This window comes from Archocentrus centrarchus, chromosome 18, assembly GCF_007364275.1.
Source record: "Archocentrus centrarchus isolate MPI-CPG fArcCen1 chromosome 18, fArcCen1, whole genome shotgun sequence".
Lineage (NCBI taxonomy): Eukaryota > Metazoa > Chordata > Actinopteri > Cichliformes > Cichlidae > Archocentrus > Archocentrus centrarchus.
Window position 1 is genome coordinate 9585292 of NC_044363.1, and position 72089 is coordinate 9657380.

Consider the following 72089-nt stretch of genomic DNA (forward strand, 5'->3'; position numbering starts at 1 on the left):
ATAAAATATTATTGATTGAAGAACTACTTTAGATTTTAATATATTCTATGACTTAGCAGTGGTACCATGTTAATGAGCTCTGTCTATTTTTATTTCTCTCATCAAACTCCAGAAGAACAAGTAAAAGGAAAAAAAAAATCACACAAAGGAACAGCAGAGAAATTGTTACATTTTTCCTGAATAAATACAACCAAAACAAAAATTAATTGTCAGTGACATTTTTATAGCAGAATGATTTGATTGAAGATCAAGTCTTGAAGTCTACCTTTTAAGTGGGATGAGTTTTTATTTGGCTTTTTAGTACTCAGTGGACATGGACTCAGAGTCCAAATGTTTATTCTGTGTTTTAAGTTTAGCAGCCCGAAAAGATATCACAAAGAAATTGTTTGGCATAAAAGTCCCAACCTTGGATGATTGGCACTAGATCATATATGGATTATATAGGATAAAAAGAATTACTTTTTTAGGTAGATTGCAGCTTGTAAAATTAAAAAAATATCTGGGCTAAATGGGAAAAAATAATTGTGGCAAAAGCTCTAGAATTTGTTTGACTCTGTATAAATTTTACTGAAATTTAAGTTTATCTATATGTCAAAGTATACCCCTCATAAACACCAAACGATCTCTAGTGCTAATGGCAGCCCCCACTAGCAAATTGTGGTTATAGTGATCGTCCTGATGACTACAGCTGAAGTAAAGAAAAAAAATCAGCTGACATTCTTTGTACAATGAGCACAACACACACGCATGCATGTGCACCCACACATGCACACACAAAGCATGGAACAACGAAGGCTTGGAAAAACTTGTCAGCGATGAGCCAGTCCTGTTACAGCCTGAAATTTTCCTTTGATTTTTCCTCTTAACTTCTTCTCGCATTCATGCCGGCTGCCATTTCGATTTCTGTAGCCCGCAAAAATCAAGCACGCACACAACCTGAGGGAGATCAAACGTGCACATTGTGAATGAAACTCCCTGTGCTCTGTGGTAGATTACAAATTGCGGTGAAATGAAACAGGCGGAAGCGGCGATAAAAGCAGCGCTCTAGCCAGGGCGGAGTCTGTGGGGTGCGCTCCTGTTTGCTAAATGCAATGACAGCAGAGCACCAAAAATGAAGCGGTGAAATCCCCAGCCTGGCAAGAGGGCATCTCAGCAAGGCACAGCGATCAGTCGCTAGCTAGAACACTGTAGAAATGATAACTGTGAAAACTAATGCCATAGCAATAAAAAAAAAATCCCCAACAAGCAGTCACACATTCACAATCCACTCACAGCCCTAACTATAAGCTTCATCAAAAAGGAAAGTTTTAAAGCTAATCTCAAAAATAGAGTGTCTGTCCTCCAAATCCAAGCTGGGAGCTGGTTCCACAGAAGAGGCGCCTGAAAGCTGAAGGCTCTGCCTCCCATTCTACTCTTAAGTATCCGAGGAACCACAAGTAAGCCAGCAGTCTGAGAGCAAAGTGCTCTATTGGGGTGATATGGTACTATGAGGTCTTTGAGATAAGATGGTGCCTGATTATTCAAGACCTTGTAGGTGAGGAGAAGAATTTTAAATTCTATTCTAGATTTAACAGGGAGCCAATGAAGAGAAGCCAATATGGGAGAAATCTGCTCTCTCTTTCTAGTCCCTGTCAGTACTCTAGCTGCAGCATTTTGGATCAGCTGAAGGCTTTTCAGGGAGCTTTTAGGACAGCCTGATAATAAAGAATTACAGTAGTCCACCCTAGAAATAATAAATGCATGAATTAGCTTTCAAACATCACAGATGTTTCTAATTTTAGAAATATTGTGCAAATGTAAAAAATTAGTCCTACATATTTGTTTAATATGTGCATTGACGGACATTTCCTGGTCGCAAATGACTCCAAGATTTCTCACACTGTTCCTGGAGGCCAAAGTAATGCCATCCAGAGTAAGTATCTGGTTTGACACCATGTTTCTAAGATTTGTGGGGCCGAGCACAAGAACTTCAGTTTTATCTGAATTTAGAAGAAGGAAAATAGACGTAATCCAGGCCTTAATGTCTTTAAGACACAGTTTAATTTAAAGATGTTTTTAAAACGTATGCAATTTATGCAATGCTTTCTAATAATACTGCCTAAGGGAAGCTTATATGAAATAAAACTGGTCCTAGCACACAACCCTGTGGAACTCCATAATTAACCTTAGTGTGTGAAAAAGACTCCCCATTTACATGAACAAATTGTAGTCTATTACATAAATAGACATTCAGACTCAGATAATAAGTAAAACAGAAATAATGTAAGTTTTTTATTCTTTAAGTGCAGCCCGGTACCAAATGACTGGGGGACCACTGATTTATTTAGCAGTTAAATGATGGGCTGCAAACAGCCAGGTTTCCTGAGTCTTTCTCTATCTGCCTCTGGCTTCTGGTGGGCGGAGCTGTGGCTTTCCGCCCTCATTAGTAAGTGAATTTCATAACATAGACACAGACATTCACACTTACTCATGCAAACAGAACATAACAAAATTGTTGGTTTGTGTAGCCATTCTTTGTTTGTTTTTTTTTTCATATAAATTTATTTTTCCAAGTATTGTTTGTTTTTCTGTAGTTTTTTTCTTCTTTTACAGGTGCAGCAGTTGATGAACAATTATGGTTTATTTACTTGCGCTCTGCCCTCTCTGTCCCCTTTTTCTATTTTCTCCCCTTTCTGTCAACTCTGGCATTACAAGAACACATGTATATGCATGGAAAAAATAATAAAAAGAAATAAATAATATAAAAGGACAAACATTAACAAAGAGCAGCCTATAGAGAATCTATAGAGCTCATCTTGGGAGGGCGAATTTGTTTGTGCATTCTGATCACAATTCTGCTGGCAAAACCTTCCAGACATGACAGGCTTGATAATAATAAAAATAAAAAAGGCTTTTTGAAGGTGTGAAATCAACTGTTTATCTAGCGACAAAGATACTATCTCTGTGGCTACAGCCCCACAATTGTTCTGAAATATACCTTGTGGAGTCTTTCATCAGAAGTCAAACCGCAGAGTGAAGTTTAGAGGCTGTTTGGTTGGCGACACCCAACCATTTGCCTTCAAATACAACACAGTCACACCTGGCTGGGAACACACCTATTAAAATAGGAATATTTGCTTAATTTTATAGAACGCTTTTTTTTTTTTTTGGCCATTCATATTTTGCAAAGAACACACATGGAAACATATTCAAATTCTCCATATGCTTGGTTTAATTCTTTCTGTGCAAACACCAGCATTTATTTAAAGGGCATTTACAGGTCAGCCTTCCAAACAACAATCCCTGTTATGCCCATCAGCACCTGACCCTCTCCTCTGTCACCCCATCAAATATTTATGTGAAACTGGCATTTTCTTCCACATTTTACATTGTGGAGTCATGAAAAGTCTGTTTTTTTCTATTACTATAAAGCTATTTTCTATTTGCTTTATAGTAATAAGTAAAAGGTACATTCATTGTATGACCAACATAAACTGCTTTGACTAGTTTGCTGTTGTTTTAATCTGAGTGTGACCTTTGACTTCATTCTACATTTGAATTTGCCCCTTGTTCATTTGAATATGTCAGTTTGTTTACAAGTTATATAAGTTACATAGAATAAATCAAATGTAAGAGTGATTTAACTTAATGTAAAATAACTGTAACACTATGAGTGATGTCTGTGAGCAGCTGTCCCTGTGCTCTGACCTTCCTTTGAAAGTATCATTTAAATACATTTTCTTTTGGAAACACTGTCTAAGCAAACATCCACCTCCTCCACCCAGGATGAACAAAATGACGAAGGCCACAGCAGCGATCAGCCCTCCCCATCCTAACAGTGAGAATATCCCACGTTAGTGAAAGTGATACACAATCACATCAAAGCCAACAAACTAAACAGCCTCAAAAGCAGAATTAAGGAAGATTAACAGCAGTGATTCTGAGTTTGGCCTCCTCTGAACTTTTTGTCCAAATCAGCTCAGCTGTAACAACACGGTTATTAATCACTTCCTGTTTGCTGTGAGCTTTAAAGACTTGAATCATTTTCACCTCTAACTTTAGTCTTTGTGTTCAGAGCTGGTGTTTGGAAAGGTCTGTGACACATCGTTGTTGTTGGCACCAAAGTTTTAACAGTGTTTGCCTCTGAAAGGAAAGGTTTTTAATTTATAACGGATAAAACTGCAACAACACAAAAATACTATAAAATAATACTTTATCTGAGAAAATCTAAACACCACAGTCAAAGAGTCCTGCTACACACGTCTGCTCCATTTTTGCTTTGGCTCAAACTGCTGAAAATACAAATGCAAGCAAACACTTAAGACTCTTAAGCATTAAAATCATTGCACACCTACACACACACACACACACACACAGTGTTGCTACAATAATAATTCAAGTTACTCTTATGTCGACTATTCAGATTTATTAAGGGATTATCTGACTGCACTCCTGATTAATGGCAACAACATCATCTGTGTTTATCAGTGCAATTACCCGGGAAGCTGGTCAGGTGTAATATTAAAACCCAAACTTCATTTATATCACACATATTTAATAAAGTGACAAAAATTAAGAAAGTACCATCCTGTTCTGATGCACTGAACATAAACACAAAGTCACCTCAAGGCAAGGTTAAAATCATAAATTACAGCGAAAACTCAACAAACAAAATATTAAACTATGAACAAGCACTTGGCAACTGTGGGAAGGAAAAAAACTCCCTTTTAACAGAAAGAAATCTCCAGGCTCAGGAAGGGGCACCCGTCAGCCACGGTTGGTTGGGGTGAGGTGAAGGAGACAGGACAAAAGACATGCTGTGGAGCACTGTATATGGGTAAATAATATATACATTGACTCTAAACACAGGGGAAGAAAAAAACAAATGAAGTAAGAGAACTCCTCAGCTGTGCTCCCAAAGGCGGTCATTCCTGCACTGAAGTCAGTATAAAACAGTGAGTCCTGCAAACTTGAATCATGGTGTTTGCCGCCTCAGAGCTCATCGATGTTCTTCCAATCTTTGGTCTCTAACATTTTTTTTTTTCGTTTTGGATTTTCCACATGATGTGTCACAAGACTGAAAGGTCTTTCCAAGGTTGTGGGATGGAACAATACAGTAAATACATCCAAATAAACCACCAAGTTCATTTTAGAGCGATCCATTTCACTAAGCATGGACATGATCAGGGAGGATTTCTCCCTTTAATTTGTCCATCAGAGGTCGCTTAGAAGCCTGACTGAAAGATTCACATTCGCCTTGACCAGCTAGGTGTAAAATATAAACCAATGAGAACATTAAACATGCCAGTAATAAATAATACTCTTCATCCTGGTGCAGGCTGAACTTCAGTTCTTTAATTAAAGTGTGTTGGGCGGGGGTGGGGGTGGGGGTGGGGGGGGTCGATCAGCTTTAACCAGATGGTTTTCCAAGCAGATCCAGTGTTTGACAGCAGCCACAGTTACGAGCTACAGAAAGTAAAGAAAGTATAGATTATCTCCTGGTGTTACACAAACAGGTCACACATTCCTGCTCGGCACAGAAACCACCAAAAAAGTGAAGATGAAGGCATCTTTGTTTTCAAGAATGCATTTCAAGATATAAAACGTCGAGTTCAACCTTGTGGGAGACACTTGTTTGGGCCTCAGTTCACGCATCCTTATTTGTTGCTGTCTGTATTGCAGCTTCTCTGTGGCTACTTTGCTTTTGTTCAAAAGCAAAAGCCTTCACTTTGTCCACAGTTGGTGTCACCACCCTCAGGGCATCTCCATCCATCCATCCATTCACTTCCGCTTATCCTTCCGCTTATCCTAGTCATTAATTATACAAGACATGGATGATGGGCCCACTTCAGAGGATTCATGGGTTTGGTGACATTTGTAGCATCGTCACTCACACAGCACACCACTTTGTCCTCCACTGACCACTCTTTTGCTACCATTAATAGCTTCTCTGCCACGTTTTCTGCAGTGTCTCTGTCAGTAAACTCAAAAGAGTCCAGCAGGAGAGATGCCATCTGGAAATTTTCAATTAAGTGGTAAGTGACAGACGTGAAGTAACAGGTGGTTCTGGAGGTCCAGCAGTCAGTTTTCAGACAAACTGATGGAACATTTTTGAACCTTTCTTGCCATAATACATGTTTCGTGTCATAAAGTCTTAGGGTCATTGTTTGGGACAGTGTTTTTCTACTGGGTAACGTGTAAAAGGGGTTTAAGGCTTTAACAAAACTTCTGAAACCTTTGACCTCCACAAAGGAAAATGGCTGGAAATCACTTTAAAACTTTTCTTTATGATAAAGCTTACAGTTAGGCCTGGATCAGGTGACCCTGAACTACACCTTAGTTATGCTGCAATAAGCCTAGGCTGCTGGGGGGGTTCCCATGATGCACTGAGTGTTTCTTCTTATTCACCTCTTTTGTTTATACTTCACTCTGCATTTAATCATTAGTTATTATTAATCTCTGTCTCTCTTTCACAGTGTATCTTTTGTCCTGTCTCCCACGCCTCAGCCCAAACCAGTCACAGCAGATGACTGCCCCTCCCTGAGCCTGGATCTGCTGGAGGTTTCTTCCTGTTAAAAGGGAGTTTTTCCTTCCCACTGTTGCCAAATGCTGCTCACAGAGGGTCGTTTTGACTGTTTGTTTTCTGTGTAATTATTGTAGGGTCTTTACTAGGGATGTGTGCGATTGCTCGACTAGACAACTATATATTGGACTTTTAACTTGGTTTCTCTTTTGGTTTCTCTTTTGTTCTCAGTGCCCACATTATAATAAAATGTCTTTGTTTGAATCCATCTGACATGACTGGTTTGGGGTGAGTGGAGAGAGATAGGGCAAAAGAGATGCTGTAGGAGAGAGACAGAGACTAATAAATCATGATCATGAGTGAAGTATAAACAGAATGAAAAGAGATGAATGAAGAAGAAACACTTGGTGCATTATAGGAACCCCCAACAGCCTAGGCCCTTTTGCAGTGTAACCCTAACCATAAGCTTGATCAAAGAGGAAGGTTTTAAATCTTAAAAGTAGAGAGAATCTAACTGGGAGCTGGTTCCAGAGAAGATGGTCCTGAAAGCTGAAGGCTCTGCCTCCCATTCTAATTTTAACACATAAAACAGTAAAATCTGAAATGGACTCTCACTCTCAGTAATTCTGTGAGAAAAGAAATGACACCTGTTCCAGATCTGCCTTGATCCACGCAGGGCTTTTCATTTAACAAGCACCAACAAGCTCTGAAAACCACAACTGGCTATAAAAGGAAATGACAAAGAGCATGAGATCATCACATTTTACACAAGTATCGAACATCAGAATTGCCACTGAAGTTGAGCTCATCAGCTTCTGATGTTACCTGGGGCAGCTGTGGCTCAGATGGTAGAGCAGGTCTACCAATCAGAGGGTTGTGGATCGATTCTTGACTCCTCCAATCTGCATGCTGAAGTATCCTAAGGCAAGATACTGAACCCAGAGTTGCACCTGATGCACTCGTCACAGTGTGAGTATGTGTGAAAATATCAGACAGTATTGAGGAATGGGGTCAATAAGACTTGTAGTGTAAAGTACTTTGAGTGCTCAGTAGAAAGCAGCTACATAAGTATTAACTGTTGTGTACTCGGTCTCCTGTCTGTGGCCTCCTGATAGAAATCCTTGATATGCAAACAGCTGAGAAGAAATGTACAGGTACAGCTGGTACAGCTGAAGCGATAGAGATGCAGCTGCACCCATAAAAAAACAAAAACAAAACATCAATCTTAAGCAGACGGTCACTCACCACATCGATCACTGACTGCAGTCTGCAGTTCATGATGGAGAGAACAGATTCATGTTCACATATTTATAGACCTCTAAGCATCATGGTCCGAGACGTTTGTGCTGCATTCTTGTAACACTGTGTGAACAACATCTGAGCGTGCTCCTAAACACTGTGGAAACTTCCTGCGCCCAAGCCCACTGGTGCTGCCTCAGCATCCTAGTATGTGCTTAACCTGTTCTTAGACCACATATGCCAAGTGGCCGAAGAACGAGTTAAGCATGGGGTCTGCTCCGCCCTGCAGTGCCCCCACTGCTCCATCAGTTCGCCTTGGTTCCTGCCCCTGGACTGATCACAGAGAACCTGAACTTTCACATTTGTATTTTGAATGACTTTAATATTCCACTGTTTGAGTTTTTGTAATCTTGTTTTTGATTGTGTACTGTTTCCAGTTGAAGGTTTTCTTCTAGTGTTTGTAGTTCCCTCTGTGCCTGAGTACTCGCACCCTCAGGTCTCATGTTTAGTGTGAGTCTGCTCTACTGTGAGAGGTCCTCTTGTAGTTTGCATGTTACTGTTCTTTCATATCTTGTGGTAGTTTTACTTCTTCCCTTGTGATTTTCTGCTCTATCCTGATGATCTTTGTGTGTAATTCCAGTAAATTGTGTCTCATTCCTCGATCAGTCCTCAGCATTAATGGCTCTGTCTGCCCTTCATTGCATGTTGCGCTTCCAGGTTTTATCCTGTGAATGTGTTCATGGGTTCCCTCCTGAACTGACTCTTGACACTAAATTTAGTTAAAAATTCATAAAATATCCAATAAAAATAAATACTTCAATGAAGATAGTCCATTTCAAGTGGAGGCTGTAAGACTGTTGAACTCTGGTGGTGCTCTGCAGCCTCTGCCACAGGGAATAACTTCTTGTTATGCTGTAAATATGTTGCTTGTTTTTGACTATATTGTTGGGCTTAACTGGGACCTGAGTGCAAATTTCATATCAAACGTTTTCTTCAAAAATCTCCCCTTGGATGACCTCTTGGACACCATGTGACCAGATGTCTTTTGCACATATTCAGTCCAGCTACCTTTACAGAGCACAGGCGGGACTAAAAAAAACACAACAAAGTAAAACACATCATGTTGACACACTTTGACATTTGAGGTGTTAGAAAAAGACACATCCTGCACAAACAAACTGTTAACACATTTGGAACATCATTACGGCAGGAAACTGTGGCCACTGTGACATAGTCAGTAGAAAGCAAGTAGCATCCCCTCCGGGGGTTATCAGCCTGTCAGTCAGTGCACCAGCAACATGGAGATAGCAACACTGTGCGCTGTTGTTGGTGAGTACAAGTGTGTTTGAGTAGTTTGCACTCTCATTTAGTTTAAAAGCACCAGCAGCATTCTTGTTTATGAGCACTTTTACTGAGCAGATTGCCATGTAACTGCTAAGCAGCTACAAGTTATCACAGAAGTCGCAGTTTAGAAACTATCCAGTAACTTAAACATAACTTCAAAGTAATGTCATGTCGGTGTGTGGCAGGAGCAGGAAGACCCCAAAACGCAGGACTTACAGGCAGAACTTAACAAAAAGGGTGTTTATTGTGGGAGAACCAAAGAACAGAGCTTTACTGGGAGGGATGGATGCCAGAACTAAATACGTGAAACCAAACGCAGGGACATACACAGCAATGGGAGTCATAGACAATGACGCGACAAAGAACAGATGAAAACTGAGGGCTTAAATACACATCAGGTAATCAGAGCAACAAGGAAACAGCCGGGGACAGCAGGTGAAGCAAATGAAACTAATAACACAGGGGAAGCAAAACTAAAGACAAAGCACGGGGAACACAAGACTGGCAAAATAAAACAGGAAGTGACTAAACAAGGTACACGCAGACTAGACACAGGGGACTGGCACACAGACACTGGACAGAGACACAGACCTAACCCAGTCAATGCTGAAAAAGATTCCTCCAAGTTAGGCAAGGCACAAGAGTCCTTTGTCATTTGGAGGTTCAGCTTTCGGCAGTCTATACAGAGTCTGACATCGCCATTCTTCTTCTTGACCACCACAATCAGAGAAGAGAAGGGTGATTCAGATTCTCTGATGACCTCTGCATCAAGAAGTTGCTGTAGGTAGTTATATACAGCCTCTATATCTTGAGGGTGTATTGGGCTTAGTCTGTGTTTAAAAGGTGTCTCATCACGAAGATTTATGTGATGTTTTATTTTGTCAGTGCGGCCAAAGTCGAGAAGATGGTGTGAAAACACCTCTGGCATGGAATTCAACTTGTCAGTTACTCTCTCCTTCCACTCACTGGGTATGGGAGAGCTTCCAAAGTCAAAGTTCAATTTTGATCTGTGCTCAGGCTTGACAGAAAAGACTTGGTCTTGGTCAATAGACTGAACACTCTGAATAGCATGTATTTCTGCACAGTCTTTAGCGAAAGAGTAATAGCATGGTCTGACTCATTTTTGAGGACAATTGGTATGCAGCATGGCAGTTTGGATGGCAGACTTGCTAGCCCGTCAGTGACTAGTAAGCCACCTGGTAGGGAGGTTGACCTTGGGGATTCGACCATCACCCATTTCCTGACATTTCAGATTCTGCAGCTTATCGACCCCTCTAGAACTGTTGTCTGACCAGCCTTAATGGTTTGAGGGTCTGTGCTATGCAGTTTCACTTCTGCCAAGCTACAGTCAGCCCAATGCTTTTTCCTGGCTTCTAAGTTCTTTAAGACAACTTTGTAGCCATAGGGAAGTAACTTGATTGTTGTTTCAGCGTACCCAAGGTAAGGCACATTCTGACCATTTGCTCCCTCTACTTCTAGCAAGTCATTTAAGGGATGAATTGGTAATTTGGACAAGTTCTCCTGGTAGAACAATTTAGGAACAGTTGTGACTTGAGAACCTGTGTCCAATAAACAGCTAAATTCTTGATCTCCTATGATCGCCCGTGCTGTACATTTTGCTCCATCCAGTCCTTTTGGCATAGTTATCAAATGTCTGTTGCTCTTAGATGAGTGTCGTCCTTTTTTGGGACATTTTACTTGTGCTCTAGTCTCCATTTGTCCCACGATGGAAACTGCTTTTGCACTGCACTTTTAATAAAACAAAAAGCATTTAACACAAACATTCACAACTGCTGTTAAGTAGGTCACACTTAACTTAGAATCTTTATTGAATATCGACAAAATCCACTTTAATTCAGCTCAGTTCAATAGTTCGAATCAGCTCAGTTCAATAGTTCGAATCAGCTCAGTTCAATAGTTTGATTCAGTACAGTTCAATAGTTCCACTGAGTTCAGAAAAAGGGAAAATCCAGAATCCTGCTGCCATAAAGCAGCAAAACAGGAGCACACCAAATTGTCTTTCTATGTGCAATATCAAACCATATGATCCAGTTACTGTAGTGTCTTTAAGCTCAAGTCTCATGGGTCAGGCTCTCCATCCGATAGCCTGTGTGTGTGTGGGTCGTCTGCAGCCACCACACGAAGAAGAGGTAGAGAGAAATCCAGGCCCCATCCAACACCCAGAAAGCATTTCCTAACAGCAGAAACACACACAAAAAAAAATCTGGCCAAAACCTCTCTGGTTATTGTTCCCGGAGTCTCAACAGTCAACAGTTGTTCTTTGGGTGGGGAAACTTCCATATTTCCAGAGAAATTGTTCTTGATGCACATAGCTACGTCACTTCTCTCGTATTGCTAATTGTTTTTCTTCCAAACACTAATTGCACTCACGGGAAGCGGGGGGGGGGGGGGGCACATTAAAGGGGGATTCCCACTATTCACGTTCTCTTTGGTGAACTTAATGTCAATGTTTCAACCTTCTTTTGCAAATTATTTGGAACATGAATCATATCATTATAACATACTATTTAATGTCATGTGTTGTGATGTTTTTCTATTGTATTATTGCAATATTTGTAACTTGGGTTACAACAGCATATGGAAAAAGATCTGTTTAAGGCTTTCAATGTTCATGAAAATTACTGAAAAAGTGCCATGAGTGTCTATCTGTAACAACACCTGATCTCCATTTGTCTTTCTGCTTCCTCGTTCTTCTCGTTCTGTCTGATTGTCTCGCTCGTATCAACATAAGGTGCACCATTTTCCAGCTGATTCAATGCTGTATTTTCTTTTATTTCTTTCATTCTGGATTCTGTGTCCGCATGAATCAAGCCACAGTTCCTTTCTTCCAGTTCAGCTTCAGTGTTTTTGTGATCTGCACATAGAAATGATGTGTTACTGCCCACAAAATCATGGTGTGAATTTACTTTATTAGTATATTGCAATGAATCATTTCCCCTTAAAATAAATCTTTCAACTATCACTGAACAGTTGCTAGATGGTGGGAATTATAATAGTGTGACACCTCAAAGGCCGTGATGATCAACAAAGGGGTGAACAAGAGGAAAAACTGACCACTTTCTTGTGTGGAGCAAACTACGAGTAACTTTCAACAAACAGAGCCTGATTTATTTTCAGTATTATGCTGAGAAAGATTCCTACATTTACCCACTCTGCTTTAAATACAGGGCGTTATATGTTTGTTGGGAGAATTTAATAAAATTAATAGGAGTAATCACAAACTGTAAAATGAATATGACAGCAGCAGTTTTTGGTCATGTGATAATATAATCATTATAATAAATCAATAAATTAACTTTAAAAACAGTGCAGCTAGTTATCCGTCTGAAAACTGAATGCACTCTTCAGACTTCAATAGAGCCAAACAAGACAAAGAATTACTGAGAAAGTAAAATGGGACTGAAGCCTAACACGCTCATGTACCTGCTGAATTAAGTGTGACATACAGATTCTGCTTTCTTACTTTCACATCTACGCTAAGAAAAATGGATTTCTGACTCACCACTTTGGTTCATTTTCCATGCAACAAAAACCAGTATAATAAACAGCAAGCAAATAAATCCCACAATGAGACTGGAAACTAAATTGGAGTCTCTGATGGCTTCACCTTAAAGGACAAAACACACAGACACACACAGGTTAAATTGAAAAGAATTAAATATTGTGTTCCTGAATGTGAGTTATTGGTACCTGGAACATGTATGTGTGTCTCTCTGCTCTGGTTGATGTTCTTCTGTTGGACTCTGCAGGTGATGTTGTTGCTGTGTCTCTTCTCCACAGTAACTCTGCTGCTGACAGTATAGAGGTCATCAGGACCTCTGAGGGTCTCTGTAGGTCCAGCAGAGAGGAGGTTTCCCTCACCGTCCAACCACAGCAGCTCAGGCTCTGGATACCAGCCTGCAGACTCACACTGTAACACCACCTTGCTGCTGTGATTGGAAATCACCTTTATGACAGGAGCAGAGACTGAACCTGAAGAAGGGAAACATAAGGCTTTACACTGACCAGCTGCACATCCAGTACCGGTGAATGTCTGGATACATTTGGATACACTTACTCAATCCTTTTTATATTATTATTTTCACCTTTTTTTATACTAGAACTGAAGGAATCCAAAGACATCAAAAGCATGAAATAAGAAATTTGGAAAGAAAATTCATATGGTAGAAGAAATATTTGATTTGATTTAAGTAATACAATAAAATACAATAAAATAATCTGGGTCTGTTAGACTTGTCGTTATCTAATCTGCTTTCAGCACTGCTGGTATTTGTTTAGACTCTTTTGCTCCAATTGATCTTTCAGAGTTAACTTCAATAGTTACTTCCTCCAAACCAGCAACATGTTTGTTAGATCCCATTCCTACTAGACTGTTCAAAGAAGTCTTTCCAATTATTGATGCTTCTATCTTAAAAATGATCAATCTGTCTTTATTAGTTGGTTATGTACCACAGGCCTTCAAGGTGGCTGTAATTAAACCGCTACTTAAAAAGCCATCACTTGACCCAGCTGTCTTAGCTAATTATAGGCCAATCTCCAACCTTCCTGTTCTCTCAAAAATTCTTGAAAGAGTAGTTGTAAAACAGCTAACTGATCATCTGCAGAGGAACGGTTTATTTGTAGAGTTTCAGTCAGGTTTCAGAATTCATCACAGTACAGAAACAGCATTAGTGAAGGTTACATATGGTCATCCTTCTAAAATAATGGAACAAGTCATTTTTTTAATGAAATTTTTATTTCATGACATTTTTAATATTTGTTTCAGTTTATTGTCTTTTGTCTTCTTTTTTTTTTTTTAGCCTGTCATGTCTGGCAGTTTTTGCACTCAGAATATGATCCGAATATGCTGGTGTACCAAACATATTTATTGTCTTTTCTAAAAAAAATTACTGAAAAAAAGACTCAGGACATTATTTTAGGAGGGTGATGAACTGATCTTATAGCCTCTGATAATAGACTTGTCCTGCTAGACCTCCCTGGAGCATAGAATACTGAAAATCTGAAAAGCTAATTCATGCATTTTTTATTATTTTTATATATTTAAATATAATTTTTTTTTTTTTTTTTTTTTTTTTTTTTTTTTTTTTTATTTCTAGGCTGGACTATTGTAATTCATTAGTATCAGACTGTCCTAAAAGCTCCCTGAAAAGCCTTCAGCTGATCCAAAATGCTGCAGCTAGAGTACTGACAGGGACTAGAAAGAGAGAGCAGATTTCTCCCATATTGGCTTCTCTTCATTGGCTCCCTGTTAAATCTAGAATAGAATTTAAAATTCTTCTCCTCACATACAAGGTCTTGAATAATCAGGCCCCATCTTATCTCAAAGACCTCATAGTCCCATATCACCCAAATAGAGCACTTTGCTCTCAGACTGCTGGCTTACTTGTGGTTCCTAGGATACTTAAGAGTAGAATGGGAGGCAGAGCCTTCAGCTTTCAGGCCCCTCTTCTGTGGAACCAGCTTCCAGCTTGGATTCAGGAGACAGACACCCTCTCTATTTTTAAGATTAGGCTTAAAACTTTCCTTTTTGATCAAGCTCATAGTTAGGGCTGGATCAGGTGACCCGAACCATCCCTTAGTTATGCTGCTATAGGCCTAGGCTGCTGGGGGGTTCCCATAATGCACTGTTTCTTTTTTATTCATTTGTTTTTTCTTCTGTCAGTGGTTTCTTCCTCTTAAAATGGAGTTTTTCCTTGCCACTGTTGCCAAGTGCTTGCTCAAAAGAGGTCATTTTGACTGTTGGGTTTTCTTTCTAATTATTGTAGGATCTTTACCTTGCAATACAAAGCTCCTTGAGGCAACATTTTGTTGTGATTTGGCGCTATATAAATAAAATTGAATTTGATCACAACAAATTAAAATGTCCAAATTTATTGTATTACGCTGATCAGCTGAGGCCATTATGATTTATTTTTCAAAAGATGATATTCCTCAGTGGACACACAATAATCTTAAAGATCTTCTTCCCATGTCTTTATACTAAGTGAAAAAAAACTGCAAAACTAATAATGCTGATGTAATTGTTAAACATATGGATAAAATTTGGCTTTATATGTTTTACAATATTCAAACCAAATTCTTTGTCACAAAATAGATCCTTATGGTAACTAATTTTGTAACCAGAAAGAGTAAATGCTGAATTTCAGGTTTTGTTTTCTAAAGCTGTGTCTCATCCAAACTCTGATGTTATTATGACCTTTGAAGAACTGAGGCATAAACAGAAAATAAATGAACTTAATGGAATTTTTCTTAGATTCCATTCAGATAAACATAATTAAAAATTAATAAATTTTAATAACCCTAACTTAAACAAATACCATAGTTTTGGAAAAACAGCCCATGGACTAAATGTTTCACAGCAATCTCAACCCTTCCTCTAGAACAGGGATCCTCAAATCCAGGCCTCGAGGTCTGGTGTCCTGCAGGTTTTAGATGTGTCCCTGATCCAACACACCTGATTTAAATGGCTGAATTACCTCCTCAGTATGCAGTCAAGTTCTCCAGAGTCCTGCTAATGACTTCTATATTTGACTCAGGTGTGTTGGATCAGGGACACAACAAAAACCTGAAGGACACCGGAGCTCGAGGCCTGGATTTGAGGATTCCTGCTCTAGAACGATTCACTTATCCTTGAGGAATACTTTGATGAACCTTACCAAAACAAAAGGGTCATAAACTGATTTTATTTTGACCATGTACTAGAAAAAGATCCACTTACCCACAATAAGGTCAACAAATAACTCCAGTGGAAGTTGAGGAATGAAACATCTGTACGGTCCCTCATCAGACAGCTGTACTTTGGAAAGAGTCAGTGAGACGTCTCCATGCTTCAGTTTGTCAGAGGACAGTGATGTTCTCCCCACGTACGACGGCTGTTTGAACTCCACATTTTCTTTAATTTTTTCCCAAACGTGGATAAATCCTGGTGACAGGTCAGTTCTCGCCCACTCCAGCTGTAGGTGGGAAGCATCCGTAGGTGTTTTCAGAGAACAGGGTAAAATCACATCATCACCAAGTAGAGCCAATATTTGCTGCTGCGATCCACCCTGAGAGTAACCTACAAAGAACCAGACATGATTTTTAATGTTCTGGGATACAAATAAAAGTCTGGATGAAGCAACACTTAAGATCGATTATAGCACAGGCATCAAAGCTTAAAGAATCTGTTCTTTACTTAAAATCACAAAGTAAATATCACAAGGAGGAAAAACAATTCAAAATAAATTATTCTGGTACCGTTAAAGCAGTCACTGAGTAATTTTCTGTGTGTTTTATTGTGGAAAGAGGCTCTCTATGTACAGGCCCAGTGGTCTGTTGTTTCATAATCTGAATATATTTACCTCTGCAGAAGAGAAGTGTTTGAAGCAGGACAGCAGCAATGAAGACAGGGGATCGAAGTGTAATGGCCCAAATGATCTTGTAAAGAGACATGCTTCACCTCTGAAAAATAAAAAAAAAGCAAAACTAAAATGTTTTTACCCTCTTTATGTCTTACAGGACAGCAGTACAACCCTATGAAATATTAAACATCTTAAAATCTTACCTCAAAGAAACATTTTCAGGGAATTTCTTTTTCTTTTAAAGACTTTCAAAGAGATGCATTTTGGAGCTTTCCTCTCTGGTGCACTTTTTCATCTGCTTCCTGTTTTCCAACAAATAGAGGATATTAAACAATTGCACCAAGTTACTGGATCGTGGAGGGGCTCCTGAAGCTTTAAATTAGTTGAAAATCATTGGTCACTAACTAATATTAACATTATGTTCCCCATTTTTTTGACTGTTAGGATGCTGCTTTGAAACTACAGCAAAACTCTCAGAATAAATCTGGACAGAGACCTTTAAAACAGCAGCTGACAATCCAACCTGTCCCAAACAGAAAAACCTGCAGGAAATGTTGGGGAAACAACCTGGATACTCACAGAACACACATTGCAAGCATAATTAATTTAATACAAGAACCCTTGCAGTAAGTGCATTACTGACCTACAGTGCATCACCCAATAAACCATAAACCAGTGAACAGATGAGATAAAAATCATAAAACCTTGTAAGAAGTATTGAATGTAATCATCAGCAGAGTTATTTATGTTTCAGGATTACTGCTACAGTTTTTGTTTCATTTTGACAGACAGTAAAACATCCATAAAAAGTTGTAATCAGAGGGACTTTAACCACTCAGTTAATGTTTACACTGAAAAACAAAGTCTTTGACTCCTGAAAGTTTCACTGGATCAGCTGAGAGCTTCAACATTTTGCCTCATTCGATCACAGTGATTCTATCAATATGGTTTTTATGAGCTGCTGGTACAAATGTTTCATCTTTCACTTGTTATTACTGAAAAAACAGGAAACAATGACATCTTATTCAGAGCTGTTTGAGGAGCCGAAGACAAAAGAAACACATTTTTCCAACAGTAATAATGTGATTAGAAAATATGAGTACAGTTTCTAATGTTCCACTGGGTGAGCAGCCAGCAGCCCACCATTAAAACTTCTCACTCACACACTTGATGTGATCAGAGATCCAAACAGAAAGAGGAAACAGAACGCTGAGTCTGTCAGAGTGCAGGTGTTCAAGTACATATAAACTCAGAGCAACAAGTGAAACACACACAAATATATTTCGTTTGCACTGTTACATTAAATAGGTGAAATTACTGAGTTTTGCTACATACTTTGTAAAAACGCTAACATTTGTGTTGCATATACATCCAGGACTGTGCATTCTATGCAAAAACCTTCACCTCACCAAAATGAGAAAACAGAAACTTATGTCCACAGACTGGTATACATCTGAATGTGTAACATATCCTTGTGAAGGTAAAACATTCATGGACACCTCTGATGGTACTGTTGTGAATTTATCACTTCATTGTTTATATGATGTCCAGTGAGCTTATAATAGTTGTGAGAACTGTTATGGTGGCAGAAACCAGTTCTTGGACCTGAATGCTGGGCTTCAATTTGCAGCAGTTGTGAGTTGTGTCTTCAGAATTTGGAAAAATTGAGTCATGGTTAAGAAATTATAAAAAAATATATATATATATAAATGTAAGAAGCTTCCTTTTAACAGCAGGACAACAGGTCTAACTGATTAACACATTCTGACAGTGCACACAGTGCTGCTCAGGAGCAGAAGCTTAAGTGATATCAGTTTGTTACTTAAAATCTCACAGAAAAGAAACTAAATTAGCACAAAGATGAAAAAGAGGAACAACAATATAAATGAACAACGTTGGTACCATTACTGTGGCTGTGCTGTTCCCCCAAGGGAACAGACTTTATATAGTATGTGTATGTACAGCATCCCAGTGCCTCATATTCATAAACTGTTTTTCCAACCTGTAACTAATGTAATTCTGTATATTTACCTCTGCAGAGGAGAAGTGTTAGAAACAGCACAGCAGCAGAGCAGTGAGAGTGTTTGTCATGATCAGACTGATGTCCTGAAGACCTTCACTCATCACTGTGAAACTGAAAAAAGCAAAATGGTGAACGGGCTGGTTCTTACATGAACAATCAAAGTACTTTGTACAACATGCTTCATCCACATCAACCCTTTTTTCTGTGCCTGACTGCTTTCTATCTAACATTCACTCCAATGAAGATATCAGAGAGGAACCTGGGGTTCAGTATCTTGCCCAAGGATACTTGTAGACTGGAGCAGCCAGGGATCAAACCAACAACCTTCTAATAAGTAGGTGACCTGCTTTACCTCCTGAGCTACAGCCACCCAAACACTTCCTGTTACCCTCTTCTCTGTCACAGGAGTCAAGCCAACAAAGCCAACTTTGCCACATCACCATTTCTGACCCTTTAAAACAGTGGTCCCCAAACTACGGCCCGCGGGCCGGATACGGCCCGCCTTCACATTTGGCCCGGCCCCCTGAACACCTCCCTTACCCCCACCCCAACGGAAAAAAATATTGCCCCCTGTCAAAGAGAATGTAATACAGTCGTCCCTCGTTATATCGCAGTTCACTTATTGTGGCTTCACTTTATCGTTGATTTTAAAAAAATATAAAATTACAAATTCTGTTCCACGGAGTTTTCATTATATTGCGGGATTTTGCGGTATATATATATTTCTGTAACACATAACTATGTTCATCACTGGGACAAAGAGATCAATTACACCTACGCCAATAGTGGAAACAGAAGTTACGGAGGGCGAAGATACTGCACCACCTTCATCGCCATCAGTACTGCCCAGCTACATAATTCATCATCTTCATCATTCAAGTTGTAGTAAGAGAGTGGAGAAGGTTTATATGAGTGTGGGAAAGGTTTATAAAGCCTTAAAATATATATAAATAATAAAATTAATATAACTCCGCTACTTCCCGGATTTTCACCTATCGCGGGGGTCTCTGGAACGTAACCCCGCGATAGGTGAGGGATCACTGTAATGGCGAAAAGGTTAGGTAAGAGAAAAATCGATTCAGAATGCAGGGTATTTAACCTGCAGTGGACAAACGATTATTTTTTTGTTCAATGCAAAGAAAAGGCTGTTTGTCTCATCTGTCAAGAGGCGCTGGCGGTATTCAAAGAATACAATCTGCGACGGCACTATGAATCCCCTCACAAAGACAAATATGATAGCTTGCAAGGCCAAATGCGGGCAGACAAACTGTCAAAGTTAAAAAGTGGACTGTTAGCTCAGCAGAATACATTTGTACGCCAAGCTCAGCTGAACCAGTCATCCGTTCGGGCCAGCTTTTGGGTTGCTCAAATGATAGCAAGCAGCGGTAAACCTTTCACGGATGGAGAGTTTGTTAAGAAATGTTTGAATGCTGTCGCGGAGGAGGTGTGTCCCGAGAAGAAAGATGTCTTCAATGCAGTGAGTCTGTCAGCGAGTACAATCACCAGACGCATCGAAGAAATCGGGGGTAATGTGTATGCACAGCTGCAGCAGAAGACAAAAGAATTTGACTTTTTTTCATTAGCATTGGATGAGAGCACAGATGTGCAGGACACAGCGCAGCTGGTAATTTTCATTCGTGGAGTTAACGCAAACTTTGAGATGTGCGAGGAGCTGGCAGCCCTCCAAAGTCTCAAAGGGACTACAACGGGGGAGGATATTTTCGGCAAAGTATGCCAAACCATGGAGGAGTTGGACCTGGACTGGTCAAAGCTTGCCAGCATCACGACTGACGGGGCTCCTAGTATGGTGGGCGTGTCTCGGGGTCTAACAGGACGCGTCAAGCGGGAGATGGAAGAGCGGGGTCTCACCGCCCCGCTACAAGTCCACTGCTTAATTCACCAGCAAGCACTGTGCTGCAAAGTGTTGAAGTGGGATTCTGTCATGAAGGTTGTGGTGTCATGCATAAACTTCATCAGAGCAAAGGGACTTAAACACAGGGAGTTCCAACAATTCCTGTCTGAGCTGGAGTCTGCGCACGGCGACGTGCTGTATTACACAGAGGTCCGATGGTTGAGCCGGGGCAGAGTTTTGAGGCGTTTTTACGAGCTGCTACCCGAAATTAACGCACTTCTTCATTCAAAAGACAAAACGGTCCCAGAGCTGATGGACCCAGAGTGGAAATGGCACCTGGCATTTTTAACAGACGTGACAGAAATGCTGAACAGCCTTAACTTGCAGCTACAAGCGGTGGCGCAAAAAGGGGGTATGCACTATATGCAATGCATAGGAGCGCCGCACAAGAGGGGGGCGCCAAAACGATGTGGGAAAATATTTCTCTAGTTGCATTTTCTGTATTTAACAGCTGTGCATATGACATGATCAATAACAGAGGTGCTGCGCTGATTAGGCGCCCCTGCACTCCTTCACCTCCCCTCCTCCTGTCCCATTTAAAGACAGTCATAAGTTATGAGCCGTAACTGAGACAGTGCGCTCAGACCAAAGCAGCAGCACTTACTCCTGTAACCACCTTAAAACTTTTATTGGGAAACAGCTGGAGGTCCTTCTTCAACCACCTGATCAGCAACATGAAGAACTTTGTAGCTGCTCCATCCACCGCTGTTTGTTTCACACAGAACAGGGCTGTCAATCACAGGACGGGCCAAAATTGAAGACACATTCTGAGTCGCGGGCGGAACAGGATTAAAAATAATTATTTAAATTATTAAAATAAATTTGAATGGCCAGAATACAGCAGCTTTTTTCCTCAACACATTAAATAAAATATAAAATTATATTATTCTTCAAAAATCACATGAATATATTTCAAACTGATGAAAAGTTGCAAATTTTTCAGGTAAAAACTGTAATGTGAATTTCTGCGCTTCACAGTCGGAAAAACGCTGCATAAACTGCGCAGTGTGTCCAGTTTATCAGTAAATAGCGCAGCTGCAAACACAGCGGTGGAGACAAGTTATCACGCGGTCCAGTCCCCAAAGCTGCAGGGACGCATTATGATGCTTCATGAGAAAAGTCGACTCTCAGCCACCTTTCATCCCGGAGCCCTGCTGAGGCTTTTCCTTCACTTTCTATGAACTGACAGATTTCCTCAGGCAGCTCATCGCACCTGTGTAATAAGGCGCGTCACCAAATTCAGAAGCTATTTACTCCAGAAAAGACTGAAACTGCCTTTTACAAAGTTCCCTGTCTGTGTTTCGCTGTTTATGACGCGTTCTGTCTTCAGGACTTTGCTGCGCAGCGTTTCCTGCTGTGTGACGCAGTGATGCACTCTCAGCTCACCTGTGCAGGTCTCCTCTTCATCTTTTCCATATCTGTCCCACCAATCCGCTCTTTCCCCCGCAGCGCAAGTGAGGAAAAGAGACAGATGGTTTACCTCCGATGTCCGCGTTCAGGTCTTTTGCCTCCCACCTGTTTGGAAAATCCCTGTTTTCCACTTTTCGTTGGGTCATTTTTTGGGGAGTCAGGCAGCTTAAATGTCACTGTAAAATGTGCTGACCGATGTTTTATCCGCTGATCACTGATCAATCGGCAATAGGGAAAACGGGTTAGCGCACAGTTCTTGGCCTGCCAGCAGCTGCTGCAGTGCGTGGAATTTGTAGTATAAGTGGTGGGAGCACATTTACCCGCGGGCTATTAATAATAACTATATGAAATCATCTTGCTGGCCGTATAAAATTAGATTGTGGGCCGGAAGTGGCCCGCAGACCTTGAGTCTGACACGTGACATAGAGAAAAACTGCAGTGCGGAAGTTAAAATGTGCAGATGAATTGTTAGTACGAAAAATTATTTCTCATCCGATTACTTGATTAATTGATGGAATAATTGATACAATACTTGATTCTGAAAATAATCGATAGCTGTATTCAGAAAGCCATAGTCAAACATTAGTTTTCAGCACCAGTGGAGCTGTGAAAGGCCTTCAAGAAAAATGACATGAACCTCGAGAAATGTAACTACAGGTTCACAAAGACTGTGATTACGCTTTAGATGTGCTTTCTGGTTACATGTGTAGGCCCCTTCACTCAATTAACAAGCAGGAGCAACTTTTAGCGGTTAGTATTAGCTTGCTAATTAGCATTACCACCCCCGCCCCTGTTTTTTTTTTTTTTGGGGGGGGGGGCGCCTAAAAATGTGTCTGCATACACCTCAGAGAGTATATAGCTGCACCCCTGGCTACAAGACCAGGGGAAACTCATTTGCAACATGTATTCCCACATAAAAGCATTTGAGGTGAAACTAGCGCTGCTTTTGGAACAAGTGAAAAAGCACAACTTCATCCATCTCCCTGCTACCCAAAACCTCTCTGCAGAGAACCCAGCGGTCCCGTTCCCAACTGAAAAGTGTGTGGAAGCACTGGAAATGCTGAAGGCAGAGTTCGGTGTGCGATTCCGTGAACTACATGTTAATGCAAAAGAAATCCGTCTTTTCCAGAACCCCTTTGTTGCCGACATCGATGAAGCCCAGCCTTCTTATCAGTTTGAGTTGGCCGAGTTACAGAACTGTGATGTTCTGAAAGACGCGTTCAAGCCCAACAGTCTTATTGACTTCTATGCCGCCCTCCCAAATGACACGTACCCTAACATAAAAAAACGCGCAATGAAGATGTCCACACTTTTTGGCAGCACGTATATCTGCGAGCAAACCTTTTCACACATGACACTCCTGAAAACTCCGATGAGATCAAGATTGACAGATGAACATCTGCATCAGTGTTTGAGACTAGCTGTGACTAGAATGGAACCTGACATTCAACTTCTCACCAGCCAGATGCAGGCCCACAGTTCACACTGCTGAACATACATAGGTAAGCTCACTTTTCGGACTTGAATGAGTCATTCTGAGTATAAACAAATATGATCATAATAAAATCTACTGGGATAAAATCCATCCCCACAACCATACTGGTAGTAAAATGTAATGTGCTGTGTAGGTGCTGTATCACTGAGTTTGGTTTCTCAGCCTGCTTGCTTTGTGGTTTTCACAGGGAAGTTGATGAGAGAGAAAGCTGCAAACAGCGGTATCTACAAGCCTTCTGGAACCTTCCTTATAAGGAAGGAACACAAGAACTTTGAAAGACTGCTCATATGAGTCATTTAAGAAAGAGATTCTGCTCTGACAACTTTACCTGTTAAGATGTGCACGGCACAACATAAAATTAATGTTCCACAGACTTTTTTTTCTGTGAAGAACCCAGAGAGGGTTATTTGGTTATTATTTCATAAATAGTGTTATTTATTTTGTAAATAGTGTTATTTAGTTTGTTAATAGTGTTATTATTTATTTCCTGACTTTTTTTTTCTGTCAAGATCCCGGAAAGGGTTATTAATGTTTGGTTATGTGTCGTTTTCTGAAAACAAAAAATGTTTATGTTGAGGTACCCCTGCAATTGTCACACTTTTTCTATTTCAAACTGACCCGGCCCCCCATCAGAGAAGGGAAAAGGTATTTGGCCCTTGCAGGAAAACGTTTGGGGACCCCTGCTTTAAAAGGTTAGAGCAGGGATCCTCAACTCCAGGCCTCGAGGTCCGGTGTCCTGCAGGATTTAGATGTGTCCCTGATCCAACACACCTGAATCAAATGGCTGAATTACCTCCTCAGTATGCAGTCAAGTTCTCCAGAGTCCTGCTAATGACTTCTATATTTGACTCAGGTGTGTTGAAGCAGAGACACGTCTAAAACCTGCAGGACAGGAGCCCTCGAGGCCTGGATTTGAGGATCCCTGGATTAGAGAGTACCATGATGGCCCGCAGGCCTCTATGTCCACTTTAGAGTCTACTTGGATGTAATGTTTGTCACCTGGGTTTATTGAGGGTATCTAGATTCCTGTAAGTTTGCCTTCACGACACTTTCAGTTTCTGTTTTGTCCGGTTGAGATCGACTTGAACAGAGCAGCACTGAGCAATCTTCAACACAACTTTCTAGTTACTTCTCTGAAGGAGAGTCAATAAACTCTTTAACAGTGTCAATAAACAGTGTCTGCCACAACCACAAACAAAATAAGGCAACCTGGACAAATCAGATGGTGGTAAATTCTACAAAATGTTGCATAATTGAACAAATGGCAAAAACTGGAGTCTCAAAGGAGAGAACTAAATAACCTGATCCAGAGCCTTCATGTAGATACTTGTGGTGGTTATGTACTCACTGAAACTCAGTGGCCTTGGACGGCAACTACAAAACACAGAAAAATATACTTTTCACATCAGTCATGTTTGTTCTCCATTTTTTAATCCTTCCCTTTGTGCCAGGGTCACGACAATACAAATCCAAACACAAAAAGGAGCGAAAAAAAGAAATCTTACCTCAAATAATTTCTTTTAAAAGCACTGATGAACAGCCTCTGTGCTGCATTTCTTCTTCTGTCTTCTGTTACCTAAAACAGCAGATGTGGACTTTGAACAGTGATACCTTTCATTACTCAGCACTGGTTCCTGCAGCTGTAAAAATATTAATCATTACAAAGTTATAACCTCAGAGATCTTTTAAAGTCAATCTATTTTTGTTTACATAATCTTCTAGATTAGATAGATTCTCTTTTCCATTTTTATGTTCTTTGTGTTGTCAAAAAGTACATTTTTGAAGACGACAGCAAAACCTTGAGGAGAAATCTGAGCAGGGAACTTCCAAAAAAGCAGCTGACAGTCCAACATATCCCAGAGAGCTGCTGTCTCTGTGTGAGATGTTCAGCTATGAACTTATTGTGTCTCTGTGCTGATCAAATGTGTCCTGATTTAATCAGAAAACAAACAAACAAAAGGGTTCTTACTTCTGTTTTAAATCAGTATTTATAAAAATCATTTTCAGTGTCCCTCTCTGCTGCTCTCTCAGAAAATAAATGTGCAGATGTGGATTCCAGCTGTTCTTCAGAATTCAATTCAATTTTATTTATATAGCGCCAAATCACAACAAACAGTCGCCTCAAGGCACTTTGTATTGTGGGTAAAGACCCTACAATAATACAGAGAAAACCCAACAGTCAAAATGACCCCCTATGAGCAGCACTTGGCGACAGTGGAAAGGAAAAACTCCCTTTAACAGGAAGAAACCTCCAGCAGAACCAGGCTCAGGGAGGGGCAGCCATCTGCCGCGACCGGTTGGGCTGAGGGGAGAGAAAGACATGCTGTGGAAGAGAGCCAGAGATTAATATCAATTAATGATTAAATGCAGAGTGGAGTATAAACAAAGTAAATAAGGTGAATGAGAAACAGTGCATTATGGGAACCCCCCAGCAGCCTAGGCCTATAGCAGCATAACTAAGAGAAACAGAAGAAACCAACATACAGCTGCTACAAATGTGTTGAAGCAAATTAATCTAGTAAAGGTGAGTGTTACGGTGGGGGGCTGTGTGGTGAGGGAAAGGACCCAAATGCAGGACGCAACACACGAGTTAAACTAAAACTGCTTTATTTGCCTATTAACATGAAGCACAAAACCCCAAAATCTCTACCTAGGCAACAACACTCACAAAGCCTGGGAGAAGGAAAAAAACTAAATACTAATCCTGAACACACACAGCTAAGAGGGGACCAATGAGGGCAACAAGGATAACACAGCAATAATGAACAAAGGAAAACTGAGGGTTTAAATACACACAAGGTAATTAGGGCAAGTGAAAACAACAGGGAATGGCAGGTGAACCAAATGAGCCTAATGACACAGGGGACGCAAAACTAAACACAAAGCACAGGGAACACGAGACTGTCAAAATAAAACAGGAAGTCAGACAGGGGAACAAAGCGCAGACTCAACACATGGAAACACAAGGAACTAGAAATAACAAACTAAAACCCCACAACCCAAAGAAACCCAGAACAGAACAGACAAATGACACCCAAACAAAAACACACAGGGTCACATGGACGATGACAGTAAATTCAGTCAGGTTTTATTATGTTGTTTTTCTCTCATCCACAAACAGCCATCTGAGAGATGTCTGAACAGGTAACCTTCATGTCACCTCTCATATCAGATCAGGGTCTTTACCTTAAAATATAGAGCACTTCGAGGCAACTTTTGTTGTTATTTGGTGCTCTATAAATAAAATTGAATTGAATTGAATCAGCATCCAGTCGTTGTCTTGTCCACCTATTGTTAAGTTGCCCACTTGTTATAGCTAGTTGCAAACATAGAGCCAGCCTTGTATGGCAGATATGACTTTTGGTGGTTTTGTTGGCAAGTCTTGATTTTTGTCTCCAGTCACAGCTTTGGCAGTGCACATACAGCACAGGTGCTGTTCATTTTTTTCCCACAAACAAAAATCTCTAGATTTCTGTTAAACCAATTCAAAGCTGCACATTATAGACTAAAATGTTTCAATAAATTAATTCAATTTTATGACCCTTTTCTGTGGTATCACCTTCAGCCTGTAGATATGAATCCTGCACTGTTGAGTTGTACACCAATATGATAGTGTGAGATAAACAGCCATTGTTGCTGGACTCTGTATTTGGAGATATGGACAGTGGCACAAAAAGTGGGTATGCACTATATGCAATGCATGTGTTTAACAGCTGTGCATATGATGTGATCAATAACAGAGGCACGGCACTGATTAGGTGCCCCTAGGCAGCTTCATCTCCCCTCCTCCTGTCGCCCCCCCCCCCCCCCCCCCCCCCCCCCACACACACACACACACACACACACACACAATGTACCCTCTCAAGGGTTACTGTGTTCATGTTTGCAGATCTCACTTATTCATGGACCTATAATATACAAGACTTCTATTACCGGCTTTTATTTTCCATCATCCATTTTCAATTTCATCAAGCCTCCTCTTGATACACTGACATAACTTACTGACTGCCTTTAAACCACTTTGAAAAGCTTTTTTTCATACACCTCATAAAGTAGCTGTGCCCCTGGATATGGAGAGTCTGATATGGAAGTCTGTTGTTCAGCCATATGTTGCTGATGATAAACTGTGTGATTCTGAGCAGAGACGAAACTGTTTGTTTGTGTGTTTTTTCACAGGTTTTGTGTTTGAAGTTTAGACAAACAGGTGGAAGACTTCATGAAATGTGTCTCAGTAAGTGCGTAAAACTGTAATATAATAAATTCAAATTATAATGCAGTCATAAAGTAATGTGTTGTACTGCTGAGGCCACTTCTGCACAGTTAAGAAACTACAAGTGGTCGAGTATTTCTACTTTTATCCTTCACTGACTTTTATCTCATGATTTAGAGAAGTTCCCAAATGGTGTCCACATGCTGTTTTCTGTCTTTTTCATTTTGAAATTAAAGTTTCCTACATTAGTGCGCATTAGAGGGCCTGACTGCAGTGAAGAGGATAACAACATGTGTGAGATCCTTTCTTGTATGGAGCAAAGTGCAACAAACTGAGTTATAGGTATCAAATTCTGACTTGTGCTTTCTCTATCTCTCTCTCTCTCTCTCTCTCTCTCTCTCTCTCTCTCTCTCTCTATATATATATATATATATATATATATATATATATATATATATATATATACATATATATATATTTACACTTACATACATACACACAAACAGGATGGATGGATGGATACTTTTTAACACAAGTAGGCTTTGAATTGATTGGAACTTTATTACAACATACATTATTTCCACATTCAAAAGGCAAAGGTGAAGTAACAAAATTATTTAGTTGATGTAAAAAGAAGGTATTAAGTACACAGGTACAGTAACAACATCCCAACACACTATGTGCCGTTACTACATTGCAATAGATACCACCCAATGCTGTCACACTCCATCATAAAGCACCTTGAGGCGACTGTTTGTTGTGATTTGGCGCTATATAAATAAAATTGAACTGATTTGAATTGAATAAATAACTAGGTCACAAACATTAGAAATGTATTTTATTGGCTTTTTAAAAAGTGTAAAAATAATTAAATTTTTTTAATTTTAAAAATTTGATCCACATGAACAGATAATGTCATATCTATTTTCTGTTTTCATTTAACATAATGGCATCCTCAAAACAAATAAACAAATGAAGTAAATAAATACAAACATTTGCAGAAAAATGAATTGCATATGTGAATGCGATATTTTTGTATAGGGTTTGTAGTTCACTTTGCATTATTATATTATTTTTATTTAAAATAGAAAAAGACAATGAACAATTGTTTTAATTCATCCTGCTGTCTTCTCACTCTTCTTAGTCTGCCGGCTGCCTCGCTCGTATCTTCAGTCGTGTCATTTTCCAGCAGAGCTGATGTTGTCTCATCTCTGGATTCTGTGTTCTTGTTAGGAATCATGTTGTTTTCTTCTCCACTCGGTTCTGGTCCATCGTTACTGGGGTAAATAAGATGTGTGTTGTATTTGTCGTTTTGTTTTACTTCAGTAACACTGAAATATGTGAAAAAATGTCATGTAGTTGTTTAATCAATACACTATTGTTCCCTGTAGATTTCCATGAGTTATGGTTACAGCCCTGCTGCTTCTGTGCTCATTTAGACAGTCTGTTTAACTGTGCTAATAATAACAGTTCTTTCCACAACTGCAGATCCTAAATAGCACAGCTACCTATACTCCACTGCGTGGTACTGCTGCTAGAGAGAAACATTTAAACAGCAGATCCTTGAGATCTGGTCTAAGAGAACGGTGTGATTCCCATCAGGCCCTCTTGAGGCCTGAAGAGTCAGATATGTAAACATTTTTTTGTAAACATTTTTAATCTTTATACATTTCATTAGGTACACTTGTTCAACTGCTTTTTCACACAAATCTCTCATGAGCCAATCACGTGGCAGCAACTGAGTGCATTTATGCATATTGACATGATCAAGAAAACTCGCTGAAGTTCAATCTGAGCATCAGAATCGAAAAGAAAGGTGATTTAAGTGACTTTGAACATAGCATCGTTGTTGGTGCCACAAGGACCGGTCTGACCAAAATTGGACAACAGAAAACTGGAAAAACATTTCCTGGTCTGATGAGTCTCGAATTTTCCTGCAAAATTCAGATAGGGTCAGAAGTTGTCCTCAATTCAATAGAGCACCTTTATTGGAATGTGAGGTTCTCATCATGGATGTGCATCTGACAAATGTGCAGCAACTGTGTGATTTTATTAAGACAATTTTGAAGGTAAAAGGAGGTCCAACCAAGTACTAGCACCTAATATAGTGTAACAATTATGACAAGTTACTGATTGTACCCAAACTCGGGACAAGACATCACATTTCTGGCGTAGGACTCTAGAGGTGGCAAAAGTACAGATATTCTGTACTTAAGTACAAGTGCTTGTGTTAAAAATATACTCTGGTAAAAGTTGAAGTACTGATTCAACTTCTTTACTCAAGTAAAAGTAAAAAGTACAGGCTCTGAAATGTAAAAAGAAAGTAAGTAAAAGTAGCTCTTTGGAGGACGTTTCTACCTGCTATTTTTCTGTAAAGCTAACTGAACCTCATTATACATTATTGTAATAATATAAAATAATGCATGAGAATAAAAGCATTATTCTAATCTAAATTTTAATTCTAATGAATGCACTCAGCTTGAATCTGTTATGTAGGACACAAACTGTCAAAGGGAATTTAAACAGCTCTGTTCTCTGTGTCCTCCATAGTAGAGGGTGACTGTGCCTCCACCTAAACACCAACATGAGGATACTCAGGGGTTACAGTGGGATTCAGAAGGTGGAGGAACCCGAAGATCAGCTGTAGTGGCTCTGCATGGGGAGAAGAACCACAACTTTCTTCTGTGAGCTCCAGTAAATGATGTTGGTGTGCAGGCTGTGATCAGCTGACCTGCTGCTGCTGCTCTGAGGTTTACTGCTCTGTGTGGATGAAGTGAACTCACAAAGATGTAACCGAGTATTTCACAGCTCTCTGAGCTGATCTCCATCCCCTACACTGACAGCATACAGGCTGTAGAAGATGCCTGTTGAAGATGTTGAAGAACTGCGAGCACAACTTATGGATATCTTCCCCCAGCCCCCTGGCTATAGTGCTATGAATGATACATAAATGATATGGTTTTGTCTCTTTAATCTCTATGTATGCAATAAGCCCTGCACTAGGAGGAAATGCCAATTTGATTGTCCCTTATGTGTTATTGTTCCACCATTTAGACTCAGATCAGTTTGATGCTTGATTGTGCAGTGACCGGAAATACAAACTTCTTTCAGATGTTAAATCTAAAGTAACGAGTCTGTTTAGAAAATGTAGAAAAAGTAGAAAGTACAGATGCTTGTGTAAAATTGTAGGTAGTAGAAGTAAAAAGTAGTCAGACAAATAAATACTCAATTAAAGTACAGATACCTGAAAAATCTACTTAAGTACAGTAACGAAGTATTTGTACAGTTACTTCCTACATCTGTGGACTTCAATACATATTGATCACAGTCCATCAAGGAGAAGTTTGTTCACAGGTGTTGTGAGACTAAATGTTGCCTCTGTTGTGTTTAGAAATTAAATTTCACAACAGAGGGAAATAAAACCGCTATTTTCTTTTTACTGGAAAATGTAGCATGATGGCAGTTGACTGATATGTGATTGTATGCAGATGGAATTTTCTACTTGTAACAGAAGGAAAATAAATTTAGAACCTACCAGGCTGATTTGGTTGTAATATACCTTACAGCCCAAACAACTGCAGAAATATGCAGCAAGCCAACAGGCAGGAGAATGTTAATGTTGCCAACAAATACCAGATCCACCATATCGCCACCTTAGTAAAGTGCAAAATAACTTCTTTTTTCTTAAATAAATAAGACTAGACCTGTGTTGTTTAAATCTGAAAATTTGGTAAAATAATGAAATCTTTTACTTCTTATTAGTACCTGGAACATGTATGTGTGTCTCTCTGCTCTGGTTGATGTCCTTCTGTTGGACTCTGCAGATGACGTTGTTGCTGTGTCTCTTCTCCACAGTCACTCTGCTGCTGACAGTATAGAGGTCATCAGGACCTCTGAGGGTCTCTGTAGGTCCAGCAGAGAGGAGGTTTCCCTCACTGTCCAACCACAGCAGCTCAGGCTCTGGATACCAGCCTGCAGACTCACACTGTAACACCACCCTGCTGCTGTGATTGGAAATCACCTTTATGACAGGAGCAGAGACTGAACATGAGAAATGAGAGAGGAAAAAACAGAGACCCACTGTGTGCATAAAATCAATGAATGTTTGGATATGAGGCCCACCGTATGTATGGTACCAATCGAGTTTAGTTTTTTGAATCTTCAGGCATATTGATCTGAAAGCCATTTCTATAAATCAATAAATGGGTTCAGGACACTCTGCCAGCAATTCAGACAAACTTACAAAAGATGGTGACAAAGAAAAAACCCTCCATTTATGATGGTGCCTTTGCTGTGAAGCTTCCACTCTTGGGGTTTTGTGAGATGGACTGAATAAAGAAATCTGGTGATTTTGCTGCTTTCAGCACAGAAAAATCCAAGGAAAAAAATATTTTTCTGTCACAAAAAAAATGTAAAGGTGTAAATTTTCAGGGTCAGGTTTAACATGACTTTGTCACTCATTTGATAGAAGTTATGGTTTCTATCTATTTATGTGTGTGTGTGTGTGTGTGTGTGTGTGTGTGTGTGTGTGTGTGTGTGTGTGTGTGTGTGTGTGTGTGTGTGTGTGTGTGTGTGTGTGTGTCTGTGTAGAGAGAAAGGGAGAGAGATTACTTTAACAGAATAATAAAATATAATAAATAAGTACATTCAGCATAATTGGTGAAGGTTAAATACACTGACTTTATATAGAATTCACTGAAAATGCAGATCATGATAAAACTCTGATTCCAAACAGTTGGGATCTGTGTAAAATGTAAATAAAGCATAAAGCAAGGATCTACAAATCTAATAAATCCATATTTTAATCACAATAGAACATAGAAAGCATGTCAAATGTTTAAACTGAGGAATTTTATTATTTCATAAAACACATTAGCTCATTTTGAATTTGACATCTGCAAAACATCACAAATGAAGTTGGGATGGGGTAACAACAGACTGGAAAACTAACTGGTTGTAGGAACATTTTGCAAATAAATAGGATACTTAGCAACAGGTCAGTAACATGATTGCGTATAATAAGAGCAACTTAGAAAAGCACAGTTTATCAGCAGGAGTGATGGGCAGGGATTCACCAACCAGTAAAAACCCATTTCTACTAATTGTAGAATGATTTAAGAATAAAGTTCTTCAAGCAAAATTGCAAAGACTTTGAATATCTCATCATCTGTAGTTCAACAAGGAGAGATTTAAAAAAAAAAAAGGAAGAACTGAAACAGAATTTAATTAATCAATTTAGCAATTAGACTCCAATGACCCACTGTGATAGAATCCCATTGGTGATAGGATTTAGGATAGGACATCCTGAAGTCTAGATGCTAGTGGTGGTGAGGATGGAGATAGAGGCTTGGATGGGTTCTGACTGACCAGGAGGAGGTGGTTGTACAAATGAGAGCCTGAAAGGCAGAATGAGCCTGAGATTTAAAGAGCATGGGTTGTAGGCTGATTGGCTCGCTGAAGGCAAGCAAGAGAATGACTGGATGAGAGTAATGATGTCAATGCTGAGTTTGACATTGTGGAAATGTAGGAGAATGTGGGAGAACAGACTTGCAGCCAAACACCCAGGAAGCAAGCAGATAAGTGATTACAGAGCTTCCTTATTGAACTTACTCATAACCTTCATTACATAACCATCCAAAGATTCAGAAAATCGGGAGAGCTCTGTGTGTGAGGGACAAGGCTGAAAATTATTAAATGGCACTGATCCTTGGGTTGGGGAGGCCAAGGTCTGGCTCATCCCTGCACCCGTTCCTGTCCCAAGGGTGAAAATGGCCAGGTCACAACCACCACTTCAGCCTCTGGAAGCAGCAGTGTGCCCTGCAAGCCCGTGCATCCTGTGCTGTCAGAGTCACCTCAGCTTTCACCACCAGCAGCTGCAGTGCTGCCTTCAGAGTCATCTGAGCCTGAGGGTCCCAAGCTGCTCGTGTCCAAGGGTCTCCATCGCCAACTCCCAGAGGGTTTTCGTTGATGTCGTCTCCCGTCTCCCTGCCAAGCCTCTGGAGAGTCACCACTGCAGGACCCCCAGGATGCTACTTTGATCTGTTTGTTTCCAGCCTGGTGCTGCCACTATTGATTTTGTCCTGGCTCCCTGTGTGGGTTTTTGTCTTTGGTCTTTCTGGTCAAACAAAAGGAACTAATTTGTTTGTTTATTTGAAAATAACTTAGTTAACTTGGATTACGAAAAAAAATTCCAAGAGGTGTGTCACTCAGTGTTTCAGCGGTGTTAGCATGTTTGCATGAGTGCTAGCATGGTGTGTTGTTTGGTAAAAGAAAACTGAAAAAGCTCTACAGCACATGATCAGAGTTTTGGATCAGTGCTCTCTATGCTGGGATCATTGGGCCCAAGTGTTCCCAGTCACATGACCTAAACGCACCCATAAATCGCATGCAACACAAAACACACAGGCAAACATAACCTGCCTGTCCAGCAGCCAAAAGATGTCATCAGATATGACAATGTGGGATCATGCAAAGTCCATTATTTGTTTGTCTGCTGCTCATCACTTTTACTACATTCAGTAATATACTTACACATTGCTGGCTGGATACTAGTGAAGAGCAGTGTGTGAGTTTGGATCTAAAAGAAAATAAGATTAAAATGAGAATAACAGATGGTAAGGTGGAGATTATTTACCTATGTAATGTATGTCACTTAATATTTTTGCTTGCCTGTTATTATTAACTATGTTAAATTTTCATTGGTCACTAACAGAGATTGAATGAAATGATAATTTTTTAAAGGTTTTTTTTTGATAATTTACAAATATCATGGTGTTAGCAGTTTACTGTAAACTGTAGTTGGTCCAGCAAAAATAAAAATGCAGATGAATTTTAATGAAATATTGTTGCCTGCCTAACATTTGTTTGTATTTGTTTCTTTCCTTTTCTCCACTAAAGCCCAAACACCACATTGAGCAACATGTCAGACAACTCATCTTTGTCTGACTTTGACTGCTTTACCTCAAACATCGGGATTTCCATGAGCATTTCCTTCTTTCTCACCAAGATGATTGTTGTTCTCTTTCTCTCCATCCCCATCCTGTATGTGGGTTACCAACAATGGCAGCAGCAGCGCTCCTTGACAACAACAAGTCACTCTGACATCTTCACCTATAATATGACTGTCATTGAACTGATATTTGTACTGGGGACCAATGTTACCTTATGTGGGATATACACTAATCGCTCAGTGGTGATTGGAATAGGACTTTTTGGAGTTGCTTTTGCTTATCCAGGAGAGATCTTCTTTAACATTGTGACATGTGTGGAGCACTACCTGGCTGTTGTTCACCCCATCATCTATCTGGGGCTGAGACAGTCAGGTGGGGTCAGGATCAGAAACATCTGCATTGGGTGTGTGTGGTTGCTGTGCTTTGGATGGCTTGGTGTACAAGCTCTGTATGGCCCTGCTGTTCCCTATATTCCATATTTGTGTGTGACATTGGCCTCTTTAATTATTGTGTCTTTTTGTTGCCTTTCTGTTCTCTGTGTTCTGATTCGTCCAGGTCCAGGGGAAATGGGAGCGGACAGGAAGAAGATTGATCAGTCAAAGCAGAAAGCTTTCTACACCATCACAGCAATAATGGTCGTTCTGTTGGTGTCTTTTCTAGGAACGCTTATTGCAGTTGGTTTGAGCAACTCATATCTGCTAAGTAAAAGAGAGAAGTGTGTCACATTGTTGTCTGGAAACTGGTTCAATCTGCCCACCAGTCTGATTTTACCTCTAATGTTTCTACAAAGAAGAAGAAAACTGTCCTGTAGCTTTTTCAGCAAAAAGTAGAAGAAAAGAACTATATTAGATTTAAGTAGAATTCTGTTAGGCTCGTGGAGAGTGAGCTTCTTTAGGATACAACAGGTAAATCAGAACTCAGTTTAGATGAAGATGATCAGATATTATTCTACATAGTGTTAAAAAAAAGTTTTTTTTAATTTGCATAAAATCTGATCCCTTCAGATGCTGTTGTGATTCAATTTTAATCAAATTCTGAAATTTTTTCCACAAAATTTTGTAACAACCACCTTCAGTTAAAGTAAAGAGACCATGGAAAATGAAATGAAATAATAGCAGGTGTAAATTAAATAATTTGGAATTAGCAGGTATTGAAGTCCATGGAAAAGAATAATAAGAAATCAATGATGACAAAGCTGATCATATTTAGTTCTGTGTGGTTGTTTTCATTTTTTAAAAAGACTACATGTCTGGTTTATTAAAGAAAAACAAAAGATTTGAACTTTCAGTTTTCAAAATAAAACTGAAAGTTTTATTTGGAAAACTAAGTTAAGTTATAATTGAACTTGTATATGCAAGATACAACAATCAGATAATCTCATAAAAATTCAATTATTACTCATCTCATTATATATCATTATTCCACTCATGTCTATTTGTTTCCACAGATTATGGAAACATAGTCAAATTCTCCAAATGCTTGTTTTGATGCTTTCTGCACAAATGCAAGTCTTTATTTAGACTTTAAAAAAATAAAATAAAATAAAATTGTAGTGTAGAGATCATTTAGCTATGTATTAATATTTAAAATGTGTCCAACTCTGATTTCATGCCATACACACACATCCACACACACTCACACACGCTTGCAAATGTCCACCATCAGGTCTTGTCACTTCTCATACATTTGAGGACTGTTTATTAAAAGACTATGCTAACAGTGCTAAATGTGGCCCTTTCCCAACTTTTTTGTGAGCTTTCAAATTCAAGAGGCGCTAATGTGTTCGTTTGTTTGAAAATAACCAAGTTAAATAAGATTACCAAAGAAAATACCAAGAGCTGTTTCAGTCAGTATTTTAGCAGTGTTAGCATGTTTGCATGAGTGCTAGCATGGTGTGCTGTTTGGTAGAAGAAAACTGAAAACCTCTACAGCATATGTGTGTGTGTGTGTGTGTGTGTGTGTGGGGGGGGGGGGGGGTTGCTGTGCTTTGGATGGCTTGGTATAGCAGCTCTGTATGACCCTGCTGTTCCCTGTATTTCATGCTTTTTTGTGATGGTGTCCTTAATTTTTGTCTCTTTTTGTAGTCTTTCTGTTCTCTGTGTTCTGATTCGTCCGGGTCCAGGGGAAATGGGAGCAGACAGGAAGAAGACTGATTAGTCAAAGCAGAAAGCTTTCTACACCATCACAGCAGTAATTGTTGTTCTATTGATGTCATTTCTAGGAATGCTTGTGACAGCTGGTTTGAATAACTCATATCCTCTACGTAACACAAAGAAGTGTCTCATTTTGTTATCTGAAAACTGGTTCAGTCTGCCCATCAGTCTGATTTTAGCTCTACCGTTTCTACAAAGAGGAGGAAAACTGTCCTGTAGCTTTTCAGCAAAAAGTAAAAGAAAAAATATATCAGATTTAAGTTGAACTTGGTTAGACTTGTGGAGAGCATGCTTCTCTAGAATACAACAGCTAAATCAGAACTCAATTGATTAGATATTATTCCATATAGGATTAAAATGTTTTTAAAAAATTAAAAATCTGATAACTTCAGCAGTTGGTGCTGCTCTTTCAAAATGCTGTGTTATGGAGCGGGATTCAATTTGAATAAAACTGTGAAATTTTTTTCACAAAAGAAATATACCAACCAGGACTGAGGAGACTATGCTGTAGTCACGCGAGACTTTGTGAATCTCGGCAGTATCGTTAATGGCGGCGTGACTCTATCAGCAAACATTTGCGTGATTAGCCTTTTTTTTTTTTTTTCGCCAATTTATAACTAGACAGGCTTAAAACCAAAAAATATAGGTAGTTTCTTAGCCTAACTTAAATTATTTACAACAATCTAGAGGACGGTGAAGAGGACCTGGATAGTTTGCTGCGGTACATCGACGGGTGTTTTGAGCGAGTCGTCATGGGGAAAACAGACAAGACGCCGACTCCCTCCACCAGCAAAGCAACGCCGTCCACAAAAAGAAGCCGCCCAGAAGATTCCCCAGAGGCAACTTCGCCACCCACCACCAATATTGTGGACATTCTGGAGTCCATTAATAACAAATTGTCCAGCTTTGACGCCCGCTTGGCCCTGGTTGAAATCCTTCACAAGGAGTTTCAGGCCCTGCGGGAGTCAGTCGAGTTCAGCCAGCATCAGGTGGAAACACTGGCTGCTGAAAACGCTGTCCTCAGAGAGTCGGTGAATTCCCTCACCGAGGAAACGACCCGGCTCTCAGAAGAAAATAAGAAAATTAAAGAATCGATTATCGAGCTTCAGGCCCGCAGCATGAGAGAAAATCTTGTGTTTTCAGGTATCCCGGAGAAGGCAGAGGAGGACCCGGAGGCTACAGTGAAGGAATTTATCCAAACTCACCTGAAGCTCCCGGAGGACGCCGTGAAGACCATCGCCTTCCATAGAGTCCACCGCCTGGGAGGGAAGCGACCCGGAGCACGCAGACCCAGACCGATCGTGGCCAAATTCGAACACTTCAAAGAAAAAGAGCTGGTGAAGAGCCGCGGCCGGGAGCTGAGAGGGACGGACTTCAGCGTCAACGACCAGTTTCCAAAGGAGATTCTGGAGCGACGCAAGGCCCTATTCCCCATCCGGAAGAAGCTCATGCAGGAAGGCTCCCGGGCTGTCATCGCCGTGGACAAACTGTATGTAAACGGACAGCTTTACCGAGACAAAAACACCACGCCATGGCTCTGCTGATCGATCAGGTGATCTGTGTCCATATTAACGTTCTTTTCTGAGTTTTTTTTTTTCAACCATCTAAACAGTACCATTAAATAGTCTAAATCTGTCTAAGTAGTACCATTAACGCCGACGAGTCAGCATAGTACCGTGATCGTTTGTTTGTTTGTTTGTTCTGTTTTGTTTTCCCCTCATCTAATTTCATTCTTATGTCACTTAGGTCACTTTTTACACGTCTTTTTTCTTTCTGCACTCAGCAATATGTTTACGTCACTTACAATGCTACAGTTTACTACACTAACATACAGCGCAGATGCACACACACCAACATACAGCGCACATACACACGCACACATCAATATAAAGGGCACACGCCAACATACAGAACATATGTACACACACACACACATCCTTAGTGAGCACACAACAGTCCATCAGTTAGTTTAAATATGAGCACACTCAGATTTGTCTCATGGAATGTGCACGGGGCTGGTTCGAGGGAAAAGAGACTAAAAATTTTTAATCGGTTAAAAGACTTAAAAGCAGATGTTGTTTTTCTACAGGAGACACATGTGTCCAAAACATCTGTGCTCACTCTTTCCTCTCCACAGTTCCCTCACACGTACTCAGCCTGCTATAACTCCAAACAAAGAGGTGTAGCTATATTGATTAACAAGAAGATAAACTTTAACATTAGCAACAGTACAATAGACCCTGAAGGTAGATTTATAATACTTAATTTATCTATACAGAATACAGATTTATGTATTGCTAGTATATATGGACCAAATGTTGATGACCCCTCCTTCTTTCATGCTTTGTTCACTTCACTCTCAGATCACTCTGACACTACACTAGTAATAGGAGGAGACTTCAACCTGGTACTTAATGCAGATATTGACAGGCTCAGTACAGCAGTGAGTCAGAGGAACTGGCAGTCTGCAGACATTCTTAAACAGTACATGAAGGATTTTGGACTTTGCGATGCTTGGCGTTCACATCACCCTACTTTGAGAGATTATAGTTATTTCTCACCAGTACACAAAACTCATTCCCGCTTAGATTACTTTTTAGTTAGCAGCTCCATAATGATGGATATCACAGACACTCAGATTCACCCTATCACTATTAGCGATCATGCACCGGTGTCTATGTCTCTGACACAGAAAAGAGTCACACCACCAATCAGGAACTGGAGATTTAATACATCATTACTTAAAGAAGAAGATTTTATTAATTATTTCAAAAAGGAATGGTCAGCATACTTAGAATATAATGATATTCCAGGAATATCACCATGTGTTCTTTGGGAAGCAGGAAAGGCAGTAATGCGGGGCAAAATAATATCTTACTGCTCGCATAGGAAAAATAAAGAAAAAGCACTTGTGTTAGAATTAGAACAAAAAATTAAATCTTTAGAAACTGCCTATGCCGCTTCACCACAAGAACATACAATTAACAACCTGAGGAAACTGAAACTGGAGCTAAATGAAATAATTGATAAAAGGACACAATTTATGTTGCAGAGGCTGCGTTTGGAAAACTTTGAGCATGGAAATAAATCTGGAAAATTCCTGGCCAAGCAATTAAAACTGAATAAAGAAAAAACAGCTATTTTTTCTATTAAAGACTCGACTGGTATTATTACTCATGACCCACAACAAATAAATAACTCTTTCAGAGACTTCTATGAAGCCTTATATTCACCACAGATTAACCCATCTGATACTGAAATTGAAGAATTTCTTAATAATATAAATCTACCAAAACTAAATGACAGCCAGGCTGCAGCTCTGGATTTACCTCTTTCATTGTGTGAACTTAGTGAAGCCCTACAGCATCTCCCAAATAATAAAGCCCCAGGTCCAGACGGTTTTCCAGCCGAGTTTTATAAAGAATTTTGGTCTGAGCTAGCTCCCATTTTTTTCAGAATGGTAACTCAGATTCAGAATGACCACATCTTATCTCCAACCTTAAACTCTGCTAACATTAGCCTGCTTCTTAAACCAGGCAAAGACCCCACACTCCCATCCAGCTACAGGCCAATCTCTCTCATTAATGTAGATCTTAAAATAATTTGCAAAGCCCTTGCCAAAAGATTAGAAAGTATTACTCCATTTATTGTACATCCAGATCAAACAGGCTTTATCAAGGGTCGGCACTCAGCCAATAATACACGTCGACTGATAAATATAATAGACTATTGTTCTATTAACAAATTAGAGACGACAATCGTGTCTTTAGATGCAGAGAAGGCATTTGATCGGGTAAATTGGAAATTCTTACTAGCAGTTCTGCAAAAATTTGGATTCGGTTCATCCTTTATAAACTGGATCAGAACACTACACAGCTCTCCGAATGCGCGTGTTAGGACAAATGATCTCATTTCACAAAGTTTCAGTCTGCAGAGGGGCACTAGGCAGGGCTGCCCACTCTCTCCCTCTCTTTTTGTAATTTTCATTGAGCCGCTAGCAGCAGCAATCCGTCAAAATGTAAATATTAAAGGGATTCAAACTGAAAATATGGACCATAAACTTAGCCTTTATGCTGATGATGTATTACTTTTCCTTGGGAATTCACAAGGCTCTCTTTTGAAGACTATCACACTGATAGATAAGTTCTCATCTATATCTGATTACTCTATCAATTGGAGTAAATCAACAGTTTTGCCTCTGAATTGTAATTTCCAGAGAACCTCTAGGACCCCACTAAAGTCAGGAAATATTAGATATTTAGGCATAAATTTTTCCGCCAGGCTCTCAGACTTGGTACGATTAAATCATATCCCCTTATTAAAAACAATAGAGGATGATCTCACACGTTGGAACAGTTTACCTATATCACTCATGGGGAGAGTTGCTGCCATTAAAATGATGGTTTTACCAAAAATTAATTATCTATTTTCATTGATCCCTAATAAACCTACTCTTCCTTGGTTTAAGTCACTAGATTCAAACATCTCAAAATTTTTATGGAAAAACAAACCATCAAGAATAAGCTTAAAAACTTTACAAAAGCCAAAACACAGTGGAGGTCTAGAATTACCAAACTTTTATTACTATTTCTTAAGCAGTAGATTGCAGTATATTTCAAAGTGGATCAAATCCAATTCATTAGACAACCCATGGCTGGATCTAGAACAGGCGTTTTGTGGAAAAATAAAAATCTCAGATTTACCTTTCATTAGTTCCAGTATTAAACATCATAACTGCTATAAAGTCCTTAGTATAAATACCTCTCTGACAGCCTGGTGGGAATTTTTAAAAATAACTAAGTCTTCACTCATCCCCTGTAAACTAACACCCATTTGGAACAATCCAGATATTTGTCAGAAAAAGAAAATGCTGAATTTTCCGTTATGGCGTGATAAGGGTATAAATAACTTAGAACATATTATCCAAGATGGAAATTTTATCACGTTCCAAGAACTTATATCAAAATATAGAATTGGCAACGGTAGATTTCTGGAATATCAACAAGTTAAGTCCGTCCTACAGGGAAGATTTAACCTTAATCAATTGAATCTAGAAATGCCTACTTGGGTAACAGAATTTCTTAACCTCTGTACCCCAAAATTGTTATCAAAATTATATAAATTATTAATAAAAACTGATGATTCAGTTTCCCTCCCAATTACAAAATGGGAGCGTGATCTTTCTGTCAACCTGGATCAAAATTTATGGACAGAAATATGTTTAAATATCTTCAAAATGACTAAAAGACCCCAAATACAACTTGTACAATATAAGATTCTCCATAGAACATACTACACTGGACAAAGGATGTTCCAAATGGGCCTTACACACTCAAACATATGCACCCACTGTACAAGCAATTCAGAGGATAATCATCTACACGCTCTGTGGTCTTGTGTACCAGTTCAGAGATTTTGGCAGAGGATTTGTGAAGATCTATCCACATGGTTTAGCTGTCATATCCCAACTTCCCCCAGACTATGCATCTTAGGTGATGTCAGTGAATTAATTATGGAGTTAAATATATCACACATAGTTCTTACTGCCTTGTGCATCGCTAAGAAGATGATCCTCATGAACTGGAAGACAAAAAATAAACTATGTATTACTCAGTACAGAAATTTATTAGTAGATCATGTTAGTTTAGAGAGAATGTCTGCTTCTTCTAAAAACAAATTGGAGGAATTTGACTCTCTTTGGTTCCCACTGCTCAGCTCCATTACTTAGTGGGGGTGATGGGCTGCGGGCTCTGCTCCTGATGTGCTTTGTGGGGGGGTGGGGGGGGACTCCGGGGGCCTGGGTAGCTGGTAGCCTCCTGGGGCTGGGGCCCTGGGGCGACCTTCTGGTGATGTCTGTGTGCCTGTCCTGGTTGATGGTGGTGGGGGCTTGGATGGTGCTGCCTTCGGTCCTGGGGTGTGGGCGGGGTGCTTGGGGGGGTGGTGCCGGCCCTCGGTCGGTTGGCTGGTCTTCCCTGTATGGCTTGGGGGCTGGGGTCTGGGGCCCCGGCACTGGGGCCGCGCCGGCTCCCGGTGGGCCCCCCCCGGCCCGGGGGGGGCCTCTGCTGTCCCGGCCGCGCCGCCGGGTGGGGTGGGTTGGCCTGACGTCGGGATGTCCGGTCTACGCTTTTGGGGCCCTGGGGTGCCTGCATTGCGGGGGGGTGGGGTGGGGGATGGGGCCGCGGTGGGGTGGTTGGGGGGGACTGGGCACTGCATTTCCATGCCCAGGCCAGTATGTCCTGTCGCCTGTTTGTGTCTATTGTTGAGTGAATGGGCATCTAGGAGGAGCGGGCCGCCCTCTGCGGTGGGGGCAAGGGCGCCAACCTCGGGTGCTGCAGTGCTCCGGGATGCTGTCACCGCGGCCCTGGGCTCACCTCCCCCTGCCCTGTGCTGGGGTGTGGGAGGTCGGGGTGCCTATTGAGCCAGCGGACAGCTGGCTCTCTTCTTCCAGGATTTTTCCTGGTCATATGCCCCCCCCCCCTCCCCCTCCCCACACACAAACACACACACACACACACACAGAATACACATCACTCACAGATGTAGGATGGAGAGGCCACGTGGAGAGCTGCACCACCACTTGCCTCTCCGTTTTAATTGCACTTTAGTCATTATAACTCACAACACATACACACTTACACCCTGATACACATAGGACCTTTGGGGCAGGCATGTTACTCAGAGGTTGATGAGATGGGCCGCTGAGGTGGCCCCACTCGGATCCTCGTCACTGTCTGTCTCCAAATTTTATTTGCACTTTAGACATGGAGGGTTTTGGGGGGGCAGTGTGGGCAAGTGCTGACGACCAACAGTTGGCGCTTGTGGCATAACTGTCCCCTCAATTTTAACTGCACCCTATACACCTCATTCACTCACAAACATTAACACATAGACCTACAAGTTGGGGAGGAGGAGGGGTGGATGGGTCATCTTACACCCCGATTTCTTGCGTCTCGCCTGGGGTAGGGGTCGGGTGGTTCCTTGGGGACCGGGCTGGTGGCGTCCTGGGGTCGCTGTTGGCCCTGGGGTGGTTTCCACTTGCCCCGCCTTCAGAGGGTGGGTAGCTATGGATGAATGTGTGTCTTTGTGTATTTGTCACCGTCTCCGTGAGTATGGGTGGGTGAGTGAATGTGTATGTATGGCATATCTGTGTGTGGGTAAGTATGTATGGGCATGTATGAGTATCTGTGTATAAATGTGTACACGGGTGTCTGGGTGTGTTTGTATGTATGGCTGGACCTGGGTCTGGGCCTTGTGCCTTGCCTCCTGGCCGCTCCTTGCTGGTTGCCTCCTCCCCCCTACCCCCCTGGGATGGGGGTGCCTCGGGGTTCCTGGGTGGGGCTGGGTGTTCTGGCGTGGGTGCTGGCCTGCCCCCCTTGGGGGTGCGGTGCGGGGCTGCGTTGGCTTCTTCGGCGTGGGGGGGGGCTCTGTGGAGGGTCGGGCGGTCCTTGGGTGCCGTGGGCCCGGGAGCCCTGCCGCCGGCCAGTGCAGGGGGCTGGCCGCTGGGGGGGGGCTGGCTTCTCATCGCCTTGGGTTCCCTGGAGCCCTCGCTCCTCGACTGGGGGGGCTCCGTCTGAGACCACCCTCTCCCGTCTGCTGGGGTAGGTATGCGGTTGTCTTTGGACTGAGTGGCCGGGGGTCTTCCTGGCTCTTGGTGGGCTGCTGGTGGCCTGGGGTTCCGGGGGCTTTCCGTACCTGCCTCTGGCTTCTGATGGGTGGAGCTGCAGCGTTTTGCCCTCATTGGTAAGTACGTTCCATGACACAGACACAAACATGACACAGACACAAACGCCCACTCAATCACAACTCAACAAAATTGTTGGTGTGCGTAACATGCTTTGTTAGTTTTGTTTTTCACACACAAATTTATTTTTGCAAGTATTGATAGTATTTTTTTATATGTTAAAGTGATGAAGTATCTGATTAATAGACTTGTGCTCTTTCCCCTTTTTTTTTTTTTTTTTTTTTTGCTCCCTTTCTCTCTCCCTTTTTCTTCTCTTTATTTTCCTCTTCTTCAGCCTGTCAGCTCTGGCTGTTACATAGTATGTGGAAAAATAACTCAGATAAATAAAATAAAGGGTTAAAACATCAACAAGAAGAGCCTATTGAGAACCTATAGAGCTCATCTTGAAATAGCAAATATGTTTGGCACAACAACGCATTCAGATCACAGTTCTGCTTGCAAGATCTACCAGACATGACAGGCTTAAAAAAAAAAAAAAAAAAAAAAAAAAAGAAATATACCAACCAGTTTCAGTTAAACTAGGGACACTATGCAAAATGAAATGAAAAAAACCAGCAGGTATAAATTCAATTATTTGGAATCTGCAGGTACTGAAGTCCATGGAAGAGAATAATAAGAAAGCACTGATGACAAAGCTGATACTATTTAGTTCTGTGTGTTTATTTTCATTTAAGGTATCCATTCTCATGTCCACAAATAAAATAAAATACATTTTTAATTACCATACTGAACATTTTGCACATAATTTCTACTTAATGTCACTTTATCATTAAATTAAAAATACAACCAAGATCTTGTGATGTGTCAGAAACACATTACAGTGATACAGTGGGTGAGTCAGTTCTTTAAGTTATTAAATAAATAAATATCTACACATCTGGTTTATTAAAGAAAAGCAAAAGAGTTAAACTTTCAGTTTTCAAGATAAAATTAAGGTAAGTTAAAGTTAAGTTATATTTGGACTTCCTGTATACACAAAATACAACAATCAGAGAATCTCCGAAATGTTCAGTTTTTACTCATTTCATTATATATTATAATTTTGTTCATGCCTTTTTTTTTCATTTCATTATTAAGTTTCAATGTAACCTTTTGAATAAGATTTCATTTGAATTATTTTGCACCTCTTCTTATTACAAATTATTCTGTATTTCAATGATTTATTGCATTAAAACCTGAGGAAACTGGGTCTTAAAAGATCACTTTTAACCTTTTCTTGCATTAATCTCTTCTGTCAAGCACACAAATATAAATTTACAATGCAACATCCATATACTGTATACACACTGAATCTGTATATACAGATCATAAATGTGAGCATTTAATAATGTGTCCAAAATGACAATCTTATGCTTTTTATTTAAATATGGCATTTATTTAAATAAATGCCATCTTGATGGCTCCTGTAAGCAGCCCCTCAGTTGTTCTTAAATGTACCATGCGGAGTTTTTGATCACTAGTAACACTGCAGAGTGAAATTTGGTGGCTATTTGTTTGTAATAACTTTCCATTTGCCTATTAAAACAACATAGGCACACCTGGCTGGGAACACACCTATTAAAATAAGAAGATTAACTTAATTTATAAAACATGTTTTTAGTCGTTCATCAGCAAAGAATACACATTATGGAAACATATTCAAATTCTCTAAATACTTGGTTTGATTCTTTCTGAGCAAACACCAGTGTTTATTTAGAGGTCATTTAGACGCCATCCTGCCAAACAGCAATCCAAGTTAGTGTCAGTGCATCCCATCAGCACCTGACCCTCTCCTCTGACCACCCCATCAAGTAATTGTGTGAAACTGAAATTTTCCTGCCACATATAACATCCCGTGATCATAATAAGTCAATCATTTTACCACATTCAGTACATTCATTCATTTCTGTTTGTATAATAGTGAGGAGTAGTGAGTTTGGCCCTAGAACAAAATTAAAAATCATAACTGGCAGAGTGTGGATCATTTAGCCATGTATTAATGTTTAAAATGTGCCTGTCTCTGATTTCATAACTTTTTTCTTATGTTTTGTATATTGTTATTATTATTATTATTATTATTATTATTAGTAGTAGTAGTAGTAGCATTGAATTTACTATCTAATAATATGATTCAAAACTGCAATACCCTTTGGATGTCATTTCAGATTATAGCAACTGACTGCATTTTAAACTTTTTTCTGCTCTACACAAATCTCTCTCTCGCGCGTGCGCACACACACACACACACACACACGATCACAAATGTCCACCATCAGGTCTTATCGGTTCTCTGACATTCAAGGGTCCTCAGGAAGAACAACTTGAACTCAAACCTGCTGCTGACCTTCTACCAGTTGTCCACTGAGAGCCTGCTGCATTGAGACAGGCCGGGGGGAGGCTTCAGAGGTCAATCAAGACAGCACAAAGAATTGTTGGCTGCCCTCTCCCCTCCCTGATGGACATCTACATCCCCTTGCCTCAGCAGAGCCAAAAACATCAAGGATAGCTCACACCCTGGCTTGCAATAGTCTGAACTGCTATCTATTTTATTTTATATATTTATGTGTGGAATTTCTAAAGTGTGGCACTGAAACAGGAGTGGCCTTCCAAACTCGTTGTACATTCTGAATAATAACAAATAAAGGTATTCTATTCTATTTTATTCTATTCTATTCTATTCTATTCAAGGACTCTTGTTAAAAGATGATGCTAACAGTGCTAAATGTAGTCCTTTCCCAAATTTTTTGTGAGGATTCAAATTCAAAAGGAGCTAATTTGTTTGTTTATTTGAAAATAACCAAGATAACTAAAATTAGTAAGGAAAAAAAAAGAGGTGTGCCAGTCAGTGTTTCAGTGGTGTTAGCATATTTGCATGTGTGCTAGCATGGTGTATTGTTTGTTAAAAGAAAATTTAAAAAGCTCTACAGCACATGATCAGAGTTTATGATCAGTGCTCTCTGTGCTGGGGTCATTGGGCCAAGGTGTTTCCAGTCACCTATGACCTAATCACACCTATCGCGCAAATGACAAACATAAACAACCTGCTATTCCAGAAGCCAAAGCTGTCATCAGATTTTACAGTGTGGGATCATGCAAAGTCCATCATTTGTTTGACTGTGACACATCACTTTTGCCATTCAGTAATATACTTGCACATAGACTTAATCATTCCTGGCTGGATATTAGTGAAGACAATTGTATGAGTTTGGATCTAAAGGAAAAGAAGATCAAAACGAGAGCCACAGACAGTAAGGTGGAGATTATTTAGCTATGTCATGTATGTCACTTAATATTTTTGCTTGTCTGTTATTATTAACAATATTTTAAGTGTTCACTGGTCATTAGCAGAGGCTGACTGAGAGGATTTTTTTCATTTTTTAAAATTTACTGTTAATTTACAAATATGCTGTCAGCAGTATACCGTAAACTGTAGTTGGTACAGCAAAAATATACATGAAGGTGAATTGTAATGAAATATTGTTGCCTGCCTCACTTTTGCTTGTTTTTGTTCCTTTCCTTTTTTCCACTAAAGCCCAAACACCACATTGAACAACATGTCAGACAACTCATCTTCCTTTGACTTTGACTGCTTTACCTCAAACATTGGGATTAGCATTAGCAGTTCCATCCTCCTCACCAAGATGATAGCTGTCCTCTTTCTCTCCATCCCCATCCTCTATGTGGGTTACCAACAATGGCAGCAGCAGAGCTCCATGCCATTCAACAGATATTTATATTGGGGACCACTGTAACCTTATGTGGCATATGTGCTAATAACTTAGTGGTGGCTAAAGCAGGCATGTATGGAGTTAATTTTGCTTTACCAGGAGATATCCTCTTTAACATTGTGACATGTGTGGAGCACTACCTGGCTGTTGTTCACCCCATCATTTATCTGGGGCTGAGACAGCAAGGTGGGATCAGGATCAGAAACATCTACATTGGGTGTGTGGCTGTGGCTGTGCTTTGGATGGCTTGGTGTACAAGCTCTGTGTAGCTCTGCTGTTCCCTATATTCCATATTTCTTTGTGATGGCGGCATCTTTAATTATTTTATCTTTTTGTTGCCTTTCTGCTCTGTGCTCTGATTCGTCCTGGTCCAGGGGAAAATGGGAGCGGACAGGAATAAGATCGATCAGTCAAAGCAGAAGGCTTTCTACACCATCACATCAATAATGGTTGTTCTGTTGGTATCTTTTCTAGGAATGCTTATTGCAGTTGGTTTGAGCAACTCATATCTGCTAAGTAATATAGAGAAGTGTGTCATTTTCTTGTCTGGAAACTTGTTCAGTCTGCCCAACAGTCTCATTTTACCTCTACTGTTTCTACAAAGAATCATTTTATTTAAAATGTGAACTAAAACATTTGTTTGCACAGTAACAGTGTAACAAGGTACAGTCATTGCATGACCAACATAAACTAATTTGCTTTGGCCAGTTTGCTGTGGCTTTAATCTGATTGTGACCTTTGACTTCATTCTTTATTTGAAGGGACAGTTACAATTAAAGTGACAAATAGATCACGTCTTAATATACAGAGGCAGACTGTGTGGTGTATGGACGGGTGGATTCAAAATGCAGGGCATGAAGCAGACAGAGAGTAGACAACAAAACCAGACCTTTATTTACAGCTGGAAACAGGTCCCAGCCAGTGTTAATTTTGCCAGTCAATTTTGATTTAGTTTTAGTCATAGTCTTTTGACGAAAATGTAATTAGTTTTAGTCATAATTTAGTCATCTGAATAGTTTGTTTTAGTCTAGTTTTAGTCAACTAATTAGTGTAAGAATATAGATGACTAAATTTACAGTCGATTCAGTAAAATATAGTGTAAAATGTAAATGTTTTTTCTTCAGTTCCCTTTAATTAGTCATTATACACACTTAAATGATATTAAACATTTATTAAAAGTTATAGAATATTATTAATGTTTGAAAGACCAATACACACAAACATATTGAACAAACATCTTCATTTACCTGAACTTGTTTATTGAGTATAATGTAACCAATTTCCCGAGATACGAGAGCAGATTACATTTAATAGTGAGATAACTGATAGAACAACTGTGGGCCTAAGATCAGAAGAACCTGGTTCGTGGAGCCAAGGAATAAAGCAGTAATAATGAGCCGAACACAGAGATGAAATTGAGTAGCAACTCTTATATTGTTACATAATAAAAATAAAATTTGCCATGGCTTACAATCAATTAACTGAAAACCCCAAAACAAAAAAAAGAAAATTGTGCACAAGTCCCACTAGGGATGAAAAAGGAAATTGTCCGTCTGGGTCTCTTATGGGAAAGACAGCCCGTGTTGCAGGTGTACCGGGTATGCTGAGTCTATCTGAATGGTCTGTATGTGTATATGTGTGTACTTGACTCTTTCCTTCTCTGGATCTGGGTCTTTCTCCAAAGTCCTTTTAGCTCGCCATCGAATTGGATTGGAATCTTGCTGGGTCCTCAAGACTGTTTTTCTTGTCCACTCAAAAAACCTGACCTACAGATAAGGTCATACATGTATATGTCCATTACTTCATATTCTTAGATGCATCATTAAAGATTCAAAATCAACATACCTATTGAATTTAACCCTGGTCATATGTCCTCAGTCAGTTAAATATCTGTTTTAGTTGTACAACATTCAGCAATTCAAAACTAATCAAACATGAGAACTAGATATTCAAGCACTCATATTACTTACTGTTCGTGTGAACAATGTTCTACTAAGTTACAATTTCAAATCAATCTTGTGAAAAGTTATCACAACCTGAATAAACAAACAATTTTAAACAAAACGAGTACACATACAAGTTGGTTTAGAGGTATCAGAGAAGTGTGCTTAATTTCTTCCCTTGCATTACAGGCCTATTAATACAATAGAGAAACTGCACCAAAAATTGCCCTCTAACCTGCTTTAATTTACAAAGGAGGAATAGAGTTCCCCTATAATTTGAGCTTACAAAACACATTTAGCAACAATACACAACTACAACTCTTCTTAGCATACATTACAATACATAAATCACAGTGACTGCAGCCTACTCGCAGCTACACATTCAGTTTGCACTTATTTCACCATAGCTCACTCATTAGCTTTAATTCCAGCAGCCGAAACAAGCTAGCTGTAGCTAAACGAAACGTGGTTCTCACCGTTGCTCTGGGTTTCAAACGGAGTTTGTTAGCTTCGGCTCATCCACAGCTCCCAACGTGAACGGCAAAACCAGCTGCTGTAACTCGTCTCCCTTTGCCGAATCACTCTCTCCTGAACTCGCAGCAAGTAAGCTAATTGCTTCTGGCTTTCTCTTCACTTTATCAACCGAGATGTTCTCCCTTCAGCATGTAGCTACCTTCTCCATTTGCGCCTGGACTTCACCCTACGCTTCTGAGCGTGATTCCTGATTGGCTGCTGAACAGCGTCGGATCGCATACACTGAACGATGCATTCAAGTGCAGTAGGGCATTTGAAATTTAAGCATACACTCCTATTAATTCCATTTTCCTTTCATTAGTCAGTTTTGTCACCTGGGCTACACCCTCACCTCCTGAACCTATGCACGTCCCTGTGCATGGTAGATGGTTAAATGATGATCACTCGGGGGGACAGAGAAGGGGTATGACCAGGTTCTTTACCATCACCTTCGATATCTTCCCAAGCTTTGGAGAGTCCTTGAAAGAATGACTTCACTGCAGTGATTAAGGGATTACCTAACTCCGGATAGTCGAGCCGTTTTGGTGGTTGACGGTTCCTCTCAGATCTTCTGACAAAATCATTCATATCTGTTTCCTTCTTTTCCTTCGCTTCATCCATCAGGACTGTCCCATCCTCCTCAGATTCTGCACTTTTACTGCCATTCTCCTCAGTACTCGCTGTTATCTTTGCTGGAACTAGAGGTTGCTCACCTTGGATGCTCGGGTATTCAACCTCAGGTAATTCTTCTTGAGTGAAGGCTGTCTTTTCTACTTGTTCGGTGGATTTGGGTAAGCACTCAGTGTCGCTCTGATAAGAGTTAGACTCAGTGAGTATCAGGGGACCATCTGAAGTACTGTTGGACATATCAGGTGAGTTTTGGTCAAGATCGGGTAGATTGTCAATATCAGGCGGGTTGTCAATATCAGGCAGGTTGTCAATATCAGGCGGGTTGTCAATATCAGGCAGGTTGTCAATATCAGGAATTCTCCTGGCATTCTGAGCGGTTTCTGGACTCTTGACAGGGTGAAGGCCTGGAGGTTCAGCACGCTGTGTATCTTGTACATTAGTCAACAATAGATCAGGTTCCACAGGACTTTCACAAACTGTGGGAACAGGAGACCCTGAATAAATTGGAATTAGTACATCATCTCCTTCATCTGAGGAGTTCTCCTCCTCTACAGCAGGATTAGCACGAGTTCCTGGCTTGCAGGGTACTGGGTTTTGGACAGGCACACAGCTTTCCTCCATGGGCAGATACCCACATGGGAGTAGTAGATCTCTATGTAGCGTCCAACCTTTGACAACGAACGTGTCCCATGTGACACGTCCTGGTAGGCGTTCTTTGAATTACCGTAACTTTGTGAAAGTTTGACCGATCGAAAAAATTCCGAGTGTCCCTGAAAGCACACAAACAGCGCTATGCGGCCATTATACGATCATTACGGTATCTGCATCCGGGCACCTACAGGAAGCCCGCAAATCAGGTCCTTTGTTCTCAGTCCCCCCGGTCTGTTTTGAAGAGGAGGAGAGAGAAAACAGCAACGCGGAAACGCATATATCACAGAATATCAGAGAAATATAAAAATACAAATGTCCAGAAGACATTCAACCCGACATACAAAGCCACCAAAGCGGTATGGAGACGCACTGGAGGAAGAAATGGCAGAAGGAGAAAAGTCTGGCGACGAAAGGTAACGTTAGATCGGCTGAATTTCTGGATGAATGAAACTTCATGTCTGTATGGAGAGAGTTCAGCTTTATTACTTTGTATAGGTTGTAAATATATGTGTAAATTGAAGCTTGATTTATGTGATGACATTTTAGTCCCCTACGGCAGTAAGTTTGTGCGATGTTTCTGTGCGTAACAGAAGGCACGGCGAAATACGGCGCATGAATTTTCTGCATGCCTTTTTCAGCACGATCTACGCGTCCAAATCATATCTAGGCTGAATGATTAGCTCACTTTATTTTTCCACTAATTCCAGATTGGCTTGTGATGAGGAGCAGCCATCCACAAGTAGCAGTAGAAAAAGTAGAGGCAGAGTGCGCAGTCAGAGCGCGAGGGAGAGAGGTCAGGAGGAGGCTGGAGGCTCCGGTGACTCGGTCAGGGACCGCAGCCGCTCTCCTCACGAATGCAGATGGAGGAGTGAGAGTGAGCCTGATACAGAAGCACCACCACCGCCAAAGTTCATCCCAAAAAGAACACCTGGTGTTCAACCGCCCCTCAATATGGGGAACCCTTCGCCCCTGGAGATATTCTCTAGTTTTTTTGACACAGCAGTGCTCAATCTCCTGTGTCACAACACTAATAAAAATGCAGCTGGAAAAATTGCACAAGGCAAGAGGTTCATGTGGAGGGATACAACTGCAGAAGATATGAAAAAATTTATTGGGATGCTACTTTTCATGTCTGTTGTGCACCTCCCCAAACTGAGTGATTATTGGCGCAAAGGCACTGCATTCCAAGTTCCATTTCCTGCCACCATCATGCCTCGAGATCAGTTCATGTCCATTTTATCATGCATTCACATGAGTGACCCTGAGGAGGACAAAATACAGGAGGAGAAAAAGGGCACAAGGGACTATGACCGTCTCCACCGCGTCAGACCACTTATGGACTTGATTTCCATGAGGTGCAAGGCCATTTACCATCCAAGGCAGCACCTTTCGGTGGATGAAAGGATGGTTGCAACCAAGGCCAGGCTTGGCATCAAGCAATATATGAAGGCCAAGCCCACAAAGTGGGGCCTGAAGTTTTTCGTGCTAGCTGATGTAAACGGCTATACCATTGACTTTCAGCTTTACACAGGCAAGGCAGAAATCTTTTCAGGACACGGGCTTTCATTTGATGTTGTTTGTTCTCTGGTGCAGAAGTCCTACCTTGGATCTGGATACGTTATCTATATAGATAATTTTTATACCAGTCCACTCCTCTTCAGACATCTCAGGCAGCTTGGTTTTGGTGCGTGTGGGACATACAGAAAGGGGAGAGTCGGTGTCCCCACAACCCATGAAAATGCCCTCACCAAAAAATCCCCGCGTGGCAGTATCAGATGGATCAGGGACAGAGATCTCCTCTACATCAAATGGATGGACACAAGAGAGGTCTCCATGTGCTCCACTCTTCACTCTGTTTACAGTGGGGACGTAGTGGAGCGTTGGGAGAAAGGTCCCGATGGGACAAAACAAAAGGTTTCTGTCCCCAGGCCCACCACTGTCACAGAGTACAATAAACATATGGGAGGAGTGGACACTTCAGACCAAATGATTACAACAACCTCAGTCCACAGGAAAACAATGAGGTGGACCACCACTGTGTTTCAGCACCTAATTGACATTGCTGCGACAAACTCTTTTGTTGTTCACAAAGAACAATGCAGCATCATGCAGCAGAAGCCAAGGACAAGGCAGGCCTTCACAGAGGAGCTTGCTGTGTCCCTCATGGGAGCTGCTTTGAAACTTGAGCCTCAAAAGGCTCCAGGTGAGAAACACCTCCCAGTTACGACCAGAGTTGGTCAGCAAGCAACCCAGAGAGGCATGGGGCGACTCCGCTGCAGACTTTGCCACCGCAGCACAAAATGGAAATGTCAGACTTGTGATGTGCCCCTTTGTTTGCAGCCTGATAGAAACTGCCACTGGCAGTACCATCAGTAGAAAAGCAAATAAGGATTGTGTCTGAGGAAAGGGCGCCTGTATATAGTTTTTTTATTCTTGTGTTTTATCATACTTAGAGCTAAGGACTCACAAAACTCAATTGTAAATATGTTTTATACTGTTAAGATTTCATATTTTATGTGTCAAATCTGTTGTTTGGTTCAATTTTAGTGTGTTTTTTCACATAAACCTTCTAAAATCAGTTTTCGAATTTTGGTTTTTCTTCAATTACAGCTGTTGATATAGTCATTAACATGTAGGAAATGATGAATAACTGTCAGATTTTGAAAATTCAAAGTGTTCTGAAAAAAGGGGCAAAAGCACTTACTCACAGGACTTTTTAATGCCTTTTTATAGTTCAAATAAGCAGAACAGTCCAGGCGGACATATTCAGGCTTAGGTGTATTAAGGGACCATCCCTGTTCTCAGGCTTGACCATGTAAACTGGGAGGGTACCTGCTCTCTTCACTACTACATGGACAGTGGTTTCCCATTTGTCTGACAGCTTATGTTTACCCCGAATGCGGACATTTCTGACCAGCACTCGATCTCCAGCTTCCAAATCTGAGGCTGTTACACGTCTGTCGTACCTTGCTTTGTTCTTATGAGCTATTTTTGCAGCCTGGTCCATAGCTACCTGGTAGCTTTCTTTGAGACGTGACTTGAGGTTTCTCACATACTCGGAGTGAGATGAATGCTGACTCTCGTTTACTGGCAAGTTGAATGCAAGGTCAACTGGCAGAAGAGGTTGGCGGCCAAACATCAGTTCATATGGGGTGAAACCAGTTACCTCATTCCTGGTGCAATTATAGGCATGGACAAGAGGTCTTACATGGTCACGCCAACAACACTTATCTTGATTTTGAAGAGTGCCCAACATATCAAGCAGGGTGCGATTAAATCGCTCCACAGGGTTTCCTCTTGGGTGATATGGAGTTGTCCTAACCTTGTGGATACTGGCGACATGACAAAGTTCCTTGATTGTTTGGGACTCGAAATCTGGCCCCTGGTTACTATGTAGCTTTTCTGGGATACCATAGTGTACCATGAAATTTTCCCACAGACACTTTGCTACTGTGCGGGCCTTTTGGTTGGGTGTTGGGATGGCAACTGCAAATTTGGTGAAGTGATCTGTGATCACAAGTATATCCTTGGTTCCACTTTTGTCGGCTTCCAGGGACAAGAAATCCATGCAGAGGAGTTCAAGGGGTCTGGTTGTGCTAATATTCACCAAGGGTGCCGCTCTTTCAGGTTGTGCTTTCCTCCGCACGCACCTGCCACATGTCCTCACTTTCTTCTCTACATCCACAGCCATCCTTGGCCAATAGAACCTGGTCCTCACAAGATCCATGGTGCGGTCGACTCCCATATGACCCATGTGGTCATGCAGGCTGGTGAGGACTGTGTCTCGAAGCTCTGATGGAAGTACAAGCTGGTAAGTTATCTGAGACCCTACCCGGCGTCGTCTATACAGAACTTTGTTCATAAGCTCAAGACGGGGGAGTTCTCGGAGAAGGAGCGGGAGATCAGGAAGTTGATCCCGCAATGTGGGAGGTGGTGTGCTCCCATGCTCCATCTGGAAAATGACATGTTTTATGCATTCATCAGCCCTTTGCTTATCTGCCAGTTCGGTCTCAGACAGGTGGGGGATGGTTGGCAGGCCACCAAACCGTTCGTCCTGTCCATAGCTGTCGGGTACAGCACTAGGGGACATGGCAAGAGTCTCCACTAAAGCAACGCAGTCTGTCTTCCCCTCTTCCCCATCATCAGGACGGGCACTGTAGATGAGCTGCCTCTCACAAATTGCTCTCACAACTGACTGATCTACTGCATTGATGTTCTTTGGATCAGAGAGGTGATCTTGCGTGAACTGTTGAATGCGCTCTCTTTCTTTTTGAGACCTTAAATCATCTGCCAGTACCCCATGGGGTCTTCGAGATAACCCATCTGCATCTCCATTCTGTTTTCCTGGACGATAGAGGAGTTTGAATGAGAAGGTGGATAGCGCTGATAGCCATCGATAGCTGGTTGCATCAAGTTTTGCAGAGGTCAGGATGTAAGTCAGTGGATTGCTATCTGTTACAACAGTGAAGTGGTTGCCGTAAAGATAATCACTGAACTTCTCTGTCACCGACCACTTGAGTGCCAAAAATTCCAACTTGTGTGCTGGATATCGACTCTCACTTCGAGACAGCCCTCGGCTTGCATAGCCTATAACTCGAAGCTGGCCCTCTTGTTCCTGATATAACACCGCTCCCAGGCCAGTGGTTCTGGCATCGGTGTGCAATATATAAGGCTTCTGGAGGTCAGCAAAGGCTAATACAGGGGCGGTTGTAAGGCTCTGAATGACTGTCTCGAAAGCCTGCTGGCAACCTGGCGTCCAGCGACTTCCAAAGGGCTCTTTCGGGTTATGGTATTGGTCTCTTCTCTGTGTTATGCCTACTGGTTTCCCCCTTGATTTCTTGTGGTAAGGTGGGTAACCAGAGGTCAAATTGTGGAGAGGTTTTACGATGTTAGAGTAACCCTTAACAAACCTCCTGTAGTACCCAGCAAAACCGAGGAAAGATTTTAGTTCTCGCAGGGTCTGGGGAACAGGCCATGATTTAAGGGCTGCTATCTTCTCAGGATCAGTCTGAACCCCATCTCTGGAGACTATATGGCCCATGTATCGAACTGAGGTCTGAAAGAAGATGCATTTTTCTGGGGATAGCTTCAATCCGAACTCTTTGAGGCGAGTGAGCACCTTCATAAGTCTCTCCTCGTGCTCCTCAAGAGTTTTGGAGAATACTATCACGTCATCCAGGAATACCAGCGCGTCCTTCAAATGCATGTCCCCCATGCACCTTTCCATCAATCTCTGGAAGGTGCTGGGAGCATTAGTTACACCCTGGGGCATCCTGTTGAACTCCCCGAATCCGAGGGGACATACAAAGGCTGTCTTTTGTCTGTCTGCTTCTTCGACCTCGATCTGATAGTATCCTGACTTTAGGTCGAGTACAGAGAACCACTGGGAACCACTGAGAGCTGAGAATGTGTCCTCCAGCTTTGGAAGGTTGTATACGTCTTTTATTGTCTGGAGATTCAGACGTCTGTAGTCAATGCATAACCGTACTTGGCCATTCTTTTTCCGTACTACCACTATGGGTGACGCAAATGGTGACTCTGACTCTCTGATTACTCCTGCATCAAGGAGCTCTTGAATGTGCCTTCGGACAGCCTCAATGTCTTGAGGGTGTATTGGTCGGGCACGCAGTTTGAAAGGGGTTTCATCTGTGAGTTTTATGTGGTGTCTCACTTTATCTGTCTGGCCAAAGTCCAGATCATGCTGCGCAAAGACATCAGGCATGCTGTTGAGCTGCCGAGTGATGCGTTCTCTCCATTCAAGTGGGACTGGGGAGTCACCAAAATTGAAATGTAAAGTGGACCCTTGAGATGACTGAGTTTCTGGGGTTCTTTGGAGGGGTTCTGATTGCTTGACTATGCCATGTTCTTTTAATAGGATGGTCTGATAAGTGCCAATCTCTGCAATAGTGCTTTTTGCAGTGATGACAATGTCATGGTCTGACTCATTGCTTATGACTACTGGCAACTTATGGGGCCGCAACCGAGGGAAGTCAACTAGACCAGCTCGGACCAGCAGCCCACCTGGCAAGGGGGATGATGATGGGTACTCAATAATAACGGATTTTTCACCTTGGAGGCCATTGGCCAGAGCAACACCCTCCACCACTACTGTTTTACCGGCTGGGATGACTTGAGGGCTCCTGCCTTGCATTCTCACCAACCCCTGCTGGTCATTATTTGCTTGTTTTCGTCTCAGCTCAATAAGTTTGAAAACTACTTTGTAGCCATATGGGAGAGAATGGCGACAGATTACATCAGTCCCTGAGTAAATGTCAAACAATACATCTAACGTGTTTGTGCCTATAATCATGAGGGACTGTGAGGTATCAGGCACAACCAAAGCGAGTGTGGTCACATCTATCGAATCCCCTAAGAAGTCTTTTGGAAAAGTTATGGTAAGCTCAACATAACCAAAATATGGCACCAGCTGGCCATTTGCACCTTCCACTTCTAAGAGGTCGTGCAGGGGCTTAATCTCCTGGTCGGAGAGGTATTGCTTGTAAAATGACTCAGGTACAGTTGTAACTTGCGATCCTGAGTCAAGAAGACAGCTAACCTCTTCCCCTCTCACAATCACTTGAGCTGTACTCTTGGTACCAACCAACCGTTTGGGCATTTGGGAGGGTTGGTTCTGCTTTGAATGTCGTAGGCCAGAGCGTGATTGAGCATTAAGCTCTTCCGCGGATGTAGTCGCCCCACAGCTCTTGACAGAGAGTTTGGATTCACTTGGCATGTCTGAGGGACATTGTTGACTCCCCTCAGTCCCTGTTTGTCCCACAACAGGAACTGTTAACCGTTTAAAGGTGAGGCAGCACCATTTTGTGACTCCCACTTGAGCTGTCTTTCTTTCAACTGCTTCTTCTTTTCTCCTACTAGGATAGGGTTGGGAGGGTCAGTGCAACGTGAGGCAATATGCCCATCTTCGCCGCAGTTGAAGCAGTACCAGGGTTTGGGTTTGTATATCTGTTTCTTTTTAGTCTGCCTTTGTGCGTCTGCATCCCCTTCCTCTGGTCTTGACATTCTGCCCTGAGGTTTCCATGGAGATCCCTTATTTTTTTCTTTCTTCTGTGTCATGAATGTAGTTAACTGACTTTGTAAACTGGCCACCTGTTTCCTCAATTACTCAATGGCATTGTTACTACCCTCATGTTTCTTTTCTGGTTCACAAGCATAGGCACCTTGGAGCTGCAACTGGGCTCTGTGTCTTGTGGTACCCATGTGTTTTTTCATACGACTAATTTTTGCTTGTTGTCGATCTTCTTCAGAGCGAATCAGTAGTAGGAGATCTGAAAACTGGGGGGGATCGGTTTTCTTTTGTTCAAGCTGCAAGGCACTCAGCAGAGCGTCATCCCAACAACCCCTGCAGAATTGTTTTAGGAGATGTTTGTCAACCTCTGTACAGGCAATTCCACCCCTCTTTGCAACGCGGCTTAATGCAGCCTGAAGTCGATGGAGGTAAGTGGATGGTTTCTCACCTGGATCTTGGAGAGTGTTCAAGAATCGGGCAAAAAGTTCCTCCCCATCTTCCACTGTGCCAAAGGCGGAGTCTAGGAGCTGCAGGTAGGCTGCGGGTGATGACTCAGGCCGTAAACCCCTTACTATATCTGCTGCTGGAGGAAGCAGGCTCTCAAGAATCTTTCTGGATATTTGCAAGGGAGGCATACTAGGATCACTTTGGAGTAGTTCAATGTGTGCGCGCCATGTGTCATAATCTGTTTCATTATTAGGTCGGGAAGTTTTCCCGGAGAAAGAGCGAAGCCTCACTTGGGATTGCATGGGTGGAACAACATCTTGACTCCGTACTATATGCTCAACCACGACCTTCTGGATGTCAGGTGGGTTCATATCAGTTAATGAAAGTGGCAGTGTCCTCCCTTTACTAGTGAGAGTGACATGGTCAGTGGCATCATTGCTGCTTGGTGTGGCATCTAGGAAAATAGTGGGATCTTGTTGCTCTTTAACAGTGGGTGAAGATAGTGTGATGGTCTCAACATATGTATGGGGAGAATCTTCGGCTACGGGTTGAATGGCTTCAACATCCTCCCCAATCTGGGACATTGTTTGCTTCAACACCTCACTATAGTCTTTGCCACTCAGCTTGGCTAGTTCTTTAAGTTCAGCTAAGTAAGTTTTTGTGACATTACTTCCAACCTGGGCAGCATATACGCTACTGAGTGCACTGATTTCATACACAACAGTGGGGTCATCATGTGAGGTGTATTTATAAGGTAAGTGAGCCTCTAAACCTTCTATGGCTGAACCACTGGAATATTCAACGATCAGGTTTTGGTGGAACTTAGACAATGAATCATCAACAGAAAAGCATCTCTCAATCTCCCCATAATGTTTCAGAAAGTCGATCACCTGCTCATCTTGGCTGGCCACCTTAGTGACTCCGCTGATAATAACTGCGTTTGGAATTTTGACGCCAGACTTCTGTATGAAATACATACTGATCACGTCTCAGTATTGCTGCTAAATTCAATGGCTCCTGGCTGGCTCGCCACTTATGTAACCAATTTCCCGAGATACGAGAGCAGATTACATTTAATAGTGAGATAACTGATAGAACAACTGTGGGCCTAAGATCAGAAGAACCTGGTTCGTGGAGCCAAGGAATAAAGCAGTAATAATGAGCCGAACACAGAGATGAAATTGAGTAGCAACTCTTATATTGTTACATAATAAAAATAAAATTTGCCATGGCTTACAATCAATTAACTGAAAACCCCAAAACAAAAAAAAGAAAATTGTGCACAAGTCCCAGGGATGAAAAAGGAAATTGTCCGTCTGGGTCTCTTATGGGAAAGACAGCCCGTGTTGCAGGTGTACCGGGTATGCTGAGTCTATCTGAATGGTCTGTATGTGTATATGTGTGTACTTGACTCTTTCCTTCTCTGGATCTGGGTCTTTCTCCAAAGTCCTTTTAGCTCGCCATCGAATTGGATCGGAATCTTGCTGGGTCCTCAAGACTGTTTTTCTTGTCCACTCAAAAAACCTGACCTACAGATAAGGTCATACATGTATATGTCCATTACTTCATATTCTTAGATGCATCATTAAAGATTCAAAATCAACATACCTATTGAATTTAACCCTGGTCATATGTCCTCAGTCAGTTAAATATCTGTTTTAGTTGTACAACATTCAGCAATTCAAAACTAATCAAACATGAGAACTAGATATTCAAGCACTCATATTACTTACTGTTCGTGTGAAAAATGTTCTACTAAGTTACAATTTCAAATCAATCTTGTGAAAAGTTATCACAACCTGAATAAACAAACAATTTTAAACAAAACGAGTACACATACAAGTTGGTTTAGAGGTATCAGAGAAGTGTGCTTAATTTCTTCCCTTGCATTACAGGCCTATTAATACAATAGAGAAACTGCACCAAAAATCGCCCTCTTACCTGCTTTAATTTACAAAGGAGGAATAGAGTTCCCCTATAATTTGAGCTTACAAAACACATTTAGCAACAATACACAACTACAACTCTTCTTAGCATACATTACAATACATAAATCACAGTGACTGCAGCCTACTCGCAGCTACACATTCAGTTTGCACTTATTTCACCATAGCTCACTCATTAGCTTTAATTCCAGCAGCCGAAACAAGCTAGCTGTAGCTAAACGAAACGTGGTTCTCACCGTTGCTCTGGGTTTCAAACGGAGTTTGTTAGCTTCGGCTCATCCACAGCTCCCAACGTGAACGGCAAAACCAGCTGCTGTAACTCGTCTCCCTTTGCCGAATCACTCTCTCCTGAACTCGCAGCAAGTAAGCTAATTGCTTCTGGCTTTCTCTTCACTTTATCAACCGAGATGTTCTCCCTTCAGCATGTAGCTACCTTCTCCATTTGCGCCTGGACTTCACCCTACGCTTCTGAGCGTGATTCCTGATTGGCTGCTGAACAGCGTCGGATCGCATACACTGAACGATGCATTCAAGTGCAGTAGGGCATTTGAAATTTAAGCATACACTCCTATTAATTCCATTTTCCTTTCATTAGTCAGTTTTGTCACCTGGGCTACAATAAAAATAAAATATTGATGAATAGGCCTGCTCTGCCTAAAAAATTCACAGGCTCGTGTGGCCTTCACAAGTATAGAACAAATTTGTGCAACTGTGCGTTGGATTGAATATTTTACTAACTTGTTCCGCCCTGTCCCAAATATAAAGCAGTTCTGATTGGATGTTTTCCTAACTTGTCCCTGCCTTTCACAAAATTAAATTAGTTCTTGGATGTCGTCCCCGCTAAGCATTTTTGGCTTGTTTTCATTCGTTGACAAAAGTGTCAATTACTTTCATGATCATTTTTATCCTTTTAGGTAGTTTTTATCTACTTATTGTCTCGTTTTTGTCATGAAAAAAAGGGTTGTTGACAAAAGCTATGACGAAAATAGTTTGTCAACGAAATTAACACTAGTCTCAGCTAATCAGGAACAAGTACTACAATTGAAGAATTAACAAACTAGGAACACTGGAACCCGGAATTACAGGGACACAGACAGGTATGGACACGACCACAACCTAGAGACTCTGGCAAAGCACACGGGAAGACTGCAACAATAAATATGCTGAGGAATAATGGAGCAACAGGCAACAGGTAGGAGCACAGCTAGAGGCAATAACATGCAAACAAGACAAGGGAAGTAAACTAAATGTTATTATCAAAAACATGGCAGGAAGCAACAAATACTGAGACCCAGACTTGGACAGGAAAACTTGACACAGAGATAGATAATGAACAATACGGAGCAGAAACTGACTTAATGCAGGTAAACGTAAAGGACCACACACAAAACAGAGGACAGACCTGAATCCAAGACATGAGACAAATGACTGGTACAGGAAGTAAACATGGGATATAACACAGGGCGGCAGACACACTGAAGTGAATACAATAACATAGTACACGTTATCATATTCAATAACACTTGGGAGGCCAACACCCTGAGGATGGAAACATAACATGAGGGACAAGACACCAGAGGAAAAGAACATTATACTGGGGAAGACACACAAGGACAGGCCCGCTTCTGCACCCGTTCATGTTCCTTGGGTGGGGGCTGTCATGGTTCTGCCAGATCTACAGCCTCAAGGAGTGATAAAGGGCCCTCTTACGCAGCCCCAGTTTTCAGTGGAGACAACTGCGAGCCCTGCCGAGGGTGTGCCGTAATCAACTCAAGGCTCAGCGTCAATGGTCTCGTCAACCCCACAACAGCCACCAGCTGCAGCCCCACGACAGCCGCTAGCTTCAGAGCCGCCACATCAGCCATCACAGCCACCAGTAGCAGCTCCCAAGCCCTGGCCACGCTCCACTCAGCCTCAGTTAGCTGCAGCAGCTTCTCCATCTTAGCCAGCCCCTGCACCTCACCAGTTGCCAAAGTCTTCATCCCCTGCTACCATTCCTGTTCCTTGGAGGAAAGTAACCCAACCAAAGTCGCAGATTCAGCCTTTACTGGATTCAGCTGTGAGCCCTGCGCAGCCCCAGTCATCACCAGTCATATCATCCTCATCTGCATCATCTCCAGAGTATTCGCCTACAGCATCAATTAGTATTTTAGCTTTAGAGCCTTCAGTCAGCCCTTTAGTTCCTTTAGCTTTGGTCCCCTCAGTTTTGTTCCACTCTCTTTTGTCGGTCCCTTTAGTCCCCTCAGCTTCGGTCCCTTTAGTCCCCTCAGCTCCCCCTGTAGCTTTAGGCCCCTCAGCTTCAGTCACTTCATTTCCCTCAGTTTAGTCCCTTCATTCCCCTCAGTACCCTCAAATTCAGTCCCTTCGGTCACTCTGGTCCCTCCAGCTACCTCAGCTTCATTCCCTCTGGTCCCTCTGGTCCCTCTGGTCCCTCCAACTCCCTCAGCTTCGGTCCCTCTGGTCCTGTCAGTTCCCTCAGCTTTAGCCCCTTCAGTCCCCTCAGTTAGCTCTTCAGCCCCTTTGGTCCCCTAGGTCCCCTTAGCCCCAGTCTCCTCAATTCTTTAGCTTCGGTCCCTTTGGTCTCCTCGGCTTCAGTCCCTTCGGTCCCCTCAGTCCCTTCAGTTTCGGTCCCTTCGGTCCCCTTGGTCCCTTTAGCCCCTTCAGTCCCTCCGGTCCCGTCAGTTTCTTTAGCTTTGATCCCCTCAGTCAGCCCTCTAGCTTTGGTCCCCTCAGTTAGTCCTGCTCGTCTTCGTCCTTGCCACCACTGCTGGGATCGTGGCTGGCCTCCTGCTTGTCTTCATCCTCAGCGCTGCTGCCGGCCTCCTGCTTTGCCTCCTCGCTGCCGCTGCTGGGATCGTAGTCGGTCTCCTGCCTTGCATCGCCACTGCTGCTGGCATTGCAGTCAGGCTCTTGAACTATTCTCCTTTTGCCATAGATTTCCTGGCAGAACCCCTGAACTCTTGGGTCTTTAGTCTGCTTCGTCCCTTATGTTTTGTTTTGGACACTTTTTCCAGTCTGCTGCAGCTTTTTGTTTCCTTCCTTGGTTTGTTTTTTGGACTGTGTTACTCTTGTATTTTTGTTTCGTCATTGTTCCAATGTACGCTTTGTCTCATGTCTTGGGTTTAGTTTGACGTCCCAGTGTTCCCTGTGTGTTGTGTTTACGTTTCTTTTTAGTCGAGTTTAGGTTCCCTCAGTTAAGTTGGTGTGCATCTTGGTTAGTCTCTTACTGTTTTATTTTGACAGTCTTGTGTTCCTTGTGCTTAGCTTTGCTTCCCCTTGTCTCGTCTGTGTAATTGTGGTCAGCTGTCATCCCACCTGTTATTACTCCCCTCATTAGGCCTTGTGCATTTATTGTCTGGTGTTTCCTTAGTCCTTTGTCGGGTCCAAGTTGTTGTGGACATCTAGATTGACGTCTCAGCTTTGTGTGTTTCAAGTTTTCGAGTGTTCAAGTATTTTGTTTTCGTGTAGCTGGCTCCAGACCAGCCTTGTCTAAGCTGTCAATTAGGGGCTGGAGCCTATCCCAGCTGTCATAGGGCGAGAGGCAGGGTACACCCTGAGCAGGTCGCCAGCCTGTCTCAGGGCCAACACAGAGAGATAAACAACCTTTCACTCTCACATTCATGCTCTCATTCACACCTATGGGCAATTTAGTGTAGCCAATTAACCTAACCCCAGTAAGTGCATGTCTTTGGAATGTGGGAGGAAACCGGAGTACCCAGAGGAAACCCACGCAAGCATGGGGAGAACATGCAAATTCCACACAGAGAGAGGGAGAGGCCTGGGCAAAGGTGGAATCGAACCACTACGCCACCGTGCTGAACTACAAAATGAAATACAAATACAGCGCTCGCCTTGCGTCCTGCATTAAGGTCCACCCTGCCTTCCACCACACAGCCTGACACTCCAGACCTGAACTCAATAGAAAATCCTTGGAGGGAGCTGAAACTCAATGTTGCCCAGCGACAGGCCCTAAACCTGAAAGATCTGGAGAAGATCTCTGTGGAGGAGTAGGCCAAAATTCCTGCTGCAGTGTGTGCAAACTTGGTCAAAAAATACAGGAAAAGTCTGACCTCTGTAATTGCAAACAAAGGTTTCTGTACCAAATATTAAGTTCTGTTTTTCTGTTGCATCAAATTATATAACAGTGTAAATTTATTCTTCCCTCAAAATAACTCAATATACAGCCATTAATGTCTAAACCAGTGGCAACAAAAGTGAGTACACCCCTAAGAGCCTACACCCGTAAATGTCCAAATTGAGCACTGCTTGTCATTTCCCTTCAAAATGTCATGTGACTCATTAGTGTTACTAGGTCTCAGGTGTGCATAGGGAGCAGATGTGTTCAATTTTGTAATACAGCTCTCACACTCTCTCATACTGGGCACTGAAAGTTCCAACATGGCAAAGAACTCTCTGAGGATCTTAAAAGACGAATTGTTGCTCTACATGAAGACTGTTATATAAGCTGCACACAGACTACGTTTCATTGTGTCGAAGTGTCATTTTGTCAGTGTTGTCCCATGAAAAGATACTTAAATATATGCAGACATGTGAGGGGTGTACTCACTTTTGTGATACACTGTATTTCACTGTAGTGCATTTTCCCATTGTTTTCTCAATATCGTTTGAAACACAGTGCTGCACTCTCCCCCACAATTTTTTAATGTCTCCCGACATTATAACCAATGTTCTACCAAGGTCTCCATATATCTCTGTGCTCTCTATACTGAGTCTCTATCTATGAAAAGATATACTTAAATATATGCAGAAATGTGAGGGATGTACTAACTTTTGTGATACACTGTACATGTCAATGGTCTTCAGTGGTCATAATTCAGTTTCAGCAAAGTGTTTGAAACCACTCACTACCTACTTTGTTTTCAGTTTACTTTATCGTGGTGTTTTCAGACTGAATATTGAGAACTGTTTAGCCTACACAGTTGACTCAAAATTATGCCATCATGCAATTTCAAAAGTTTGTTCGTAACCAAGCACTACGTACCATCATGCATTGCACTGACCTCACACATTGTGGTTACAGCTGATGTTAACAGTGCTAAATCTGGTCCTTTCCCAACTTTTTTGTGAGCTTTCAAATTAAAAAGGAGCTAATTTGTTTATTTAAAAATAAGCAAGATAATTAAAATTATGAAAGAAAATCCCAAGAGGTGTGTGAGTCAGTATTTCAGTGGTGTTAGCATGTTTGCTAGCATGGTGTGTTGTTTGTTAAAAGAAAATTGAAAAAGCTCTACAGCACATGATCAGATTTTATGATCAGTGCTCTCCATGCTGGGATCATTGGGCCCAGGTGTTCCCAGTCACCTATGACCTAACTGCACCTAATGGCCACCTGCAACACAAACAACCTGCCTGTCCAGAAGCCAAAAGATGCCATCAGATTATATAGTGTGGGATCATGCAAAGTCCATCATTTGTTTGACTGCTGCTCATTATTTCACCACATTCAGTAACTTGCACATAGACTAAACCATTGCTGGCTGGATACTAGTGAAGAGCAGTGTGTGAGTTTGGATCTAAAGGAAAAGAAGACCAAAACGAGAGCCACAGATGGTAAGGTGGAGATTATTTAGCTATGGAATGCATGCCACTTAATATTTTTGCTTTTCTGTTTTTATTAACTATATTTTAAGTGTTCACTGGTCATTAACAAAGGTTGAAAAAAAGTATTTGTTTCAGTTTTTTTTTTAATTTATATTTAAATTGCAAATATCATGCTGTCAGCAGTATACTGTAAACTGTAGTTGGTCCAGCAAATTAAACATCAAGGGAAATTGTATTGAAATATTGTTGCCTGCCTCACTTGTTTGTTTTTGTTTCCTTACTTTTCACCACTAAAGCCCAAACACCACATTGAGCAACATGTCAGACAACTCATCTTTGTCTGACTTTGACTGCTTTACCTCAAACATCTGGATTACCATGAACATTTCCTTCCTCCTCACCAAGATGATTGTTGTTCTCTTTCTCTCCATCCCCGTCCTCTATGTGGGTTACCAACAATGGCAGCAGCAGCACTCCATGGCAACAACAAGTCACTCTGACATCTTCACCTATAATATGACTGTCATTGAACTGATTTTTGTTTTGGGGACCACCGTTAACTTATGTGGCATATGTGCTAATAACTTAGTGGTGGCTCTAGCAGGGATGTATACAGCTAGTACTGCTTATCCAGGAGAGCTCTTCTTTAACATTGTGACATGTGTGGAGCACTACCTGGCTGTTGTTCACCCCATCACCTATCTGGGGCTGAGACAGCCAGGTGGGGTCAGAATCAGAAACATCTGCACTGGGTGTGTGTGGTTGCTGTGCTTTGGATGGCTTGGTGTAGCTGCTCTGTATTACCCTGCTGTTCCCTATATTCCATATCTGTGTGTGACATTGGCCTCTTTAGTTATTGTGTCTTTTTGTTGCCTTTCTGTTCTCTGTGCTCTGATTCATCCAAGTCCAGGGGAAATGGGAGCGGACAGGAAGAAGATCGATCAGTCAAAGCAGAAAGCTTTCTACACCATCACAGCAATAATGGTCGTTCTGTTGGTGTATTTTGTAGGAGCACTTATTGCAGCTGGTTTGAGCAACTCATATGTGCTAAGTAACAGAGAGAAGTGTGTCATTTTTTGTCTGCAAACTGGTTTACTCTGCCCACCAGTCTGATTTTACCTCTACTGTTTCTACAAAGAAGAGGAAAACTTTGCTGTAGCTTTATCAGCAAAAAGTAGAAGAAAAGAAAACTATTGGATTTAAGTAGAATTCTGTTAGACTTGTAGAGAGTGTACTTCCATAGGATCCAACAGCTAAATCAGAACTCAGGCTGGATAAAGATGATTAGCTATTCCACAACTTAAGGCCGTTTCACACTGGATGCGTTGCGTAAAAACGATACGAAATTCCGAATCTTTCGGATGCAAACCTGTCGTGTAGCCTATATACACACGTTGCTAAATGCAGCGCTGTGATTGGTCAGACCTGTTTGTTCGCTTGCGAAAGTCAGAAAAATCGAACTTGATCCGAAAAAATAAATGATGGTTACAGATGAAATAAATGATGCGGTTGGTGTGAACGGCTGCATTAAGAACAGGCGAGTCCGAAAAATATTTTTAACGCACAAAACATTCGCACGGAATTTACGCATCCGGTGTGTAAAGGCCTTTACGCCTTACAACTTTAACTTTTTGTCACATTTACCTCTTCTGTCAAGAACACAAATGCAGATTTATAATGCAACATCTATATACTGTATTTAAACTGAATCTGTATATACTGTACATCATAATTGTGAGTAAAGAATAATGTGTCCAAAATTATAGACTTGTGCCTTTTATTTAAATATAATTTGTGCCTTAATTCTATTTTTTGTTGTACACTGTTCTTCAAATTTTTGACTCTTATTGTATTGTAGAATAGGTATTCTTATGTCCTTCTGATTAGCCACTTATAGTCAAATAACACACATTATGGAGACAGTCAAATTCTCCAAATGCTTGGTTTGATTATTATTATTATTATTGTGATGTTGGTGAGTGATGTTAAAGGTTCAAGTTCATGAACCAAAACAAACCCAAACCCAGGAGACAAAACAGGTCAAAAAGAGTTCAGGGGGTCTTCCAGGGAAGTAACCCAGTCCAAAAAAAAATAGAGGGCGAGAACCAAATTGGGCGGTACAAAACCAGAAAAAAAAAAAAAAAAACCAGTCCAAAACAGAGTCCAGGGGATGAGGAAATCCATGGTGGTGGTGTGGAAGTCCGTGGCTTTATACCGCACTGTGCTGGAGATGAGCCTCTCCACCCCTCCTGGGAGCCTAGTTGCCTTCCCTCTAGGACAGGCTGAGGTGGCAGTGATAACATGAGGGCCAAGACACCAGAGGAAAGGAACATTATACAGGGAATAACACCAAGACACAATGGACAGAGATGAGTGCTGCTTTCATTTCGGGGATATGAATTATTATTTTGGCCAATAATGTCACCCCCCCCCCCCCCCCCCCCCCCCCCCCCACGTTTTTTCAAAACGTGTGTAAAAATATAGTAAATAATAAAGTTATATACAACTATTCTCATTAAAAAGCAGGAAAGACCTCAGGTATTTTTCTGTACAACTATTTGCAGAGCGAACAGAAACAACATTTACCGAATGTCCTTTCCTGCGTTGACAACATCCGACAAATTCACACTGAATGAACTGGTGACAAGAAAGTGCTGAAACACAACCAACGCATAACCAAAACAGTAATTACAGCATGCAGCAGGTGATTCATTGTCTTCTAATTAGGTGAAGACATGTGATCGCCTGACAGTAAAACATAACACTGACGGTAAGCAGCACAAAAGAATTAAAGTACCGTATTTTTCGGACCATAAGGCACACTGCATTATAATATCATTATAATATCAATGAATGGGTCTATTTTCATATTACGCACAAAGATACGGGCCAGCATAGATGAAAATAGGCCAGGAACATGTAGAATAAAATTCATCATCGTTTTCTGCGGTTTACTGCGTACGATTTCTATTTTTGGAACAATGCGGCGGCTTTGCCTGCTTTCCACACCTGCTGCGCCGCACTCACAGCTTGTTTCTGTCTACTATTGTCTGTAGAGTCATTTTGTGAATCGATTTTACAGAATTCAATGAGGCCTTTGAACTGATCTGCCAGACCGGAGGAAATATCGCTGCAGACCACACAGTGGTGCAGTGGTGTATTAAAACATGTTGTACGCTCTGGAAAATGTCGATATTTATTAAACGTCCATCACCAAAGTCGCACCACACGTTTTGACAGATTTTTGAGCGCAGTGTACCACATAAAATTGTTTCAAGGTCAGTAAGCACAACAAGAATTCATACATAAGGCGCACTGGATTATAAGGTACACTGCCGATTTTTGAAGAAAATTAAGGATTTTAAGTGCACCTTATAGCCCGAAAAATACGGTAAAGCTAAATTTAGTTGATATATTTGGAAAAATCTCAAAGAGGAAAATTTATCAGACAGTATTTTGTTATCCTAAAATTAACGCATAACCCTTGAGCGACATTCTGGTCCACACTCCATACCAGTCAGTGACCAATTTCCTTGCCGGGGGGGGGGGGGGGGGGGGGGGGGGGGGGGGGGGGGTGACATTATCGGCCAAAATAATAATTCATATCTCCGAAACGAAAGCAGCACAAACGCTAGTTTTAATGGCACAAACCAGCACAAACAAAGCACTAAAAAAGTAAACCACTCTGGTTTGTTTTGGAGCATGATGGGGGGATGGTGACCTTTGGATGACCTAAAAAATAATTTTTAATAACTCAAAAACGAAAGCAGCACAAATGCTAGTTTTAACGGCACAAACCAGCACAAACAAAGCACTAAAAAAGTAAACCACTCTGGTTTGTTTTGGAGCATGATGGGGGGATGATGACGTCATCTGCCAAAATTATAATTTTTAATAACTCAAAAACGAAAGCAGCACAAATGCTAGTTTTAACGGCACAAACCAGCACAAACGAAGCACTAACCGCTCAATCTATTTGCTGGAATTTTTCACGTGGGTGGGCTGTCAGCTTCACTCAGCTCCCCAAAGCAGGACACCCAAGGCAAAAGCTTTGCTTGGACTTAAGCTTTAAATGACGAAAACAAGGACTGACTGGACAGGCGCTGACGTGACTTGATTTGACTTGACATAAAACGCACACACACGTAGACATAGACGACGACCTGACCATGAACTAACAAGAACACAAACAATATAAACACAGAGGGATAATGAGGAAATGGCCAACAGATGAGGAGCACAGCTGAACACAATACACAGACCAGATGAGGGGACGCAAAACTAAACACAAGCACACAGGTCAAAATAAAAACAGGAGGGAACCAAACCTAGTATACGCTGACTTAGCACACAGGGAGACAGGCACACAGAGGGAACCTAAACATGACCACCCAGGATCATGACAATGATGGAAGAACAGTCCAAAACCAAAAGATCAACATAGTTCAGGGGGTCTGCTTGGAAACCCACAGCAGAACACAGACAGTACATGGAGGTTATCACGTGGCATAGCAGGAGGCCAACCGCGATCCTAGCTTCAGCGGCGAGACGAGGCAGGCTCGGAAAGAGCTGGATGCTCGGACTGAGCAGGACCTTTAGGCAGCACAGGACCATCTGGGTGAGGCCCCAGATGAGCAGGCTGGGGCTGCACATTCGGGACGGACAGCTGTCTCCTTGGACAGCCGGGACTGCTCTGGGGATTGCTTAGGTGAGCTTGGTTGTGACTGAGTTTCTGACTGAGGCTGCTGGGGAGCTGTTGCAGCCGGCTGACCAAAACAGAACCCTGAAAGCACACAGGGAAACACCGGGAAGTCAAACTACACACAAAACATGAGACAAGGGAGTAAAACATGAGAACAAAACAGATACGCTATAACAGTAAACCATGGCAACCCAAAATCCTAATTCATAACTCAGAAACATAACTCAAAAAAATCATATGGCGCAATGGGCCAACTGCCCAGGATCTAACAGCCATGAAGTAATTCCAATGTTTCTGTGTGCTTTTATGTGTAATGTCTTTGCTCATATTGGTAAATGGAGTGTACTCACCTTGATTTATGAAGCTCTTATATATTAAATGGAGAAATAACCTGTTTTTCAAGAATCTTTAGGAGTCTGTGGTATTGTACCTACATTATAATCAATCTAGTGCTTTTTGGCCACTTAAATAGAATAGAATAGAATAGAATAGAATGCCTTTATTGTCATTATACAGGATGTACAATGAGATTGGAGGGCCACTCCTGTTCAGTGCCATGTACAGAAAATCAAACTCTCTAGAATAAAAATATTATAAAAATATTATAATCTAGTATGATCA

General features: G+C 41.4%; 2 protein-coding genes across 2 annotated transcripts; one reads left to right on the top strand and one right to left on the bottom strand.

Annotated features, from left to right (window-relative positions):
- Positions 1–7967: 7967 nt before the first annotated feature.
- On the bottom strand, positions 7968–51754 carry LOC115796985 (butyrophilin-like protein 2). Its single transcript, XM_030753479.1, has 6 exons — positions 51022–51754; positions 31249–31537; positions 30345–30360; positions 15825–16140; positions 12797–13078; positions 7968–8074 (listed from the first exon to the last, which is right to left on the bottom strand). Exons 1-6 carry the CDS (start codon positions 51752–51754, stop codon positions 7968–7970), a joined length of 1743 nt encoding a protein of 580 aa, XP_030609339.1.
- A 411-nt stretch (positions 51755–52165) lies between these two features.
- On the top strand, positions 52166–54129 carry LOC115796986 (piggyBac transposable element-derived protein 4-like). The gene is made up of 3 exons (XM_030753480.1): positions 52166–52197; positions 52492–53987; positions 54125–54129. Exons 1-3 carry the CDS (start codon positions 52166–52168, stop codon positions 54127–54129), a joined length of 1533 nt encoding a protein of 510 aa, XP_030609340.1.
- The last annotated feature ends 17960 nt before the right edge of the window (positions 54130–72089 follow it).

Excerpts from the sequence above, each read along its gene's own strand:
- LOC115796985 (XM_030753479.1), bottom strand. The coding sequence starts at position 51,754 with ATGGAGGAAAGCTGTGTGCCTGTCCAAAACCCAGTACCCTGCAAGCCA. Across the intron at positions 31,538-51,021 it reads GCTCGACTATCCGGAGTTAG|TCTCTGCTCCTGTCATAAAG; the intron begins GTAATCCCTTAA and ends TCTCATGTTCAG. Across the intron at positions 13,079-15,824 it reads ATTTGTTGACCTTATTGTGG|GTTCAGTCTCTGCTCCTGTC; the intron begins GTAAGTGGATCT and ends TCCCTTCTTCAG.
- LOC115796986 (XM_030753480.1), top strand. The coding sequence starts at position 52,166 with ATGGCAGAAGGAGAAAAGTCTGGCGACGAAAG. Across the intron at positions 52,198-52,491 it reads GAAAAGTCTGGCGACGAAAG|ATTGGCTTGTGATGAGGAGC; the intron begins GTAACGTTAGAT and ends CACTAATTCCAG.